Raw genomic sequence first — 72,089 nt, forward strand, 5'->3', positions numbered from 1 at the left:
TTGCTATAATAATAACTTCTCCCCATCTCTTCATAGGAATGGGTGTAGGTAAGGTCGCCAAAATAAGAGATGTGTTCCTCAACAAGTGCTAGACATGGTGAACCACCCTCAAACTTGCAAGAGTAGTCAACCTAGGGCTGCTAGTGGCAAACATTTCTTGGGATGTAGGTGCTATTTTGTGGTACCTAGATTTTAATTACTTTCTAGATGCTGCATCTATTATGTATATTGAAATGCAACATCTCCATAAGAACAACAAAATCACACATGGTGTGCACTACAAAGGGCCCAACCCCAAGACAATCTTAACTATTCACCATGGATTTCTTGACAAATGAAAGACTAGGTGTTCCACCAGTTATTTAGGGGATTTACTCCTCCATAGATTTGGGACCAAAACATCCCATTTTTACAAATATGGTTTCAAGCAAACCCCCAGGACCACATGAATAGAAATGACTTACTTAGTCTCCGTGATGTCCTAAACATAGCAAAGAAGATGGAGTCCTCTCTCTACAAATATGGTGCAAATGATGCACTTAGTGTGCGCATGTGGGTGCATCATAATGCAGGTTCTACATTCTATTACCAAGATCAAGACAACACAACAAACACACCACTTATTCTTGGTTTTCCGAATACATGGCAACTCAATATGTTGAGTAGCTATAGTCATAATGGTCTTGTTGCCATGGATGCAAGATATGTGTATTTGCAACGGTATGCTCCTATTCATTTCCTCATGATCTAAAATATAATCACATTCTTATAAACATATTTTAAGTTTTGATAGTTTCCTCTATATACTTTGATGGTCTTTGATGCCCACTGTAATGGTGTCCCTATTGGGTTGATGAGATCATCCTCATCGAAAAAGGTTATGGTTGAGGTATGGTTGAAAGCATTCTGCAATTGCATCTTGGACCACAATCAAAGATGGTAGCCAAATGCTTTCATGGTGAACGATGCTATTGCTGAGATAAATGCTATCAAGTAAGCTGTAACCATCATCTTTCATTTCCATTTTTAGATCTTGCATATGCTCTGATGCTTATCTTTATATGGGAGGGTTTTGGGTGAAGATTTACCTATCTTATGGCATGTTAGAAGTTCTTATTGGAAGAACCTTTGGAAGTGGCCATGTTCAAGTCCTTTGGAGACATCAGGAGCATTCAAGGCCATCTTGGCCAAACTTAGTCATTGAAGGAGCAAGTCCATGATGAATTCAACACAAAATTCACAAATGAGAGAATTTTCTTGTAATACTTCAAGGACTATTGGAGTCCATGGACTTGTGAGCACTCCACCTTGATTTACCACCTTGATTTGTGAGCAATTTGTGATCTTTTGTTCGTTGATGGAAGCTTTGGTGTTTTGACTCCACTTCATTGGATTTCTTTGTATTTTTTTGGATGCAAGCCACACGGCATTGCCCCATGCAAACTGAGATACCATATCATGGCCTTTTGAAAGGAAGGCTTTTGTATGGCAAAAAAACAATACATGGTAGGCATTTGGATTGGCTATTATACAAGTACAAAGACTCGCTGAAGTCAAAGGGCATTGTTGCAAATTGTAATGTTGAGAACATTATTGATAATGTTGTATGACCGGCCTCATTGATGCCAGATTCTTATGTGGAATTTGACGATGTTGGGAAGATGTTTGCACTAGTTCATGGTGCATCACGATCAAGCCACACGTACCATGTTTACAATGCAAACACTCCATGCGCATGTTGTGATGGTGATTGGGCACAAAAAGGAAACCTCTATAGGCACAAGGCAAAAGGTGATGATGCTTTCGGGATTTCCTATGCACACCCTAGTGTCGGAGTCCTACCCCTCCCCCTATATGCTGCCACCATCTATCCCCCATATGCACCCTGTATGTTATAAAATGTTTCCTGCCTTACAGGAAAACAAATTCTTATGTTTTTGTAGATGAGATTCACGACATTCAGCCCCAATAAACATGAATTCATATAAAAACACCCCGAATGTAGATGAGATTCATGACATTCAGCCACAAGTATATGACTATAAAATCCTTGAATGTTTGAGATTCATGACAAGTAGCCTGAATGGAATCCTTTTGATATATGCTTTCAATAACATATTCTCCAGTGATTGGATAGGTTGAGAGATCTTCTTGCATGCTTATGGTGTAAAATTCCTTATGTTGTCTGTAATGATAAAATGGCTTATGTGTTAATCTACAAAATGGATTTCCTTCAAGGGAAACTGCTTATGCTCAATGTACATGACATTCATGGAAAAATTGATAGCTCGAATTTAAATGAGATCCATGACATTCAGCCCCAATGTACATGACATTCAAGAAAACAATATATGAGTCTAATGAAAGTTGGAGAAGCTTGCGAACCATATACACAGTCAATTATTTGCTCCCCATTAATGTTTTTGCCATATGGACTATGCCCTAACCAAGGACTGCTGTCCTATAGCTTGAAAGTTCATGTGAAAGTAAAAACAAAAATTTGTAACTTGTAAATTAAGGTACATATTTAAAGAACATATCACAACTAGAGTTGAGGATATAAATTCAAGCTATACCTGACATTTATGGAATTGTCAATAGCGTGAGTGTATCTAATATGTTTGCAATTAAGGACTAAAAGCATGCCACAACAAAAATCATGTTCTATGTTCCAAAGTTTCCCTCTGGAGATGTTGGAAAATGTGTCCTACAACCTGATTGCTTACGATCTAAATGAGACTCATATGCTTTGCATAAATGGAGCCCTTAACAACATCCTTTCCAAGACCTGGGCCATAAGCCCCAATGTACATGAGAGCTAAGAAAATCAGAGAATCAAAGTACATACTTTCCACCACCTATCCTATAGCCTCAATGTACATGACATTTATGGAAATCAAAGCAACGGCGTTCATCCTTTCCTAGAACTATTTTACAGCCCCAATGTACATAACATTCATGGAAATTGTGAATAGCTCAAATATATATGAGACTAATGAAATTCAGAGCAGCTTGCAAACTATATACGCATCTACACCCCAATAATTTCTCTGCCATATGCATTACCTCTCAGCTATCATTACATCTCTCGACTGACGGGAAACGCCCGAGGAGGGCATATCCTAGGAATCAAGTGGCTTGCGGGGGTGGGAAAGGCCTTCTTCATGCATTTTCCGAAGGTCTTAGCCAAAGCCAAAGCCAAAGCCAAAGCCATTGCCATTGCCATTGCCATTGCCAAGGTGACGTTCTTGTAAAGTAGGCTTTGGCTACTTCTTGTGAAAAGTGCTGAACTTGGACTTGTTGGTGGGCAGTGTTGTTGTTGAAGTGTGCATGGAGAAGCTTAAGAGCTTTTCCCCGCGCTGGCTATGGCTATGGCTATGGCTTCTTCTCCTCTCCCTTCTCGCCTGCTTCTTTCTCACCCTCCCCCTTTCTCCTTCCCCCTCTGCTCGCCATTCCCATTCCCATCGCCATAGCCAATCCCAAATCCCCAGCTTCCCCCCTCGCTTCCTCCAAGTCCCTCAGATCTCTTGGGGCCTCAACAACCAGAAAATCGCCCTCGCCCGCTCTGCCCTCACTGCTCGCTTCCTCAACCGCTCCCTCCTCCTCCCCTCCCTCTCCTCTTCCCTCACCTTCAAAGATCCCCCCAGCCCCCTTCCCTTCGATAGCCTCTTCTCTCTCCCTCAATTCAACTCCCTCTGCCGTGGGTTCGTCTCCATTTCCCCCCTCTCCGCGCTTCCCCCCGACACCCTCGCTTTCAACGTCTCCAAAGGTTCTGGGCGTCGCTGGACTGCCGAGCGTGACCTCCACCAGCTCCAGGAGTTTCGTAGCCCCGAGATAGACCGGCATTTGCTGCTCAGAATCGAGGGTAAGAACCCTTTCCTCTGGCACGACCACTGGCCGGTGCGGGACTACGCCAGAGTTTTTCAATGCTTGGTTTTGGTGGACAAGCTGTCTGCCGAGGTCGACCTGGTTGTTTCAAAGTTGAGGCAGACCAGTTTTCATCTCTCCACAGGTCATGGTTCACCGTTAGCCAGGCAATCGGATTCAAGTCTCTCGGGATCCAGTAAGCCCAATTTTGTGGGTGGATTCAATCGTTCCCATTATGTCTCTGTGCATATGCGAATAGAAAAAGACTGGATGATACATTGCAAGAAAACCGAAGACAGGGCCAGGTTCAGGAAAGGGGAAGTATTGAACATCTGTAGCAGCAAGCAGGAGATCATCGAACGAGTGAGCCACATTCCCAATTTGCAAAAGCCGGCTCTCATATATTTGGCAGTGGCGGATGTTCTTCTGGAAGATCACTCTCTCTTGGATGGATGGGAAGATGGTCTCATCCCGTTTGAGAAGAAGAAATTAGGGGTTTTGCATCTGTACAAAAAATATCCATACCTTATTCAATCAGCCATTGACTATGAAGTCTGTTTGAGATCTGAAATTTTTGTGGGAAACAGCTTCTCAACCTTCTCGAGTCTGGTTGTTTTGGAGAGGACACTGAAGATGGTGGAGAGACAGTCTTCGGGTCCCTGTGGGATGGTTTCCTCTTCTTTCGCTTACAACTTACGTGATACCAATGGAGGTCCACAGCCATGGGTCTCCAATCTTTCTGACGTGTCGTTACAATCTATCAGCTATGGGACAAATCACATTTCCTGCGTGCTTTGATAGAGGAATGCTAGTAAAAGACTGCCATGCCCTTCTCCTCAAATGGGTTAGCAGTGGGGGCAATCTATCAAAGGAGGTCAAGGCTCAGTGAGCACTAGGGTAGTGCTTGCTATTAAAGCTTCTACTGTAAGTGCCTTGCCATGTTACTGATTTTCAGTACACTCTCCGAACAGGTGGAGTGTGGAAGAGACTCTGACGTTATTTCGTTCTTTTTGCAGACCAAGAATCCGAATACGGATTATTGGATACTATCTGAAAATCCTTGACTATTTGATGCGACATGGTATTTAAAGGATGCTGTCCTTTTTTGCAAAAGTGGACATCCTTTAGGCGGAGCAATGGTAAGCAATGCTTTATGAATTAAGCCTTATCGTATCAAACCTCTTTGGAGGGTATTTCCCTTGAGTTTCTATTGTTCCATCCACAACATCCTTTCTCATGTTTCAAACGCTATTCCTCGTTGGTGGTTGATGGGCCGTTTTTTCATGCTGTGCAAACTCTCCTTTAGGATGCTTAGGCAAGTTTTGGGAGGTAGAGTTGTTCATGTGCTTCGTGTAGCTTTAAGCAGTTCCTTTGCATCACTCCTTTCTGAAAATAAGTCTTCATTCTCCAATCAAATGCATGTTCCAAATCCACAAGGATGGTTGCTATTGTGGTTCTTCAAAAGTGTGGCTTTCATTGCTATTTCTGCTCTTTGAACAAATGCAGCAAAATGGAGTTACACTTGATAAAATGGCATGTGGCTCTCCAACGAAATTCGGACCTTCATTGGTGTTCCCAACATCTCTTTATTAGATCCCAACAAATATATTCTTAGCTTGCCTTTGTAAGTACAATTGCTTATGCTGCACTGATGATGACATAAGGGTCGCTTCCTTTTGTTTTTCAAAAAAGTTTTTGTTCTCTTTTGTCTTCTCTTTCGTTTTCTCTTTTATTTTTTGAGTGGATTTTTGGACTTAAGAACAACAAAAAATCTAAACTTGTATGATTGGACATATTCTAGTCTTACAAAGGTATATATAAATTTCTTTAAAATTCATGATGTGACCTATTCCCACCGATTACATTGTGATGGTAAGATGCCTTATTAGTTACTAACTCATAGGGCATAGACTATGGGGCATCACAATGGAGGGAAAAGGAGAAAGCAGGGAGAGGACTCATTTAGAGAGCTTTACAAGAAAAGGAGGCTAATGAGAAAAGAAAAGGGGGATGAGATCTTAGACATTGGGAATGAGACATAATGTAGCAAGGGAATTACAGTACATGAGAAAGGTGGCTATAGAGAAAGAGGTGGTCCCTTTAATATTCAACTCCAACCCAACTCAATGAGCCACTCACATGGGCAATCATGGTATCTTTTTCCCTTGATAGATAGTCCAAATCCATGTTGTGACATCTCTTAGCCTCCATTTCAGAAACATCTTATCTCAATTCATTAACATTTGACTTACACATCCATTACAATTACTATTGCAATTGCCAAAGGTAATGATTTAGGAGCAATCTCGACCTCCCCTTATCATGGCACATAAGGGAGGGGTAAGCTCACTTATTTTAGCTCTCTCTCTCTCTCTCTCTCTCTCTCTCTCTCTCTCTCTCTCTCTTCACCTTCACTTCTCTTCCCCTCTCCCCTCCTTTGCCTTCACTCAACCCTCCCCTCGTCCTCTCATGCCTCCTTCCTTTGTTGGCTCATTTCAATGTGCCACATGCAATAACCAAGAACTTCAGAGCTAGTGCTTTTGAGCACATGTGCTCCATGTGCTCTCTTGTGTTATATCCCACAAATGTCAAGTAGGACAACTTATCCTACTTTTTGTTGTTTTACCTATATGGTTGGATAGTGCACACATTAGACTCTTTGTGGGTATAAATGAGAGCTTGCCACCTCCTCTACAACATTTTAGTTCTCCCATATGATATAGCATAGAATCTAATAGATGTGCTTAGTTTGAGTTTTTTGGGTCTTGCAAATGCTAAAAGGCAAAGTGTCAACTCAAAGCTGCATATCAAAATAAAGGCATTAAGAGAGGTGTGCCAAGGGTTAGGAGATGTTGATTGTCAATGGTTAGAGATGGTGGGGAGAAATGGTAGATGGGGTGGCAAGAGTTTGGAGTGGGTAAAGTTGTAGCACAGACTCATGTGGATTATGAAGCATAGGATTTTTGGAGGTTAAGATAGAGAAGTTTTGGGTCTTTAGGAACCCAGTATAGCCGCTTATGCTTGGGACTAATGATGATATAAGTATTGCTTTGCTTGCGAAGTATGTCTAACCTCTTGTTTTTCAAACAAAAATTTCTTATCTTTTTTCTTTCCTTTTAGTTTTCTCTTTTATTTTCTTTGTAGAATTTTGAACTTTAGAACAACAGAAAATCTAAATTTGTACGATTGGATATATTTAAGTCTTACAAAGGTGTGTGTGTGTGTCTCTCTCTCTCTCTCTCTCTCTCTCTCTCTCTCTCTCTATCTCTATATCTCTCCATACGTATATATATGCTCAAATATAAGTGTCTCGAACATGTTCAGTTGGGTGCTATGTAGCATGTTCATTGGTTCTTTCTCAGGGTTTGGCATTACCCATGTTAGGTTCTTCAAACATCCTCTACCTTCATGATCCAAATTCATTTCTCTCTCTCTCTCTCTCTCTCTCTCTCTCTCTCTCTCTCTCATACACACACACAAAAATAAATTTGATTAGTAAATGTGTCACATACAGACACTTATTTCTTTACACACACACATATACACATGAATACTTGCCTAACTATGAATTATTCTTTTATGTACCTCTTTGAAATCTTTTTTTTACACTTTCTTTTTAATCACCTTATATACCATGTCCACTAATTGTCCCATACCTCCTCTAATCCCTTCTTAACCCATGCACTCATTTACTCTTTACTTCACTTGTGTGACTTAAACTTCACTTATGGCTAAATTATTATTTTTAAATCACCCTACATACCATGTCCACTAATCGTCCCATACCTCCTCTAATCCCTTCTTAACCCATGTACTCATTCACTCCTTACTCCACTTGTGACTTAAACTTCACTTGTGGTTAAATTGTTTTTTTAAAATTATCTAAGAATCCATATGGTTGTCTATATTCCTAGATAAAGCGATAACAAGCCGAAAAAACAGGCATTACTTATCTACCCAAACGTAACTATGATCTAACACCTAGTTTGTTTGGATAGTGGCAGGTAAACTTGGACTGCCTGAGGATTCGATATCTTTTTTCAATATTATGTTTGCGAAACTCAATATTATTAAACATTCTTAATTTGATTCAAATTTTTACAAACTCTAGTTGTATTTTTCAACTTAGATGTCTCAAACATTTTTTTCTTATATGTTTTCTTTTTTAACTTTTTATCTAAGTGATGGAACTAATTGTATGGCTCAATTATTGATGGGACTTTTTAATCTAAAGGCACACTTTGATTGTCCAACTAGCCTTTGGTCGGGGTAGTGTCATATCCGTCCGTTAAGTTTTTTCTTTTTTCTTTTTCCCACTCCCCCTTCGCCATTCCCCTCTCCACTACCATCCCCTCCACTTCCAACCTCCCTTCCCCCCCCCTCCCCCCCCTCCTCCATCTCTCCCTCCACCACCATCACCACCCTCCCTTCGTCCATCTCCCCCTCCACCACCACCCCCTCCCCACCCCCTCCTCCATCTCCACCTCCCCCCCTCCATCTCCACCACCCCCTTCCATCTCCACCACCCCCTTCCTCCATTCTTCCCCCCCCCCCCTTCTCTCTCCCCCTCCCATCTCCACCTCCCCACCCCCCTCCATCTCCACCTCCCCCCCTTCCATCTCCACCACCCCTTCCATCCTCCAACACCCTCTCTCCCATCTCCACCCCCACACCCCCCCATTAGATAATTCTTTGGCATGGATAATCTCTAGTCATGTTGTTGTGATTCACTTTATTTTTTATCAACTTCTATATTTATTTTGCACAGAAGCGGTTTATGCATTTATTATTGACATTATTTTTTTATTTTGATACTTATCATACAAATTCACTTATTATCAGTAGGTGGGGAGTAAGTTTCACATGGTGGGCTTACTCCCCACCATGTGGTCTTACCCTTTGGGTTGGGGGTTGGTCTTACTCTCTAGGTTGGGGGTGGGTCTCACACACACACACACACACACACACACACAAAATAATTAAATTTGATTAGTAAATGTATCTTACATACACAGGCACTATTTGACACTTGCTCAAATTTGGGTTATTTGATGTGTTCATCTCACTCATGAGTCATATGTGTGATGTTAGTGGAATTCTAACGAGGTCAATAATTGACAAGGTTTAGATCTGTACAACAGAGCCAGATGTGTACAACAGAGCCATTTGTAGCACTACGAAGTATTCTTGGCAATACCGTGGAGTCCCATGACCTAGTCATTGTGATTTAGGTTTAGATGTGTCCACACGACCAAGGCTCAATTGAGAGCCATTCGATGCAATTAGTTGTCCAGATCAATCTTGTGGGATCTAGAAGCTGTGATGTGCATCTAGATGCATGTCACATGGCCAAGGCTTGATTTTGAGTTGCATCGGAGTAGCAATTATGGTTTATTAGACAATTGAGATGATGCTAACTTGCCAATACTCACATTTTATCGTGACATTTTCTCCGTGTTTGATGGGGATTAGGTCTCTATAATGTAGATTGCCATGAGGGTCAATTTGGCCTCCAGGACTCTCTCTCTCTCTCCCTCTCTCTCTCTCTCTCACACACACACAAACATAGACACACACACACACACGCACATATTCACACACACACACACAAAATTTTTGATTAGTGTAGTGAAGGGGGAAAATGGTCTAATTTAGAGGCCCTTTAGAGGGATTTTAGATGGAACATGTGGAGGGACTATATAAGTCTCCATTCACCACTCATTGTACAATTTTTGATGTGACATCTAATTCTATCTACTCTCCCTCCTCCTTGCTACCTGCTACCTATGCTCACTCATTCTCCCTCTCTTTCCTACTCATTCTCTCTTCCCTACTCTCTCTGTCTCTTTGTCTGTCTGTCTCTCTCTCTCTCTCTCTCATCTCATCCTCTCACTCCTGTCCCTTCTCTTCTCCCTTTTCCCCTATCTCTCTCTCTCCCTTCTGCTCCTCTATCCCCTTTCTCGAAATCTCTCCCTATCCCTTTTCTACATTGGTATGAGAGCAACACTCTCGGGCACCTTTACTTTACCCCTTCACTCTACATCTCGGATTCTAACAATTGCTATGCTAACATTTGAACAATAGAGTGTTTGCAATCAACATCAGCTATAGAGTTGCATCGTCTAGCCACGAACGTAGAACTTTGGGTATGTAGGCCGTAGGTCGTCAGTCGTTCGCTGTCAGTAGGTAGCCCCGTTCGTTGCCCATTGAGAACAGGTAGCGCGTTCGTTGCTCGTAGGTAGCCATTGGTTGGCCGCTCATCATTTCTAGTTGGAAACTCATCTCGTCTTGCCACCGCTTTGGTTGCAAGCTTGCAGTAGCAAGCCAAATTTCGATGCCCCTCCCCCTTTTCTAATGCCCGCGACCTCTATTAGGTCCGTTGTTGCCCGGTTGCTTTTCGTCGCCGCTGCCCACCATGATGCCACTTTTTGCCCTGTTTTCCAAGCCTTAGTTGATTAGATCTAAGGTTAGTTGACTTCGGTTAGTAGGTCTGGTTACTTAGGTGGGATTTAGGTACTTGAATTAGGTTAGGTTTACTTAATTAGGTTTCAGTTAGGTAGTTAGGTCTAGTTACTTGGGGTTAGTTAGGTGGGGTTAATTGAACTAGGGTTAGTTAGAGTGGTGGTTAGGTTAGATTCTACTAACTCAATGTCCTAAGTGTAATAGGAGTCTAGGTTAGTATCCTAGCAACTAGGTGACGTAGGGACTCTCCTTTTATTTTAAAAAAAAAAAACTAGATCCGGGCAGGTAGTTGTATTGACAAAGAATATGTTTCGCTTGAAGTTCGTAACTTTAGCATATAACCACAAGTCTTGTTTTCATAAAATTGAATTTAGCACATAGCATTCAATTTTGGCACATAGCACTTTGCATTCAGCACATAAAATGTTGCATTCTGCACATAACAACACATTTACGTGGAGGGAGAGTTGATAGACTTCCTCTCCAACATGGCCTTCCTTGGGTTCATGTCAATTTCCATTGATCACAAAGAGATTTGAATTTAGTTCATAGCAATGTAAATTTGGCACACAAAATTTTTACATTCCTTACATATTACTTGGCATTTAGCGCATAACCGCACATTTGTGTGGGAGGAAAGTTGCAAAATAAAGTTGAAGACAGTTTACAAAGATTGTGATTCAAAGAAAGTAAAATTTACTTTAGCTATTAGAGATGTGATAAGTTGTGATTGTATTATATAATTAGATTTCAATTTGCATTTAGCATATGACCACATGTCTTGTTTTTATTTAGTACATAGCAATTTGAATTTGGTTAATAGCACTTTGCATTCCGCAAATACTTTGTATTTAGCACATAAGAACACATTTGCGTGGGGAGAGAGTTGGCACACTTCCTCTCCAAAAATTATAAGACCAAAGAACATGCCCTTCCTTGGGTTCATTTCAACTTGCATTTAGCATAAAGCAATTTGAATTTAGCACATAGTAATTTGAATTTCGCACATAGCACTTCGCATTTGGCACATAGTACTTTGCAATTAGCACATAACCACAATTTGTGTGGGGAGAGAGTTGGCACAATTCCTCTCCAAAAATTGTAAGACCAAGGAACGTGCTCTTCCTTGGGTTCATATCAACTTGCATTTAGCACATAGCACTTTGAATTTGGTAAATAGCACTTTGCATTTGGCACATAGCACTTTGAATTTAGCAAATAGCACTTTGCATATTGTAGCACGATTTTTTTCAACATTACATGATCCAATTGTGAATGCTTGCTAAACAGTTTGGTGTCAAGCAGCAAGATCTTGTTTCAATAGTGTGCTCTTTGTTTTGACAAGTCCCATTATTTCGTGAGAATTATCTTACAATATAATCAAATCCTATGGCTTTGCCATGGGTCAGCACCGTAGTACAGGTAGTGAGGCAACGTCCACGTATTGACAGAAGCCACACCGTATCTTGTCTTGACGCCATATGGATGGCTCGAGTCTTTTCCAAGATGAGGCTTGCAATGAAGTGAAGAAGTAAAACTGATAGCAATACAAGATGTTGTCATAGTTGATCTTCTAATGAGAACTTCAAACTGATAGCACAGGCTTTTGTCATAGCCCATCTTCTCGAGATTAGGAAGTCAAGCAAATTGGATCATAGGAGGAGGTCCACACATACGAGTCTTTTCTAAGATGAGGCTAGGAATGAAGTGAAGAAGTAAAATTGATAGCAATACAAGATGTTGTCATAGTTGATCTTCTTTCCAAGAAAAGGCTGATTGGAATGAGGACTTCAAAACTGATAGCGCATGCTTTTGTCATAGCCCATCTTCTTGAGATTAGGAAGTCAAGAAAATTGGATCATAGGAGGAGGTCCACACATAAAAGCTACGATCTCTGAGGACCCAACAGGCAAATGCTAGCTCCTCTGTGATATGCCCTGTGTTGTACCTCCAAGACCCTCCCCCGAAACCACATACCATACCTTGAAGTTGGAGTGTTGCTCTGCCCATTTGTCTAGCTCGTAGTGTAGCATTATATCCTCCTCCCTCCTTTTTTCAAAAACAAGACAGATCTTTGTTGTGTCTTCAAGATGCTTCAAAATTGCCCTTATCAATCGATGTATGGGAGTTATACCTGTCTCTCTTTCTAGCATAGCACATTTCTTCATGTATCCTGGCACTGTAAACTGGACTCTTCGTGTGTGTTCGATTTTCCCCAGTGGCCCTTTCAATTCCAAAGTTCCCCCCATAGCTAGAGAGTCTAGATATTGAGACGTCATCGCTCCTGCAGGGAAATTGGGGTGCTCACCTTTGAAGTAGACCTTGATCAGCAATTCAAAGTACCCTACATTGTCATCTGAGCTCACGGGTGTGTAAGATCACATGTACGGCTTCCCTTCGACCGTTGCCAATAGAAATATGTGCTTCCCCACAAGTAGACGTAGTATATGGTCCTTGCTAGGTAGGGCGAGTCGAAACAACCTTACGTCAAGAATTTGTTTGCTGATCATCTTGTACTTAATCTTCTGCTTTGGATTGAGGGCAATAGGTCTGGCTAGGCACGATTTGCTGATGGGGAAGAGCGAGGATTGCAGCGCCCGAAAAGGTCGACTTCCTCCATGCAAGGAGTTCTCCAGGGTTGACATAGTTCCGAATTTTATCAGCTTGTCTGCATGCGGCTAGCCGCCCACGACCACCATCCAAGCAAAAAAATATTGCACTCACATCACTTGGACTGACGCACGCAGGATTGACAATTGACTTCCACAAACATTCCACTCGTTGCGTGTCCATCCCGCGGCCATGATATGGGAGGCACATAGAATTGTTCACATCATGAACCATAAGAAACAACAGAAACATAAGAACAACGAATCTCAAAGCACAAAATTGAAATTCAACCTACTCTTTCTTGGAATTGAAAACTTGAGGGCGTTCTCATCTAAAACAATCATGTGATTCAATTTATTTTATGCATAGACTATGTCCAAGGGGGGCTTCCCCAAATGTTCAAGAAAATATTTCAACCCAAAACCTTCTTTTTCCCACGCGTGAGCCTTACCACTAAGCTATAAAGTAATATTGTATGCCCCTTTTCTTATAATAGTATTATAAATCCCCCTCCCCCTTTGAGATGTCATAAGTTGTCCCCCCTCTCTCCAATCTCATACGTCCCTCCGTCTTTAATGCCCCTCCCCCTCCGCCCTTTATTTAATTTGAACTCTCCCTCTCCCCACCCGTGAGACTAATTATTGCCCCTCCCCCCTTTATTTAATCAAAGCCCTCTCCCCCTTTATCCCTAAATATTTACCACTCCCCCCTCTCCCCCATACCAACTAATTAATCAATAGTTTTTGGGGGCCCTAAAGTAATATTATATGCTCCTTTTCTTATAATAGTATTATAAATCCCCCTCTCCCTTTGAGATGTGCTTTCCTCTTCATAAGTTGTCCCCCCCTCCCAAATCTCACACTTCCCTCCCTCTCTAATGTCCCTCCCCCTCCCCCTCCCCCCTTTATTTAATTCAATCCCCACCCGTGAGACTAATTATTGCCCCTTCCCCTCCCCCTTTTATTTGATCAAAACCCTCCTCCCTTTATCCCTAAATATTTACCCCTCCTCCCTCTCCCCCACACCAACTAATTAAATAAATAGGGGTTTTTGGGGCCCTAAGTAATATTATATGTCCCTTTTCTTATAATAGTATTATAAATCCCCCTCCCCCTTTGAGATGTCCTTTCCTCTTCATAAGTTGTCTCCCCCCTCACACTTCCCTCCCTCTCTAATGCCCTTGTCCCTCCCCCCTTTATTTAATCAAAGCCCTCCTCCCTTTATCCCTAAATATTTACCACTCTCCCCTCTCCCCACACCAACTAATTAATTAATAGGGATTTTTTCCACATTGAGGAGGCCCTATTTGCTCATTTAACAAGTTGATGCAAAACAGATCAAAGACTCAAGAAGCCAAACATTTTCTCAAAGGAGGCATGTTTCTCATTATGTGCCTCGGTGATGGCCAAGATGCCATTGCAGTGCCTGATGTCTTGGAAAAGTCAAATGAAGACTGACACTATATTAGGGATTTTGGGAAATTTCAAATAGTTTGGGAATTTCCACATGGTCAAATCTGAAGCCATTACTTGAAAGTGGAAGCCATCCTAAACATCATATTAAGGAATCCTCCCAAGTTACACTTTCAAATGAGGGTTCAAGTTTTGGCCACATGGTCAAATCTTAGCCCTACACAAGGAAAAGAAATGCACCAACCAATGCCATCCCCTAAGGCCAGCGACTTACTTGACCACCCATGAGACTAATTATTACCCCTCCCCCTCCCCCCTTTATTTAATCAATGCACTCCTCCCTTTATCCCTAAATATTTACCACACCACCTAATTAATTAAAGAGGGTTTTTTCTCACTTGGGAGGGGAGCCTATTTGAAAAGTCAAATGAAGATTGATAGTGGAAAGATATATACACAAGGAAAAGAAATGCACCAACCAATTCCATCCCCTTAGGCCAATGACTTTCTTGATCACCCATGAGATTAAGTATTGCCCCTCCCCCTCCCCCCTTTACTTAATCAAACCCTCCCCTAAATATTTACCACTCACCCCTCCGCCCTCTCCCCCACACCAACTAATTAATTAATAGGGTTATTTTCTCAATGGAAGCGGGCCCTATTATTTGGAGACATTAACAAGACAATTCAATTTGCACAAATACAAAACCTCAACAATTTAGAGAGAATTTATTTTTTAGCAATGTAGCACCAATTATTTTCCTCCAGACCAATAGAGGAAAAAAAGTATTTAGATAAATTTGGCATATACATGGAATTGTATCGAGAGTTCTGAACTCGGGAATGAATTTGACAAATAACATTTTTTGAAATCCAGCCTCTTTCTACTTGGCATAAATTCCTGAGGAAACTTTCATTCACGTGAGTGCAAGGTCCACTAGCTTTTACGAATTTTACATTAAAGTAGACCCATAAACAAAGTCTTGCTATCATTAAAGTGAGCGACTGACACAACTGAACATCTTCTGAACTCGGAAATGAATTTGACAAATAATGTTTTTTGAAATTCAGCCTATTTCTACTTGGCATAAATTCCTGAGGAAACATTTCATTCACGTGAGTGCAAGGTTCACTAGCTTTTATGAATTTTACATTAAAGTAGACCCATATGTGTCAAGCACTGGTCATCTAGCCACTCACTGTTAACCCTTCATTCCCATCAGTGTAATGGACGTTACAAACTCCAACAAACTTGCATTGCTATACAATTACTCTTTTCCAAAACCTCCTATCTGCTGGTATCACTGTCACGTGGTGCACCTCCAGCTAACAGCAAAGGTGGCTTCCCTTTATTCGTCTGAGTCAATGACTCAGATTGTTCAGTAGGTTGCCTTGGTGCAGCCCAAGCCCTCAAACTAGGTTCAAATACATTGCTTGCAACATCAGGTGGTAGTTCATCTTCCCCTGCCAATACAACTAAACCCCTCTGGCGAAGAGAAGAAGGCTCCTCAAAGCATAATTGCCACAAGGAATCAATCAATCCACGCTCTTCCTTAATAGCTCCCAATTCTTCAGGTTCCATATGTTGAATCTTATCAATCTGAGATTCCAAAACCTGCCTCAGCTGGTTACCCTCAGGAACCTGACCTTGTCCATCTATTTTGCCATTCCGTGCCATCTCCACAAGATTGCACAACGCCTCTTGCCGAATGTCAGCATTTACATTATTTGCAAGGCTCGTCAGCAACTTGAGAAAGCCAAGGTCAACTGCAACATTGCTATCATTGGGATACTCATGCAGGAGGTACTGTAAAACCTGCAAACCTTTTCTGCAGTCACACCCGTCCAACAATTATTCAGAAGCAAGCTACAACACTTATGTTTAAAGCCGCTTACAAACTCACTCCTTCCCTTGTTCTTTCATTTGTTTTATAAGAAGTCAATTTGTATATTCTGGGTGCCAACACTCTATTCACGGAACTCTGTGCTTTGTATTCTGTGTAATCATATATTGCCACTTTCACCTCGATTCAGAATATTTAATCCAGGCAATTTAGTAAAAACAACAATATTCACCATCACAGCTGAACATATGCAAAATTCACACACAAGACTCTTTAGTGACACGATTCAAACAGAAACTTGACAACAAAATATAAAAATCATGTGCACGTGGATTTTGCAGCATCTACTCCCAAAAGCCTCAAAACCGCAAACTTTGTCATTTGTAACCTAAGATTGTCCTGTAACCTTCAAGAGTCTCAAAGGACCACAGCAGATATTCCAGGATAGGGGCTAGGGCATCAAATTGATCCACGTTCCAGTTCCTTTTGGGGCAGCCTATCACATGCAATGTCTCCAGGTTGAAGCGGTAAAATGCTCCAGCCTAGCTAGGGATTAGATAGTAGGGGTTTAGAGCCCCACTTCGAGGAACATCAGGAGGTCAAGGCATAGGATGGTTGAAGCTACACATAGGCCAAGCAGGAAGCAGAAAATCTATAATTTCATAGCTTCACTAGGCCAAGAAGGGGGATACTTTTGGGGCAGCACTGGCCACCCACACACTCAGGAGAAGGCAGCCACAGGAGCTACCATGTCATCGCTTGCAGAGGAGACAAAAGGTCACTTTGAGGTCTGAGTGGATCGCCATGTCACTTACTTTTTCAATTATTTTTTGTCTCCTCACGTCCTTTCAAGTGCAAGAGAACTACCCAAAGGGTGGATCTTTCCCCAATAACTTAGTTATGCATGAAAGAACTCTACTAGTACAAAACTTTGAAGAGAAAACTCTTGCTTAACCTCCAAAATACCTAACCGGGCAACAATTAAAAAGAACAGGTCATTTCCAGCTCCACTACAAAGTGCAGATCATCATCTCAAATCCAACTATACACATGTAAAACAATCATCACTAAAAATACCCCTTCCCCCACAGCAAAATCTTTTTTGGTTGCAAAGAATCCATACAACAATCCATTGAATTTAGAGTGACTTAGAGCACAATCTGTCAAGACAGCTTACTACAGCCTAACTCCCAAAGCGGAATGTTTCCAGAATCACCCAACACTCGCTATACCTTTGTAAGACTAGAATATATCCAATCATACAAATTTAGGTTTTTTGTTGTTCTAAAGTCCAAAAATCTACACAGAAAATAAAAGAAAAACGAAAGAGGAGAAAAAAGAGGTAACAAAAACTTTTTGAAAAACAAAAGGAAGACATACTTAACAAGCAAAGCAACACTTATGTCATCATCAGTGCGCAAGCATAAGCAGTTATACTGGGTTTCTAAAGAACCGCGGAGTCTCTTGGGCAAACCCAGTGCTTACTAAAATATGTCAAATAAATAAAAGAGAAAGAAAACAAGAAATAAAGAAGAAAAGAAGAAGGTGACTAAGCAAAAATAAACAAGCAAATCAAGAAACAAATACTTCCAAAAAACAGGAATAAGAACTCTCTCTCTCTCTCTCTCTCTCTCTCTCTCTCTGACCGTGCCCTTGACTGTGCCCTTGATCCAGTGTATGTGTGTCACTTAGCCAGAGAGCTTCCGGCCTTATTGGAGGCTGATTTAGACCTCGCCCACGCCTCCATGGAATATTGAGACGTTTACCGATATGGCGTTCCCAGATACAAGATGCTGCCACCAGATCCTTTCCTACGACCCGATCTTCACGGGTACGAGATCGAAAGATGCCTCAAAACCCCTGGTTTGATGATGAGTGCAGAGAGATGCGAGCCCACCTCACACAGGAGCAAGCCTTGGGACAATTGACATCACATGAGACACACAAGATCTTTAAGCGGTTGATGCGCTGCAAGAGACGAGACTTCCTCACACATAGGATGGATGAGATCATCAGATCATTTCGCGGGGGAGTCTCGACCACTAGGTGGGGATTCCTCTCGGAAGGGAGGCCACCCATCCCCATCATTGATCCGGGCGTGTGGCACACTTCTGCATGATCCTTATATGTTTCCCTGAGGCAGAAACCGCAAGACATGTCCTCTATGCCCAAGCCCACTACTTGTCATCTATTCACTACGTAGAATGTGCGGGCTACACTTCGACAGCTCCACAACCGGAAAGCACATGATCACGAAGGCCTCCGGACAGAGCACTTCGCACATGGGCAAGAGGTCCTAGCACCGATCCTTGAACATATGTTTAACCTTGTAGTTTGCCACGGCTTCCCACCAGCATGGAGCACCAATAATATCGTACCGTTACACAAAGCAGGAGACCTCATGGACACCAGGAGCTATCGCACCCTCATGATTGACCACACACTTGCCAAGATCTATGGATTGGTACTAGAGAGAGAGATCAGCAGTCATACAGAGGCACAGGGGCAGCAAGCACTAGGGCAGGCAAGATTCAAGAGGCAGCACTCTACTCTAGACCACATTTTCACTTTGAGGGCTATCATTGAGGAGGCGAGGTTCAAACATCAGAGAGTCTACACATGTTTCGTTGACTTTTGAAAGGCCTTCAACATTGTTCCACGATCCCGCATGATCAGGAGACTGCAGGAGATGCAAATCCTAGAGATGCTGATTTCTATCCAAGAGCAAACATATTCAATGCTTACTACCTTTGTGTATTTAGAATCGATGTCATGATCTTTATTATTTAGCCACAAAAAGTCAAAACATAAATTGCATCTATCCAAGAGCAAACATATTCAACGCTTACTACCTTTGTGTATTTAGAATCGATGTCATGATCTTTATTATTTAGCCACAAAAAGTCAAAACATAAATTGCATCTATCTTTGTCAAATCTGAGCTTGAAAACTTCAGCCACTAGCTTTTTGATTCTCAACTTCAAATCTTCTAGCTCGATCTTTGTGTAAAGCGTAGTGAAATCATAGGTTTGAAGGAGAATAGGAGACTCTTTTTTCTGAATGCTTTGAGAGGAGTTCAAAAATTTTAAACCCAGAAGACTTGCAAAAAACTCTATTGTTTTGAGATCAAATTCTTTTGAGAAAGTAAGGCAAGGGCGTAAGTTTTGACAGACGAGTTCTTCTCGTAAAACTTTTTGCAAATAAAAACAAAGTTATTGGGACATTTGTCCATATAAGAAAGGACAAATTTCCTAAGGAATTTTCGAAGAAGAGTTTCATCTTCTTTAGAAAGATGGTTACTTTGCTTTGAGCAATTAACAGAAGGGACTTCTTCTAGTTTCAAAGCAGCTTTCTGCAAAATCTTCCCTTTCCATTTTGGTAAGATATTTTGAACTCCTAAACTTTCTTCTATTTGCAAGGCAAACTTTAAGATTCCCTTATCAGTATCTTTTAAAAGGCAAGACTCTTTAAAAGAGTACAATCGAAATTTTGTGCCTTTCATGAAAAGGTCTCTTAAGTTACTAGAAAGCAAAATTGAAGTATCAGCTGTGACTACATGTCCTAAATCAGCATCAATAAAGCTTTGGGATCTCTTACTTTTACAACAACAAGGTTCTCTAAGGATAGAAGATTTTGAATGCTCTGAAAGCCTTTTACCCATCTCTCCATAGTTGAAAGCCTTTTGTCCTAAAGTTTTTACATACTTCCAAGCTACTACTAGATGCTTCCAAATTTTTCTCACAGGGACTAGCTACTATAACATCCCCACTGACGTCATCAGCGCCCAACAGTGGGTGTAGACCATAGTATAAAAATATGCTCTCACACATACAAATCCACACACCCACACATACTTGAGCATTTATTTATACAAAGTCTTCGTACTGAGTTTCTGTCGGCACTGCGAAGGTGAAGGGTAGACTCAGCCATGATGAAGGCTAGCACTAAAGGAGAAGGCTAATCAAAAGGTAGTCCGAAATCTCTTAAGCTACAACTGCTTGTGAAGTCTAAACATTTTCATTTTAGTCTCTCCCCAACGAGCATCTAAATCTAAATCTAGTTGATAGGGCAACGCACCATTTAAGATAGAAAGAATTATCACAATACCAGCAGGCCGCAACTTGGACGAAAACTTCACAAGGTGAAATTTGCATGTCCGCTAATACGGTAGAAGCATATACCTAGATGAATCCATGAACATTCCCAAACTCATCCTCTAAAAACACAACATAGTGCAGTTTCAATGTCATGATAGTCACTCACAAGGTTGAAAACCATAAACTCCATCATGCATAGCAGGGACTAGCTACTATGACATCCCCACTGACGTCATCAGCGCCCAACAATGGGTGTAGATCATAGTATAAAAATATGCTCTCACACATACAAATCCACACACCCACAGATACTTGAGCATCCATTTATACAAAGTCTTCGTACTGAGTTTCTGTCGTACAAATCCACACACCCACACATACTTGAGCATCCATTTATACAAAGTTTTCGTACTGAGTTTCTGTCGGCACTCCGGAGGTGAAGGGCAGACTCAGACATGATGAAGGCTAGCACTAAAGGAGAAGGCTAATCAAAAGGTAGTCCAAAATCTATTCATTCAAGCTACAACTGCTTGTGAAGTCTAAACATTTTCATTTTAGTCTCTCCCCAACGAGCATCTAAATCTAAATCTAGCTGATAGGGCAACGCACCATTTAAGATAGAAAGAATTATCACAATACCAGCAGGCCGCAACTTGGACGAAAACTTCACAAGGTGAAATTTGCATGTCCGCTAATACGGCAGAAGCATATACCTAGATGAATCCAGGGACATTCCCAAACTCATCCTCGAAAAACACAACATAGTGCAGTTTTAATCTCATGATAGTCACTCACAAGGTTGAAAACCATAAACTCCATCATGCATAGCACAGACTAGCTACTATGACATCCCCACTGACGTCATCAGCGCCCAACAGTGGGTGTAGACCATAGTATGAAAATATGCTCTCATACACAAAAATCCACACACCCACACATACTTGAGCATCCATTTATACAAAGTCTCCGTATTGAGTTTCTGTCGGCACTCCGGAGGTGAAGGGCAGACTCAGCCATGATGAAGGCCAGCACTAAAGGAGAAGGCTAATCAAAAGGTAGTCCAAAATCTCTTCATTCAAGCTACAACTGCTTGTGAAGTCTAAACATTTTCATTTTAGTCTCTCCCCAACGAGCATCTAAATCTAAATCTAGCTGATAGGGCAACGCACCATTTGAGACAGAAAGAGTTATCACAATACCAGCAGGCCGCAACTTGGACGAAAACTTCACAAGGTGAAATTTGCATGTCCGCTAATACGGCAGAAGCATATGCCTAGATGAATCCAGGAACATTCCCAAACTCATCCTCTAAAAACACAACATAGTGCAGTTTCAATCTCATGATAGTCACTCACAAGGTTGAAAACCATAAACTCCATCATGCATAGCAGGACTAGCTACTATGACATCCCCACTGACGTCATCAACGCCCAACAGTGGGTGTAGACCATAGTATAAAAATATGCTCTCACACATACAAATCCACACACCCACACATACTTGAGCATCCATTTATACAAAGTCTTCGTACTGAGTTTCTGTCGGCACTCCGGAGGTGAAGGGCAGAGTCAGCCATGATGAAGGCTAGCACTAAAGGAGAAGGCTAATCAAAAGGTAGTCCGAAATCTCTTCATTCAAGCTACAACTGCTTGTGAAGTCTAAACATTTTCATTTTAGTCTCTCCCCAACGAGCATCTAAATCTAAATCTAGCTGATAGGGCAACGCACCATTTAAGATAGAAAGAATTATCACAATATCAGCAGGCCGCAACTTGGACGAAAACTCCACAAGGTGAAATTTGCACGTCCACTAATACGGCAGAAGCATATACCTAGATGAATCCAGGAACATTCCCAAACTCATCCTCTAAAAACACAACATAGTGCAGTTTCAATCTCATGATAGTCACTCTTCCAAGGTGTATTGAAGTTTGAAAAGAACTTTAACATTATATTTTTCAAAAACTTTTATTGAAAAAAGACCCAGAGACATTAGTCTATCTAGGTAAAGAAGTTTTCTTTTATAGTCTTGAGAAGTAAAAACTCTTGGAACTGAGGAAGTTAAAGGAACTAAAGGAGGAAGAAGAGGAAGTGAGGGAGGCAACTCACGATCAACATGTGAGATTGCAAGAGAGCTAGGACAACCCCGTAACATAACTTTAGGTTAAGGGTAGGTATATGACTATGTTTGTAAAAGGAATGTTAAGGGTTTGATATGCGTTATCCATGTCAAAGGGTTCCTTTTAAAGGTTCTTTTACTCTTACGATGAGTTGATTTTCCTTCCAAATTAAAACCTCTTGGGAAGAAAGTGTGTAAAGTTCTCATCCAAAACAATTCACGAGGTCGAGCAGCCTTGTAAAAATCCTTGGCATTATTAAAATGGCCCTCTATATGCTCAATAGTAAAGCAACGAAAAGATTTGAAACCAAACTTTGCTGTTGCCGCATTGTTTTGAATTCTCAATCAAGGAATTCTTCCTATGAACTTTTCTACCTTCCCTAACATGTTCCTGAAAATGAATAAAAGCCGTCCTATAGGTTTGTCCTACATAAAGCATGTAACTAACTATGTATGTTATAGACAACATAAATTACTTGTGTGGCATGAACAGGGCTAATAGAAACAGAAGTTTTGAGATGCTTGTTTCTAAGACGTCTTAGTTTATTAAGAATTCTTATGTTATTATTTGTATAATGAGTGCTAACTAATAAAGCGTTAAAGTTAGCGAACCGAGGAGCTGCTGCTCCCCGTGACGCCGCGTCGTCCTTGGCTGCCCAACTGCCTCCGCCCCCTCTACACTCCCCCGCCGCCTCTTCTGCTCCTACAGCCGCTGTTGCACCCCCGCCCGCCCCTTCTTCTCCCGCCTCCGTTGCCTCCCCGACTAATAAAGCCTTAAAGTTAGCGAACCGAGGAGCTGCTGCTCCCCGTGACGCTGCGCCATCCTTGGCTGCCCAACTGCCTCCGTCCCCTCTACACTCCCCCGCCGCCTCTTCTGCTCCTACTGCCGCTGCTGCGCCCCCTGTTAAGCAACTAGCAATCCCCAATTTCTGGGGCAAACATACCAGCTTGCAGGCCAGCCAAAAGGTCAGCCAGCAGGGCCAAACAAGTGGCCAGAAAGGCCAAAAATGGCCGACCAAAATCAGGCCAACCAGCTGGTCTGGCCGACCAGAACTGGCCGACCAACTGGCAGGCCCACCGACCAGCTGGCCGACCAGCTAGGTCAGGCCTATAAAGGCACTAGCCCCCCACACTCTCACTGACAGGACAGGACCTGCAGCTGCTCCTCACCTCCTCCATCCTTTGCTGCAGCCCCTCCTGCTCCAGATCTGCTCCTCTGCTCCAGATCTGCCCCTTCTGCTCCAGATCTGCCCCCTCTGCTCCAGATCTGCTCTTCTGCCCCAGATCTGCTCCTTTTCTTCATCATGTTGCTATTCCAGATAGCCTGAAGGTTCCTTCCTCAGAGCATGCTGGCTTTTCAGCCATTTCCTAGGGCAGCTCCAGCCCTTCTTCATCTTCATCATCATCGAGCTAGACGGAGGACTGCGTTTCGCTCCCTCTGCTGCTATCTTTTCTATTGTTTCTCTACATGGAATCATCTTTCTGATTCACCTCAGCCATGGTCCTTGAGACACGACGGCTTGAGGTTCTTGTATTCAGTTTTTCATATTACCAATAGGCACTATGTTTTCTAAGTTCCGTTCTTCAGTTGTGTCTGAGTATTGTCTATTTTTGATCGCTCCACTGCAAACCCTATCGTTTCTCTATATGGTATCAGAGCCATGGTGATCTAACCTCAGCCCCCCCTCCTATAGTCACCCTCACCACCCGCCCCCCTCCCTCTATCCCCCGCGTCCCTCCCGCTCCCTCTCCTGCTGTCCCCCTCTCCACTTCAGCAGCAGGTTCTTCTGCTTCGACACCCCTACCAGCTGGCAAGGGAACGATGACGCCCCCTTCTACCTCCTCATCGCAGCAGCAAGCCCGTTTAGGGAGGGAACCTGAGGGACAAGGCTCGTCTTCCCAGTCAGCGGCCCCTAACCTCCAGCCTAGGCGCCCCTTACCGTGGGACTTCTGGAGGTTAGGACCCTCGAACTATCTGGAGGTTCCAGACTCTTATCCTCTACCATTGGAGGTAACGCTCATGGTCCTTCAGCCCCGAAAGGGGGGTTTGATCAGTGCAGTGGGATCTCCAACTCACCCCATTTGGAGATTTCCGTTTGCTTCCACAGGGGTGGAGAAATGGTCCCCGGAGGTGGTCAATGCTATTTTGGGGAATCAGATTACACTCATGATGGATGAGTGGATGGGGCCACATGGACTAGACCTTTGGTACGCCCATGGTACGGAGGCGAACTTTCAATTGAGCTTCACGCGCGAGGAGCTAGTGTGGTTTGGTGACAGGAGTTATCAGATTGCCGCTAGAGGCAAAGGTGGAGCAGGCACACCTCTGGCCCCGATATCCACACTAGTACGACGACGCACAGATACTGACTACTCACCCTCTAAACCCCCGGCAAAATCACACAAAGCAATCTTTCTGGGATAGGCACCCACTCACAGAAGAGCCTTGTTCCCGACTCCCCCGTCCTCACGAGCTGGACCATAGTGAGTTGGAACGTACACAAGCTCCACGACCGTGTTCATAGCCAACCGCAGTACCTGATACTCCGGCAAGAGTTGCTGAGGACAGTGGTAGGACGGGCAGTGGACATCCTTATGATTCAGGAGCACATGTTTTCAGCTTCAGACATCAGACGACGCCATCACCTTCTCCCAAGGAGAGGTCCAGAGCAGTCCCCTGTCGATGGAGTGGAGGACTCTGCATCTCAATCTCATAGACGTTGGCCCCAGAAGTCTACGATTAGGGCGAGCTCATTCTAGGACGGGCAGTTTGGATGGGAGTTCGGACAGGAGAGTCCAGGATCGGGATCCTGAACATGTATGCCCCAGCGTGCAGACAGCACCGCCCGGCCTTTTAGAGGAGGCTATCAGAGTGTTTTCCGGATGTAAACTCCTACATTGTTGGAGGTGACTTCAACAACCTGGAGTTTGGGGAAGACAAGCAAGGCGGAGCCTCTTTTTCTGAGATGCCAACAGCAGAGCGTCGTACCTGGGAGCAGTTTATCTTCATGATGAGTGGCAGAGAACCGTGGAGAGAGCCAGATTTCAGCAGGACAGCTGGTAGCCTTCTCTTCTCCTTTGGACATAGGAGACACGATCGATTGCTCGAGAGACTAGACCATTTCTATGCTGGGGACTGTGCACTACATAGAGGCGGATCTACCGGAATTTTGGCAGGTACCACGATGTCACACCACACTCCAGTGGTACTTCACTTGGATCAGCCCGCTGAGGTCTCCCCCAGAAGGGGGTCCACATTCCAGAGGACCTCCTGCAGGACGAGGAGATTCAGCAGGTCATGGCAGGGATGGAGCATTCAGAGACGGCACCGTGTGAGGGCTAGGCTACGTGGGTGGCCGATGCGATTCAAAGGAGCAATGAGGAGCTGCATGCTCACGCCCTTCAGCGGAGGAGTACCCTTCAGGAGCGAGAGCGGGCTTTGAGGAGAGACCTCACCTCCATCGAGAGGCTCAGGGAGCAGGACCCAGTGTCTCCAGAGGACCTCCTACAGGACGAGGAGATTCAGCAGGTCATGGCAAAATTCGGGAGCATTCAGAGACAACACCGTGTGAGGGCTAGGCTACGTGGGTGGCCGATGCGATTCAAAGGAGCAGTGAGGGGCTGCATGCTCACTCCCTTCAGCGGAGGAGTACCCTTCAGGAGCGAGAGCGGGCTTTGAGGAGAGACCTCGCCTCCATCGAGAGGCTCAAGGAGCAAGACCCAGTGTCTCAGTGGCTTAGTGACAGATTCAAGAGCGCTTGTCTCGAGCTCCAAGACACGGAGGTGCGATGGGCTGAGTTCTCCTATCATTCTTCCCGGGCCCGATGGGTCCAGCAGAGGGTTGGGATGACGAAGCAGTTCTTTCATACCACTGGGCCCCGATCGGCAGACACAGAGCTACATCTTTGAGACTCGCAGGGCATCATGCACACTGACCCGCAAGAGATTTTGGACATGACCACGGGTTTCTACAACCAGCTCTTTCAGACGGAGAGGATGACCTCAGCTGGTCTTATGGCCCAAGAGCTAGTTTGGGATCATGTTCTGCCAGTAGTCTTGCAGGACTTATGCAGCAGACTTGAGGAGCCTTTCACAGATGAGGAGCTCTGGGAAGCCCTCAAGGCTCTCCCGACCCAAGAGTGCCCAGGTGAGGATGGCTTGACTCCGGCCTTCTTCTGGAACTTCTGGGAGATTATCTCCACCCCTTTCCGTCTAGCTTGCCAGGAGATTTTTAACACATACCTTCTTCCTCAGTCTTTGAGCAAGGGGTGGATTTGTTTGATCCCGAAAAGGGGAGATAGGTCAGACATCTGACAGTGGAGGCCGATCACTTTGCTTGATACTGCATACAAGATCCTCGCCAAGGTCTTGAGTTTGCGGTTACAGCCACATCTTACTGACATCATCCATGACACACAGACTGGGTTTGTCCAGGAGCATAGCATCCTGGCATTATCTTCACGTTCTGGAAGGCAGTGGATTGGTCCAGAGAGGAGTTGAAACCGGCCTCTAATCACTCAGAGGGCAGTGGAACTAAACCTTTAATCACTTCAGCACTTATTTACAGCTCACAAAGCATATATCACAACCATTAACCATTGCATGATCACCATTTGGCATTTACCCATTTGTTCACGAACAAAACCACTGAAAAAGGGATGGAGGCTAGAATGCCCCTGCTCAACAGACATAGACAAGTGCACCCGATTGGCCCCAAACACCGTGGCGCCCCTTTCGGTATTTCTTTATATTTCACAGTGAAATGATTACAAGTTGCATCTGGGAGACCTTCCCTGCAACTGAGCACGCAGCCCCAATTCACTGAGCCTTCGCAAGGCTTTCAAGCATAGAACACCATCACATAAGTGCACTTAACCCATAGGCTCAACCCAAAGGCATTCTCTTTTCCGAGTGCAATTCCATTGGCTGTCCAGATGCAATCACACTGCACCCCAGCTGCACTCTCTTTGAGTGGTTTCCAGATGGCATTCACAAAGCTTTTCAAAGCTCCAAAATAAAATCAGCAAAGTACCCAACCAAAGAATGACTCATGTAGCTCTACCTGGGCACCTGCGAGCCAAGAAAGAGGCGGCACACGAGGCCAACCAATAGCTTATGGCAAAAAGAAATTGCAGTAACAAAATCACAACTCACCAAGCCCTGAAGACTCGAACCAAGTCCTCAATCGCCAAGAGTACATAGTAGCCAATGCCCAATTGCATTCTCAGCCAAAGAGGAGTGCAAAGGCATGAAGAAAGAGCATTTACAAGAGCCGACCAGCAAGAATTCCACTGAAAAATGCGAAAAGAAGCACTTCTGTCACGAAGAAGTGGGAGTTCTTGGGCTCAAAAGAAGCGTGCTTCAGAGAGGAATGCATTGAGAAGGTTTTGGAGAAGTTTCATCGCCGGAAAGTCCTCCAAAACTGAGAAAAACCAGTCAACCAGCGCGTCGGACCACTCGAAATTCAACAGAAAGCTGTAGCTTTGCAAGAGGAGAGGCCCAGGAGGCGGTAGAAGAAAAAAGGTCCAGAAAAAACCATTTTGCAAATTCGTCCAGCAAAAGAAGTGCTCAGCTCTGCCCGTTCTACCAAACGCACGGAGGGAAAAGCATATCACTACGAAGGGGAGGCAGAGGGGAAGCCATCGGGCCAAACGGAAGTCGAGGAATCCAAACGGGTGAGGAGTTATGAAGAAAAACGGAATTCAGCTGGAGGAGGCTGAAAAACCAGTCCAAAATCTCAACAAAGGAAGAAGATGAGAGACAAAACCACACATGTGAAGTTTAGAAGGCCCAGGAAGGTCCAGGAATGGCAAAGGAGCATGTAGAAGGCACTAGAGCCACCTGGAACTCTAGGGGGGCCACTGAAGGTACATGGCCCTCTAGGGGGCCCATTAAAAATGCCACGTCATCATTTCCCAACAACCACTCTTTTAATTTCTTGGAATGCCTTTGGGCCTAGGGATTAATTACGCTTATGTGCTAGGCACCATGCCGCGTTTAATTACACATTATTAAGCCTACGCTTGGACTTTTAAAACCAAAGTTGTCACGGTCTTGTAGTACATTAGAGTACTTAGAATTTCACGCCCCCGTGACATACCCCTCTCTTGAAACAGCAAACCACAGTTTGCTGCCCCAAAACACAGGAGCGAGCATGAAATATAGCATAAAAGAGTATACAAGAAAGCCGCAGCTATAGTATACAGAGATAGTGAAAATATGGCTAGGAATGTCACGGGGGCGTGAAATTCTAAGTACTTTAATGTACTACAAGACCGTGACAGGAGTCACAGCCGTTGGCCGTCCTCTTGGACTTTGAGAAGGCCTACGACAGGGTGGAGTGGTCTTTCTTAGAGGGCACTATGAGGAGATTGGGTTTCTCAGACAGATGGGTCAGAGGAGTTTCAGCACTATATGCAGGGAGCTCTAGTTAGATGCTTATCGGAGGACACATAGGCAAGGCTTTTCCTTTCTCTCGCTCAGTCCACCAGGGCTCCCCACTTGCTCCCTTCCTCTTCTTGTTTGTGGCGGAGGCTTTGGGCTACTATTTGAGATCACAGGTGGTGGGTCTCACAAGGTTGAAGCTCCCAATCAAACAAGAGGAGGAGCTTCTTGACTCGGAGTTTGCAGACGACACGGCCTTGTATGTTGAGGGCACCACAACGAGTCTGTAGAGAGTCAGGGGCACCTTAGCTATTTATTGTGAGGCCTCAGGGGCACGGATCATCAACTGGACGAAATCTATAGGTTTCTTCACAGACTTTGAGGAGACACAAGAGATCCGGGAGTGGGGGAGTGACTTTGGCTTCAGATGAATACCGCAGGGTCAGACAGCGAGATACCTCGGATGCCAGGTGGATACTGACATTAAAGCAGAGCAGCAGATTGCCCCAGTCCTTGAGAGTGTTCGGCGCAAGCTTCTCTGTTGGAGCTCGGACAAACTCTCCTTAGCAGGTCACGCCTTAGTAGCAAACCAAGTCCTTCTTGCCACGGCTTGGTATATCGCCTCTTGTTGGTGCTTTCACAAAGGTTGCATTGGGCAGCTCCAACAATTGGTACGAAACTTCTTTGGGCAGGTTCAGATGGCACAAGGAACACTAGGGCCCGAGTACCTTGGCAGACAGTGATCATGCTGTAGGCACTGGGAGGCTTGGGTGTCATTGATCCGGAGATGCAGAGCAGGGCCCTTTTGGGCAAGTTGGTGGTTCGTGGCCTCACCCCAGGTGTAGAGCCTTGGAAGCTCCTCTTACAGCAAGGGCTTCTGAGGAACAACCCACGCACTGGGGGACATTGACAGCCTTCACATTGATGGATCTTCTTAGAGGCCCCCCTTATGGGGAAGGGCTCCCCCCTAATGAGGAGTCTTCACAGGGTATGGCAGAGACTGGCAGGGGGTCTCATCCGTGCTCCGCCCAAATGCAGAGAGGAGTTTGAGCGCCAGTCCCTTGTGTGGCACCCAGAGATCAAAGATTAGGAGGGCCGTATGCTCAGACAGCGGACTCACATTGGTTAGGCACGGTGGGACAATGGTCCAGCAGGGTCCTTTGGCCGTTGGAGCAGACTACCTATGGAGATAGAGGTGAGGCTTGAGGCCCTAGCGCATCTGCGAGGGACAGGGCAGCGAATGGGCGAGATTGACTTAGCCATTCCGAAGTGTTGGGGGGGAGGACTTCACGTTTGCAGAGACAACAGACGGTTGGAGCAGTTTTCCTGTACTGGTGTTCCTTTGAGGATGTTGATGCAGCGCGACAACACGCACCCTGGCTTCTTCCGTGTAGGACCTGGAGGCCTACTTCAGCCACTCACTGAGAGTGACCCCGAGATAAATGGGAGTCTTGATGGGATAAACTGGTAGATGATTAGAGTGGTGGGCCGTTTGGGGAAGGCGTGGCACATTGACCCTCCCAGTATTTCAGAGCAGGATGCCTCTACATGGCACCTTTGGCTGTGGGAGGGTAGACCCCTGAGGGAGGTCCAGTGGGATCCGAAAGAGTGGTTTTGGCCCTCCAGGGGCAGCCCAGCTGAGCAGGTGGATGAGGTGCCCTTCTTTGCCTACACCACACGGATTGGTGAGGTGGACCCCTTCGAGGGAGAGGCGTTGGGTGACCCAACGAGTGCCGTGGGATGTGCGCTCCAGGTTCTGGACGTGGTTGTGGTCCAGCTTGCGACTGAGGAAGATCTCTTACTTCTTCTGGCTGGCGCCCACGGAGGCTTGCCCATCGGACCGTGGTTGGAGCAGAAGCGAGTGGACGGGCAGTGCCATTGTTGCTCTAATGGTGCCCTAGAGACTATCCCACATTGCTAGTGGAGCTGTCGCAGCGCAGCAAGGATCTGGATGGAAGCCCTCAAGACCATGACACGTATGCAGTGTCTTCATAGAAACTCCACCTGGGGGATGGTGGCTTGGTTGACAGAGGGAGGACGCGCGTTCCAAATTGATGAGATCTCCCCAACCTACCGGATAAAAGGTCAGAGCATCCAAAGGATCGCACTTTACGAGGCAGTCCCCCTTGACAGTCTAGCTCCTCCTCCTAAGGAGGACAATGTCTCGGAGATGATAGCCAGCATCACGGCTTGGAACATTTGGGTGGCTCGTTGCAGTCTTGTGATGGGTGAGCACCCGGTTCCACTCCAAGGCGACTATCGAGAGGCGTGCTTGTTTCTACAAGGCTTGGCCTACAGGTGTTTTCTACATCTTCACTCCGCGAGGGATTCGCTGGCTGTATAGTCCCCCCACTTGGCTGTTAGCCCCAGTTCTAGAGATCCCCTAGGCAGTGAGCTAGGTTTCTCTGGAACAACCGGTTTTTCTTTCAGCCTTCTCCGGTTTTTTCCATACTCAACACCTTCGGGGCGGCTGTCTTGTATGAAAATCTTTCAAGCATTAATAGAAGGTTCCTTTCTTTGGGGAAAAAAAAAAGCCTTAAAGTTGGACCAATTAATGTTACCTTTCCTAAAAAGTTAAACCTTTCTTCTAGCTTTTTTGTTTATTTGTTGAGTGTTTCACCCAACACTCAAGCCTCACCAATAGACATGTACACAAAAGAACACCATAAAGAAACACACAGACCTAAGGAAAGAACACCATCACGTAGGCCACAAATGAATGCCTTTATTATGCTACATGTGCATGGACAGAACCTTGTACAAAAGACGGCCTACAAGTGCTACACATCTAAATTGAGTGCCAAAATGGGGTGATGCTCCTATATAAAAAGGATATACTCTCACCATCTCGTGATGCTACTATACTCTCATCATCTTTCTAGGGCAAAATGCCCTGATTATAGTGGAGGAAGGCCAGTCTGTCCTCCTACCTTCTACTTGTTAGAAGGCCAACAAGGGCCCTTGCCATCCCAGACATGCTCAATGGGCCAACCCACATGTAGGGCATCGCTGCACAAATCCACTGACCTGGTCTAGCCCCCTGGACACTGACGGACGAGGCCATTTCTACCATAGCATCTTACAAAAATAATAGTGGGATGTGACATTTATCCCTAGGGGTTGTCTTGGTTTTAGCCTTTAGGACCTACCCCCTAAGTCGTCACTTTGAGTTAGAATCCCCTAACTAATCTAACCCACAAGGGTTGAGCTAGCAAGCTTACCTCCCAACAATGGTTTATTGCTTCAGAACCATCCCCGAGTGTGATGATCATAGAAGCTAGTCCACTTGAAGATCCAAGTCAAGTCCAATTCCCTAAAAAATAATGGTATCATCAAGGATACTAAGCCCCTGGCTTGTATCTATAGGCCTAGTCTTGGCTATCTTTAGCATCTGGCCTTGATTTTTAAAACCCACGCCCTCTTTCCATAGAGGCCTCTGCTTTTTCTTTAAAGCCTAGATTTTCCCAGAATAAATTCTCAATCCAAAAGCCACAGCTTCATGCAAGCATACACTTCTTCAAAGTGCTTTTGGAATAAGGCTAGAAGAAATCTATCAAAGCTCAAGGCCTGCTCTCAGTTCTGATACAAATTTAGGTCCTGCCCCCTTGAGTTAGAATCCTCTAGCTAATCTAACCATAGATAACACAAAGAAACCTAACCCATAAGAGTTGAGCTTGTGAGCTCACCTCCCAACCATTAGTTCATTGCTTCAGAACCAACTTAAAGCTTGAGGTTTACACCACCATGGAAGTAAGTTGTCTGCTTGAAGATCACGCCATGCGTTCCTAGCCAACAGGTCCTCCATAGGAGAGATTGGATACCTTGGATACTCAAGCCTAGTCTTGCCTGGCATTTAAGCCTAACTTTTCGAAGACATTTATCTAAGAACACGGCCAAACTCATCCTCTTTTTTTTTTTTTAAATGCAATTTCAATCTCAAGAGAGTCACAGGATTGAAACCCATAAACTCTATCATGCATAGTAGGGATGGCATCTCTACCAACGTCATCATCAATCCACCAAGGATGGGTGTAGACCATAACGCTTTCATGCACATATAGCCACACACTTTTTTTTCGTGAAATCACACACACACACACACACGCACACACATTTGAGCATCCATTTATTAAGAGTTCTGTCAGCACTCTAAAGGTGAAGGGCAGAAGCATTGACTTTTAGAAGAATGCCTAAAGCAGCTCAATTTCCACTGCTTTTCCTTAAAAGTCTAGCTTTTTCCAAAACAACTTAGGCGAGCAAAAAGGAGGCAAAGGGTTGAGGGGAGGGGCAAGGAAAGGGTAGAGAGAGGGATTGAGGGGAGAGGCCACAAAAGAGGAGGCAGAGGAGCTGGCAGGGAAGGGTGACGGAAGTACGCAAAGGGCAGATTCTAGATTAATCGGGCGGGACATATTAATCCAGATATCACTTTGGCATAATTGACTTATTTCATGGGAGTGCTTAGCTTAATTTGTCTAATTCGTGAGCACAGGGAGGGTGTAATTAACTTTAGGGGGGACATACTAGCTTTCTTTTATGGACTACCTTTGCCTTTTCTCGATCAATTCTATCTACAACATCGAAACCTCATCCATGCGAGCTTCGGTCTCAAACATAGACTATTCCAAACCTTTGATTAGGCTATGCCCTAACCCTCAAGCATCACCAGTATGGGGTTAGTCTAGTGGCAATGGCCAACTTTAGGTTATACTACCATTAATCCTCAATCCAATACAAAACGTAGGTTAAGCTGACCTTAACCTTGAAATATCTAATGATAGGCTCCTAGTTAGCCCTATTAGGGATGGTCTTAGGAACAGCTAGCATCTAAAAGTTACAATAGTTAAGGTGAAATTTCTTGAAGCTCTCTGAACAAGGTCCAATAATGATTCACAACCATCCACTTCACCCTCTTTTCTTGTACACTGGCAAGTAATAATTCATATATCATGCACAAATATATATCTAGATGAATCCAAGAACATGCCCAAACTCATCCTCTAAAAACACAACACATAGTGCCATTTCAATCTCATGATAGTCACTCATAAAGTTGAAACCATAAACTCCATAACACATAGCTATGATGACATCGCCACTGGCATCATCAGCACCCATCAATAGATGTAGACCATAGTATAAGCATATGCTATCATAGATACAAATCCACACACATACTTGAGCATCCATTTATGCAAAGGTCTTTGTTTTGAGTTTCTGGCGGCAATCCAAAGGTGAAGGGCAGACTTATTTAGCCGTGACAAAAGCTAGCACAGCCAATCAAAAACTAGTGGATGTTCTCTTCATTCAAGCTACAACTGCTTGTGAAGACTATACGATTTCATTTTAGTCTCTCCTAAACGAGCATCCAAGCAGAAAAAAGCTTAGACTATCTAACTGATAGGGCGATGCACCACTTAGAAAGTATTTATCGCAATATCAACAAGCTGCAACATGGATGAAACTTTGCAACCTCTAAAAACACAACACACGGTGCAATTTCAATCTCATGATAGCCACCCATAAGTAAACTCCATCACATAGCACGGACTAGCTACTCTGACATTCTTATTGACATCATCAGCGCTCAAAAGTGGGTATAGCCCATATATATACCTAGATGAATCCATGAACATTCGCAAACTCATCCTCTAAAAACACAACATAGTGTAGTTTCAATCTCACGATAGTCACTCATAAGATTGAAAACCATAAACTCCATCACGCATAGTAGGGACTAGCTACTATGACATCCCCACTGACGTCATCAGCACCCAACAGTGGGTGTAGACCATAGTATAAAAATATGCTCTCACACATACAAATCCACACCCCCAACATACTAGAGCATCCTTTTATACAAAGTCTTCGTACTGAGTTTCTATCGGCACTCCGGAGGTGAAGGACAAACTCAGCCATGACAAAGGCTAGCACTAAAGGAGAAGGCTAATCAAAAAGTAGTCCAAAATCTCTTCATTCAAGCTACAACTGCTTGTGAAGTCTGAACGGTTTCATTTTAGCCTCTCCCAAACGAGCTGATAGGGCAACGCACCATTCAAGATAGAAAGAATTATCACAATACCAACAGGCCGCAACTTGGACGAAAACTTCACAAGGTGAAATTTGCATGTCTGCTAATACGGCAAAAGCATATAGCCCATAGTATAAACATATGCTCTCACACATTAAATCCACACGCCCACACATACTTGGGCATCCCTTTATACAAAGGTCTTCATACTAAGTTTTTGTCAGCATTTTGGAGGTGAAGGGAACACTCAACTAAAGGAGACGGCCCATCCAAAAGTCGTCCACATTCTCTTCATTCAAGCAACAACCGCTTGTGAAGAATATACAAATTAGTCTCTCAAGAGAGGGGGGGGGGAGAGAGAGAGAGAGAGAGAGAGAGAGAGAATTAGTCTCTCCGAGCAAGCATCCAAGCAAAAAAATGTTTAGGGCAATGCAGCACTTAAAATAGAAAGAATTTATCCCAATATCAGCAGGCCACAACGTGGATGACTTCACAAGATGAAATTTGCATGTCCACTAATATGGCGGAAGCATATATCTTATTGAATCCAGGCAGATGCCCAAACTCATCCTATAAAAACAGAACACAATGCAGTTTCAATCTCATGTACATACCAATTCCTATACATCATTCAAGTGAGGGAAATTTGAGTGAAAGATGTTCTATAGATCTGGCAAAACTAGTTAATAGAAGTAAAACGGTTAGTAACAAATTCTCCCTCTATTCTCTTCCTTTATCAATAAGATCCCAAAAAAGGAAAATTCTATACATACCGCTGGAATTTTGAATTATCAGAAACTAGTGCATCCTTGAGTCCAGAATAGCCATTTGCCAAGCGGAAAGCAGCAACACAAGGTTTATTATTCCGTATTAAAGCTGTAAAAAGAAAATATGCCTATTAATATCCAAAAATAAGTAATCAATTTAAACAAACAAATTTACAAAGGAGGTCAAGCCTGTAAAGCATTTTCATATTTACTTCAATCACATAAGTTGACCAGTTCACACAAAAAACCACAGTATATATATCTCAAGTTTCCAGGACTTGCAACTATACTTCACAAACCACGAAATGGGTCACAGTTACACACAGCAGTCTGAGATTACCAACTCACTTACATGATATGGCGCCTAAAGATTTGGTGCGCACGGTAACATCTGAATCTGACATAAAATTGGATAGTAAAGGTTCTAGCCCCTTGGCATCCATGACAAGTTGCTGGCCTTTTGGGTTATTCTGAACAACAGTGCTGACAACTTCCGAAGCCCTCGCTCGGATAGAAGGATTAGGATTTTTAAGATAATGAAGAAGAGGAACCAAGCCTCCAATGGCATGCAAATCTGCAACCATTATAAAAGAAGCTCATAACACATCCAATTTTCTAGAATAGATCACTGATCAGACTTATTAGTTTTGGACAAGGGTTGTTCGAAATTCGTGAAAAAAAAAGCATTGCACCAAGGGTCAGCAGGAAGCACCATTCGCCATATCAATTGATTCCACATGCTCCTGCAGCTCCTCCAATAGAACTGCATAAAGCCTACTCTGTGAGCAAAGAGCAAGCTCTAAACTTTGACCCTAACTTATAAGAACTTAAGAGCCACTAATTACCTTCCATGTCTTCGGGTGTAACCCCCTGAGCTTCCAGGGCCTCTGGAGGCTTATTCATTACCATTGCAATCTCCTTCATGCGTTTGATAACGTCCACTGTTTGCTCCTGCATCGCTTCCATAAACCATTTTCTGTCGGTCTCACTACAGAAGGGAAGATACAAATGTTTCTCTCAATGATTTTGGAAAAAAAAAAATCATCACTTAGACCCTACGTTGACGAACTGGTATGAGAAGCTGGAAAAGGAATTCGGAATCATCAGAAAAAAAGGGACATCCAAGCAGGCAAAGGTCCACAAAACCTGAGTTCACGGGGCGGGGTCGTTCCATCGGCGTGGGAGAGGCTCCATTTGAGGAGACCTTGCCAATCCGGTCCGGAGGAACCATCGCCAAGCTTTAAGGAGGAGGGGGATTTGCCGTCGCCAGATTGATTCGCCATGCTCCAAAGTACCAAAAGACAAGTCGCAGTTTGAAAGTAGCTGCGTAATAAAATGGTCTCAAAATTGCAATCTAGACTCTTCTCGAACCCTCTATGTGAACCCTCCACACGTGTGCAACTAGATTCTTGTGGAAAATTGATTAAAATAATAAAAAAAGTGGAAATACAATTAAGTAGATGCGCGAAGTGCTCGAAACTCTATAAGCACTTCACGCCACCTAGCACTATAAAACCCCAACACCGCCAAAACCTTAGACATGAGATTAGCAGTCATATCATCGTGAAAATGATTAATCTGGAGAGGATTGTTGTGCTCAAGCATTTTCTGTCTCCAATGCTTGTTTATGCATCTTCAATATTGCCATTCTCAGAAAAGGGACTTGCTGAAGTTGATAGACTTGCAAAGATTTCTTATGGCAAAGTAGATGGCACCCAATTCCATGGGATTATGTAACTTCCAAAGAGCAGGGAGGGGTGGGTGTGACAAGTTGTGCTATAAATGGCTACTTAAGCTACACTCTATGCAGCCGTGGCTATTATTGCTTAATCCAACAGCAAGGTCTTCTTCAGATCTCAAGAGGCTCTATAGGTTGGTAGGAGTTAATTCTCTCTCAGTTTCCCATTCGGAACATATAACACTCTTAGTCGTCCACTTATGAATTAGGCCCTTCTAAGGGCCTTTTTCCAGAGCTCCTGGGTGCGATGGCAATTTGAGCACCCAGCACGGACAGGTGGCAAACCCATTCAAGCCGCACGAAGTTTTAAAAATGCATCATTTAACGAGCGATTCGGCAGAAGCAATCGATTTGACAGAACCGCACAGAGGTGATTGGTTAGACAAGGTGACACGAAGTGCGACACCTTTCTATGTGAAACATCCACACGTGTGTAACTAGATTCTTGCTTACTCGTAGTCGTGTGGATTAGGCTTTTCTAAGGGGCTTTTTTCAAAGTTGTTGGGTGCGATGGCAATTTGAGTACCCAGCACGGGCAGGTGGTGAACCCATTCAAGCCACACGAAGCTTTAAAAATGCATCATTTAACGAGCAATTCGACACAAGCAATCAATTTGATAGAACCACGCAAAGGCAATTGGCTAGACGAGGTTACACGACGTGTGACACCAACAGTGCGAGAATGAATCCACCAAAAATATGTGGATTCGTTCTCACATTCAATTGCAAGAAAGGCCATCGCACCCCCCCAAAAAAAAAAAAATTGTGAATCAAAAATCTGCGATCACCCGCACCCAGATGCGCACATCGCGGCTATAGGGAAACAGGCCCTAACTAAGAATAGAAAAATCAAGTTCGAGAAGGGTCCCAAAAAATCATCAATGTTAAGCAGAGAAATAAGCATTCAGGGCTTTTCAACAAATGGTAGCCTTGGGAGGAGCTAGAAAGCAGCGTGACAACCACTAAAGAGGAGGAGGCAGCAATGTTCCTCGCTACAATGAGCATTTTTTGGTGTGCGAGCCTTCTACAAAACGAGTTCCCAAGAGGGGACACATGAACGTCCACACGTGTGCCAAGAAGAGTAATAGTTATTGAAAAGGGGCACATGAACATCCACATGTGCACACGACTAAGCTACTTACTAAAATTTATGGTTTTGAGCTATAAAAACATGTTCACACAGGAGGGTTGGTTTGCAAATAGCCTTGTCCCTAACAAGGTTGACTAGAAAGCAAGTTTTTTTAATGGCCCTTACTCCAGAGCAAGAGCCCGAGCAACAATCTAGTTTTCACTCCAAAACCTGGTTGCGTGAACCCAAATTGAAATCTGGCGTTCAACCTGGTTTCTGAATCACCTCCTTCATGTGAACAAGCTCTATGTTTCTTTCTTGGGATTCAATATCAAGATGCTGAGATCATTTCATGCCTTCACGAGTAGTGTGCATTGGTGCATTAATCAAGCCACTTAGAAGAGCAATGAAAGAATCCTCAAATCAGCAAGCATGCATGAAGAATCGTTTCTATTATTTTTGCCCAAGACTTTGAAAAGACACTTACGACGAAAACTAGCTCAAGTCACTAGTTCTTGAAATAGGGATTCAAATGATAGCTTTTTTATGTAATTGTATTTATTTGTAATTATTAAGTGGCTTTGTAGGTGGTTGTATCATATATTGAGAAAGTCTATGAAGCTTGATATAGCTTCACTTAATGCAAATGCTCAATATAATTTAGCCCTCAAGTCACCACGAGGTCTAAATACTCTAAAATTGCAAGGATTGGTTTCACAAGCATACTTTGTGAAATTAGACTTGCAACACAAAGTTATAACTTATCACATCTATAAAGCATGAGATTAATTACCCCACTTTCAAAATCTTCAAGGTTTTTCAAAATTTAGATGTTGTTGTACTCCAAATGCCCTTGCATACCTCATTATTCATAGATCTCCTTTTGTTTTTGCTTTGTTGATCGACTCCTTCATTCATCTTATGAAAGAGTTTTGTGACATTGTGTTTTTTTAAAACCTCATCATTATCTAACTTTTCCTTACCAAAGAGGCTTTTGAAGGACTCCACAATGCCGTCCTTTAGAGCTCTATCATAATCGCAACTTGTAGCCATATTCTCCACATCTTTGTACTTTGTTATTGTTCTTGTCTTCTTTACCAGTATTGTGTGATCAGATATCATTTATTGTATCTTTAAGAGCTCATCATCAAGCAAACCTTAAACACAATGAAATATTCTAGGACATAAGTGTGTAGTATCATTTTGTTACCTTTTGCAAGGTTATTGAATTTATATTGGAATGCTCACTCTTGTTTTATCCATTTATGTACTTCTCCATAATATCCAACCACATATTGAAAATAAACTCACTACACAAAATCATATGCAAGTCAATTCTCGCATTGATTTGCCTCCAATGTAGTTTTTTTTCTTCCACTAATTGCTACACAACATTTACAAGGACAAGTCAATAACATAAACATGTTTGCAAGTAATAAATGCAAATATACACCTTAACAACATAAAATTATTGAATAGATAATATTAAAATAGCATGGCATAAGTACAAGGATCACTTTCATCTTCCATTATGGAGCGGCCTCCTATTGGCTTTAGTGGACAGCCAAACTATCCCCATTATTTTCTTCTTGTTATAGATCAATCATCCAGCTATGGAGTCTTTCTTGATGGGGATGATTCGGATAAGTGTTGTAGACATGTTGGAGCATCCACTATTATTATTGCAACGAATATGGAGTGTTGAACAAGATAACATAACACCTATAAGAAAATAATTCTCTGTCAAGGATCTCATCCTTCTTTAACATTTTTATTGTTGGACATCAAATGGTACCAGGTTTGTTGTCATATCAACCACATGAGGCTTATTTAGTGAATGGATGCATCAAATACAAGTGGTCAACCTTGTCAATTAATAGATATACATAAGAGAAGGGGCACAATCACATAATGCCCCTAGAATCAAGAACGTGCATTTTTGCTCAAAATGATACATATGTAAAAACTTTTCCCAAAATGTTTGATCTTGTACCTTTTACGAGTCCCTATGTGCATTGCTAGTGCCTTCTACTTGGTTCAATGGTTGAACTATCAAAAGGACATGGTATTCTCACATGCTATGCATATTTGTTTCATAAGCTAGCTTAGCCTTCTCTTGGTTGCTCTCTATTCACTCTTTATGGACAACGCCCATACAGGCAGGGGGAAGCAACAAGATATATGTGCTTAGTAAAGGCTTGACATTCTAGTCATGTTTACATCATTCCAGTAATGGACATAATCCATCAAAGTAGAGGGAAGCATGGAGAGGGTATCTTCCCATTCTAAGATAGACTAAAGAAAGTAGAGGGAATCCTCACATGCTATACATATTTGTTTTATAAGTTAGATTAGCTTCTATTGGTGTGCACTTCATTTACTCTTGATGGACATCGCCCATCAATCAAGATACAAGGAAGTATGGGGATGGTATCCTCGTACGCTATGCATATTTGTTTCATAATCCTTCTCTTGGTGTGCACTTCATTCACTCTTAATGGAGGGTGTCCGTTGAGGTGAAGAGAAGCAATAAGAAGGAATGCCCATACATTATGCATGTGCTTAGTATGTAGGCTTCTCTATCTATTCACACCTACTTTATTCATTCTTGATGGATGATGTCTGTCATGATAGAGATGGAATACTTACATGCTATATATATTTGTTTCATAAGTTAGCCCAACCTTCTCTTGACATGCATTTCATTCAATCTTAAGGGACCTTGCCATATAAACATGAAGGGAATCAAGAAGAAGGAATTACCACATGTTATGTATGTGATTATTGAAGACTACGTCTACTTCATTCACCAATGATGGATGGTGCCTCTCAAGGTAGAGAAAAGAAAGAAGAAAGAATGGCTACACATTGTGTGTGTGCTTGTTGAAGGCTTTCATCTTTATATTTGTGTCTACATCATTCACGCTTGACAAATGTTGTATCAATATTGAAGAAAGAAGAAGGAATGCCCACACATTGTGTATTTGCTTGATGAAGGTTTGTGTATATATTTTCGTGTCTACTTTATTCACTCTTGATAGACGATGCACATCAAGATAGAGGGAAAAAAGAAGAAGTAATTCCCACATGTTGCATATGTGCTTAGCGAAGGATTGTATCTTGATTCATGTCTACTTCATTCCCTCTTGATAGCATGCCTACTTCAATCATTCTTGATGTATCATGTCTATTAAGATAGAGAGAAGGATGGAGATGTAATTCTCACGTGCTATGTATATTTAATTTATTAATATAGAGAGAAGCATGAAGATGGAATCCTCACATGATACATTCACTCTTGAGGGACCTTATCTATCAGGGTAAAGGGAAGCAAGAAGAAGGAATGCCCACATGTTATGTATATGCCTAATGAAGACTTCTGACTCTATTTATTTCTACTTCATTCACTCTTGATAAATGGTGTTTGTCAAGATAGGAAAGCAAGAGAAATTAACTACATCAAAATACAGGGAAGCCTAGAGAACTAGTCGTGCATTGTCTTCCAAAAGAACACTACTTTATTCAAAAGTTCCCCCAAAAGAGCTCGATTTCCAATTAAAATTTCCTTTTCAAAGAATTGATCTTTCAATTTTAATTCCCCCCCAAAGGACTTAGTTTTCAATTCAAATTTTTGCCCAAATTTTGTGCAAAAGCATACTTTTGAATATGAATCCTCCCTCTTCTTAGGCTCACCTTTTCGTCCATATTTTCTTTCCCAAAAAGCTCACCTCCCTATCTCAAATCTCCCCTTAGAAGCTCAACATTCCATTGAGATCTCTCCCCCAAGAGTTTATAATCCTATATAAAATCATAGTTTCACTTGAAATTTTCCCTCTCCTAAATTCATCTTTTAGATTTAAATTTATGCTTTGTTTGTTGTTCAAGGTGTGTGAGCTTCTTATGGAACGTCTAGAGGGTGGTGACTCCAACATTGAGTTGCCCATAGAGTCCCTCTTGCTAAGACTACAGATTTATTTGATTTGATATGTAATGGCATTTGATATTGTGATGTTGATAACAAGTGGAGCTCAGCATTGAAACATGCCATCCCACAATAAGAAGGTTTTCTTATGACATAGCTTTTTTTGTGGATGGATGTGTGGAGTGGATCTCCTTCAATATCATGTGCATTGTGGTACAAATATATCAAATACATCATTCCTTAGCTTCATGATTTTGTGTGTGGAGTGCATTGCTAACATGTTGCGTCATGTGTTTTATACATTCAAGTGATTGTCCTATTTGTAGAAGTGAGAACAAGTATGTCGATAGTCTTGTGAACACACACGCACACATGCACACACGCACATGCACACGCACACACACATGCACGTGCACACGCACACGCACACACATATGCACGTGCACACGCACATGCACATGCACTTGCACATGCACACGCACATGCATACGTACGTGCACGTGCACACGCACACGCACATGCACATGTACATGCACACGCACCCGCGTACACACCTGCACATGCACGCACATGCATGCGTATGCACGTGCATGTGCATACACACTCTTTTTCTTTGGGGTAAAATCTCTCTCTCTCTCTCTCTCTCTCTCTCTCTCTCTCTCTCTCTCTCTCTCTCTCTCTCTCTCTCTCTCTCTCTCACACACACACACACACACACACACACACACACACACACACACACATACGCGTGCACACATGCATGCATGGACACACACACAAACACACGCTCACACACACGTGCACACGCACACACGCACACTCACATCCACACACACGCATGCACGCACACACGCACGCATGCATGCACACACAAATGCACACACAAACTGTAAAGAATAAGGGAGAGAGATAGGAGACTCAAGTTCAGCTTTCTTCACAACACACAAAAGAGAGAGGACACAAGGTTGGAGGGTGAAGCCTTTCTTCACTTTTGCACACAACAACAATACAATAGAAGAGGGAAATACCCTATATGTCAAACCCTAGAATACGTGGTTCATATGTGAACCCAAACCAAAAACATACGTGGTAGTCTAACTACACCACGAGTACAACTAACATAGGCGGTGACATAAATGATAGTCATCCAGGAGATTTATCGGGGGTAGAGCTTGATATCTCAACACTCCCCCTCAAGCTCAAATCCATCTCACGTACACCAAGCAAGCTCCTAAACCTGCGAAGCTTCTCGGTACCCAATGCCTTCGTAAAAATATCAGCCACCTGCTCCTCAGTGCTGACATAGACAAGATCAATCTCACCAGCTAGAACCTTCTCTCTCACAAAGTGATAATGCACCTCAATGTGCTTCGTTCTAGCATGATAAACTGGGTTATTAGCAAGCATGATGCTGCTAATGTTGTCACAATGAATGACAACTGCTGCATGAATTGACTGTCCCATATCTGCAAGTAGCTTCCGTAACCAAGCTACTTCACATGCAGCCATTGCTGCACCCCTGTACTCAGCCTCTGTGCTCGACAAGGCAACTGTTGGCTGCTTCTTGCTACTCCAACTGATGGCACCACTCCCAAGGGAAAACATAAAACCACTAGTGGATCTCCTGTCTGAGACACTACCAGCCCAATCAGCATGTGTGTATCCATGTACCTGTAATGCACACCCAGCTTCATAAAGCAGTCCATAATGCAATGTGGACTTCACATACCGCAGTATGCGCCTAGCCGCATCCAAATGTGGCTTCCTCGGTGCCTGCATAAACTGACTTACCAGCCCCACAGCATAGCTCAAATCTGGTCTGGTTATAGTCATGTAAATCAAGCTACCTACTATGCGCCTGTACATAGTAATATCTTCAAGAAGCTCACCTATCTCTGCATTGAGCTTCACATTCTGCTCCAATGGAACAGAGATAGGCTTACAGCCTGTCATCCCATATTTGGACAGCATGTCCAAACCGTATTGCCTTTGCAACAGCCATATCCCACTCGGGGATCTAATAACCTCAATGCCCAAGAAGTAACGCAGCTCTCCCAAATCCTTCATCTCAAATTTCTGGTTCAACAGCAGCTTCACTTCATTAATGTCTGCATCACTATCACCTGTAATAATCAAGTCATCAACATAGATGACTACAAGCACAATCCCTATGTTTGTCCTTTTCACATAAAGTGAAAAATCTGAATTGGAAATCTGAAATCCAATAGTGACAAGATATTGTCCTATCTTGTCTGACCATGCCCTCGGCGCCTGTTTTAAGCCATACAAGGCTTTGCGCAACCTGCATACAAAATCGGGGTGTGAATTATCCTCATAACCTTCTGGCTGCATCATATAAACCTCTTCCTGCAAATCACCATGCAAGAAGGCATTTTTCACATCCATCTGATGCAAAGACCATCCCTTTGCAGCAGCCATAGCAATTACTGCTCTCACGGTTGCCATCCTTGCAACTAGGCTAAAAGTTTCCTCATAGTCAATTCCATATGTCTACGCAAAACCTTTGGCAACCAATCTTGCCTTGTACCTGCTAACAGACCCATCAGCATTGTGCTTTACTTTGTAAACCCACTTGCAGCCAATAGCCTTCTTATCATGAGGCAAAGGCATCAAATCCCAAGTGTGGTTTGCATCCAAGGCAGCCATCTCTTCATCCATAGCTGCTTCCTAATTTTTATGCCCTACTGCATCCTCAAAACATGTGGGCTCTGGCTCCTCTAGAACCTTGACCATATAAGCATAGTGATGTGCTGTATACCCATCATATCTCAGCCTGTCAACTGGATACTTAATACGAGTGGACCTCCGTACAACTGGATCAGTTGCAGGAGTCTTTAAATCATGCCTGCTTTTCCTTGCACCAGGTGTAACAACAGAAGGAATCCCAAGTTCCTCATCAAGGCTCATTTCAGAGCCGCTTGACTCTCCATCAACATGAGAGCTACCAGCAGACACGTCAAACACTGGAGCATGGTCTACTTTTTCTTTTCCCTTATGTGATACCTGCACAACACTATCAGGGCTGCCATGTGACGATTCACTAGATCTCAATCTCCCTGTCCATGCATTAGATCCACTAGTAGAGGACTCTCTGGGTCCACTCAAGGCTTGAGATTGCTGCTCTGCATTTATTGTAGCATTCCCATTTCCTGCATCTGCATCTCCTACCATAACCGTTGGTGCATACCAGCTGCTCATTTCATCAAAAACAACATCTCTGCTCACTTGCATTTTGCGGGTGGAAGGGTTATAACAGCGATACCCTTTCTGGTGCAGAGCATATCCAATAAAGATGCATTTTTTTGCCTTTGGATCCAGCTTTGTTCTCTTCTCATCAGGAACATGAACATAAGCTATGCAACCAAATACCTTCAAGTGAGAAATATCTGGTTTTTGGCCTGTATACATTTCTTCAGGCGTCATGCCATGGACAGCTGCAGTGGGGGTTCTGTTCATAATATAAACAGCAGTTGCTACTGCTTCAACCCAAAAATAATCAGGCATGTTTTTCTCATTTAGGATTGCCCGTCCTACTTCTGCAATATGCCTGTTCTTCCTTTCTGCAACCCCATTCTGCTGAGGGGTAGACCTGCTTGAGTACTTCCTTTGAATTCCCTGTTCTTTCAGATATTCACAAAATTCTTCTGAAAAGTACTCTCCCCCTCCATCAGATCTTAGCACTTTAATATGCACACCTTTCTCTTTTTCAACCATGGCCTTAAAAGCCTTGAAATGGCTGAACACTTCACTTTTGTGCTTCATAAAATAAATCCACACCTTCCTAGTGTAGTCATCAATAAACGTCACATAATAATGGCATCCACCAATAGAAGCAGCTTTGGTTGTCCAAACATCTGAATGGATCACTTCCAAAGGTCTTCTGCTCACCTTAGCATTTTTGGGAAATGCATGTCTGGCCTGCTTACCCATTTGGCATGCTTCACATACCTTTTGCATTCCCTCAACTCTGAATTTAGGCAAACCTGCAACAATGTTTTTCGTTTGCATAGATTTCAGCCTTTGTATATTCACGTGCCCAATGCGCTTGTGCCATATCTCAATATCTGCAATGACACCTCTCCCATGCACAAACATAGCAGCTTTCACCTCAGGCATATTAACATCCAAGGTGAACACTCTTCCATTTTTGTTGCCTTTCGCAACCAAGCGGCACTTATTTTTCAAGTCCTCAACAAAGCATCCATCAGGATTAAATCTAACCTGCAGACCTTGCTCAACCATCTGGCCAACTGAAACCAGGTTCTTAGTGATTTTTGGAACATGAAGTACATCTGCCAAGTACTTCGTTTTGCCATCCTGCATAGCCAATGGCACTTTACCAACCTGCGTAATTGGGTGCGCAGTATCATCACCTGTTTCAACATAACCTGGCTTATCCAAATTTCTAACATCATGAAACCACTCACCATGACTGGTCATGTGGTTAGAGGCACCTGAATCAACATACCAAACATCATTGCAAGCTGCAGCATCTCCTGACATGGAGTTAACCATATGCTGCATCACAAAAAGGTGCTCATTTCTGTAGTCACCATTCCCACTTGATGATGCATAGTTGCTTTGCTGCAACTTCCCACTTTTGATGTCATTCTGCTTTTTATAGCATGTATTCTCCTTGTGTCCAGGCTTTCCACAATAATAGCATTCTGTGCTGCTATTTATTTGCTGGTTCCTTTGCCATGAACCACGGCCTCTTTGGCTCCCCCTGCCTCTAGAACTACCACGTCCTCCTCCATAGGACTGGTTTTCCTGTTGTTGCTGTTGGTTCTGATTTCCTGCACGGCCACCAAAACGGCCTCTTCCTCTACCTCTGCCTCTACCTGTATTCGAGTAGAAAGCAGTCTCTTGAGAAGTTGAGGTGGCTGAACCACCATTCCTTTGCTCTTCACTCAGCAAGAGAGCAATAAGTTCCTGAAAATCAGGAAATGTTTCACGGACTCCAATGGATGTCCGAAACTGTGCATAATCTTTCCCAAGACCATTCAAGGTCACGGACACTAATAAGTCCTCATCATCAACAGGTGCTCCAATGGAGGCAAGAGAATCTGCAAGGCCTTTCACCTTCAAGGAATACTCATTTATATTCAGATTTTTCCTTTGCACATTGTGCAACTCCTGCTTTAGCTACATCTTTCGTGCTTTGGTATTTGTGCTATACAGCTTCACCAATGTATCCCATGCCTCCTTAGGCGTCTCTAGATCCTGTATATGCCAATCATAGAATCTGAAATGCTAACAGACAGCCAATACAGGCATTTTCTGGCTTTTTCATGCCATTCTTTAAAGGCCTTCAATTGAGCAGGAGTGGGAACAGCACCCAAAACTGGTTCTGCAGTTTCACCACTGATGTACTCCCAAACTCCCTTTCCCATAAGGAAGTTTGTCATCCTGAACTTCCATGCTTGGAAGTTGTTCTTGTCAAGCTTCTCACTGACAATGGTAGACAGATTCTCAGACATTTTACAAATCACGAATTGCAACAGCAACCTGTAAACACAGCAAATGCCTCACAAGGGCAAATAGCAAAACTTCTGCAAAAAGCCTCACAGGGGCAGATCTGCAACACTGACGAAAGTGGTATTTTACCACACAGTCACTTCCAAGTGACGATTTTGCATCAACAGGCAACAGGCATGAATCTGCAACTCCCAATATCTCTGCACACAAGCATACGATGCAATTTCTGTGGCACCTTTCCACCGACTAGCCGCGCAGTGGTCACACAGTGAAAAACAGGGCCTTTTTTCTGAGTGCCTGCGAAGAACTTCCGCCTTCAAAACGGGCCCCGAAACGGCCCAGAGAGCGCAGCATATACTGCGCTCTCGCCACACCACGAAGGGCCTCTCTATCTGAAACAGTGCACTCCTGCACTTCTGGCTGTGCTACCTGCAGAGATTTGCTCCCAAACTCGAAATAGGAAAGCAACACTGGTCCTCTTACCAAGACACCACAAACTTGGCTTGCTTTCTTGAGCTCCTTACCATGAACAAGGCTCTGATACCATGTAAAGAATAAGGGAGAGAGATAGGAGACTCAAGTTTAGCTTTCTTCACAACACACAAAAGAGAGAGGACACAAGGTTGGAGGGTGAAGCCTTTCTTCACTTTTGCACACAACAACAATACAATAGAAGAGGGAAATACCCTATATGTCAAACCCTAGAATACGTGGTTCATATGTGAACCCAAACCAAAAACATACGTGGTAGTCTAACTACACCACGAGTACAACTAACATAGGCGGTGACATAAATGATAGTCATCCAGGAGATTTATCAGGGGTAGAGCTTGATATCTCAACACAAACATGTCTTGAAATTCATTAAAAGCTTAAGTATTTTGACAAAATTAAATTCAAACTAGGAGAGATATAGGCTACACGTACCAATGAGTATGATAAACCCATAGAAATTATTGAAATTTGATTGAAGACCATGTTTGCCAACTTGACATTCACTGATCTTGATTATTTATTTTATATTCATGGCTTTATTAATTTTAGGATTTGTCTTCCTCCAAATGGCTTTTCCACTCAATTTTGATGTAATGAAATTCTATTTTATATTACAAAACTCTAAAATGACATGAGGATATGGTTGCTGATTTGCTAGCCACCATAAGGGATGAAAGTCCTCCCCAAGCTCAACAACTGACGTTAAACATTGTAAATATTATGCATGTACTAATGTCCTATGCTTTCACAAGAGGAAATGCATTGGATACATGGTTTGATACTCAACGTCCTAGACATTGGATTTGATAGTTGGGTAAAGGCCCATCTTCAGAAGAAGGAAAAAGCTTGTAGTTGACAGGGAGTAATGTCTTGACAAAAACAGCTACCTTGTAGGCTACAAGGTTGAGAAGCCCAAGATGTGGCTCAAATTGAAGGAGGAGAAGATTTAATGTAGGCTTTGAGAGCAATAGTAGATGGAGTTCAAGGTAGGGTTGAGGGGAGTGCTATGAGGGAGAAGGGCAATGCCTGCATTGCGAGGCTATTGCATGTGCCAAATGTAGCTTAGAACATGGTAAGTATGGCTTGGAAATTTGGTGCAAGAAAGCTCCCATGCCTCCCACCACCATTTCCCCCTTTCACACATCAAAGTCTCTTAAGCATTGGATACATGGTTTGATACTCAACGTCTTAGACATTGGCTTTGATAGTTGGGTAAAGGCCCATCTTCAGAAGAAGGAAAAAGCTTGTAGTTGACAGCGAGTAATGTCTTGACAAAAGCAGCTACCTCGTAGGCTACAAGGTTGAGAAGCCCAAGATGTGGCTCAAATTTAAGGAGGAGAAGATTTAATGTAGGCTTTGAGAGCAATAGCAGATGGAGTTCAAGGTAGGGTTGAGGGGAGTGCTATGAGGGAGAAGGGCAATGCCTTGCATTGCAAGGCTATTGCATGTGCCAAATGTAGCTTAGAACATGGTAAGTATGGCTTGGAAATTTGGTGCAAGAAAGCTCCCACGCCTCCCACCACCATTTCCCACTTTCACACATCAAAGCCTCTTAAGCACTCACATCCACCAAATCAAATCCTTTTCATCAAACTTAGGACTTTATTAAACACACTCCTCTCATACCATTGTCACAATTTGTGGAATGAGCAAATTGAACTATAACCCTTAGCAAGAAAACCCTCATCCCATCACATGCAAGATAGCAACAAAGAGAACACACACTGTGAGATACATAGCAAGGTATTCCTAAAGGAGAACACACACAAAGCTACCTAAGCAAGCATGCATGACAGGTAAGACAACGAGTTGAGGATAGAGATTGAGTAAAATCTTAAGCAAGGAGGTGGAAGCCCCTACTTAATGATGTGCTAAAAGTTGTTGGGAAATCTTGATACACCCGAGTACCCAAACACGGGACCAAATCAAATCCATAGAATGCATACTAACCAAGCAACTATTAAAGAGAATGTTTGCAATGGTCTTGGGTATGGGTCTATGAAGAAGAGTCAAAAAGATACAAGACAAGATGACAAATTAAGTAGGCCAAATAGGTTATGTGAAACAAATTCAAACTAATCCTACACTAGCCCTTTGAATAGAGCTAACTGCGATAAATTTAAGGATGAAAACGAAAGGAAAGTTGGGAGCATTGGACACCCAAATAGAGTTTATTAGTCATGAAAATAAGAGTGGTTGAAATAACCTGTCCATAATTATAGCATGTGACATGCAGCATGTTAGCATGGCATACTAATGTGGATGACATGACATGTGGCATGGGACATGTGGTAGCCTATGAGGTGGCAAAGGACACATTGAACTTGTGAGATGGCCCATGGCCCATGGCACCACTCATCATAGCATGCCACTTAGCCCACCACTCTAGGGAACCTTCTAATGGGGGAAAAGAGTGTCATTCTATCTAAGGCCATTCCATCCCCTCTGTGCCATCTTCGGCCCAAATTCCCACTCTTAAATCCACTCCTCCTCTTGCATCTATAAAAGGAGCCTCACCCTTGATTCTGCACACTCATATCTCTCCTCGTTCTGCAGCAACTTCTCCACATCAACCAACAATAGCAGAAGCCTCTTGCTCTAGCTCCCTCTACAATAGTAGAAGTTCTTCTATAGCAACAACAACCTCCTACAAATGCTCTTCTTCTAGGGCATCGACATCCTGTAGTAGTTCTTGTCAGAGTATCCATGGTCGCCTCCACATTTGTGAGCCCCCAAATGAGGAGTGCATGGTAGAGGTGGACTAGGTTAAGTTATTTGACATGTGGGCGATGTTTGAGCATGCCACATGGGAAAAACTAATACAGGTTAGTTCTTGGCGTGATGTCTCACTTCCCTTCCTTACCCACTTCTGGAACATGGCCTGGAACAAACTTGCTATGGAGATGGAAGCTTGCATGGCATATTGAAGCATGAAGAAATAGTGTAGGGAAGACCAACAAATAGGTTAAACAGGCTACGCTTGTATATGGAATAGTATGGGTGCTTGGAAAGGACTGTATGGAGCTAAACTAGGAGCAATAGAGCTGGATCAGGTCCAACTGACAAATATGCCAGGGGTAGATGTGCAACTAGTTAGAGTGGAGTTAGAGCTTGGAAAGTAGGCTCGAGCAAAGTCAGATAGGCTTGGGCTTGTGGCAGGCTACCATGTGGCTAGGCAGGGTAAAAACAAGGTTGGGTTATAGATTGAGGGGTTGGCCAATTTTAGTCAACTCATTACAAGCGAGAAGTATGACATCAATGCCATATTGTCATGCACCACTTGAGGCCCCAAAGGAGTGCCACGAGACATTGAAGTGGGTTTTGGAGAGAACCGGCATCCGGTTGATTATTCAAAGATAAGAGGCAGGGAAAACATTCATAGTGGATGGGCATGGAATGTTTCAAGTTGAATGGCATCTAGCTGGTGATTTGAAGACCCTCAAGTGCTTGTATGGTTGTGCAGAACATGCAAAAGGGAAGCCTACAGTGGGAAAATGGCATCCTTTCTTGCAACCAAAGTGCAGCCCCTGATCATCACAAAAAGGATCCTAAATTGGTGCATTTTCTACCTTTTTAATGATGTTCAAAGATGTGCCAAATGTCATGAAAAGTTTTGAATAAATTGGGCTTTAGTGTGTGACACGTGGGTTCAAATTCGATTCGATTCGACTTAATTTTAGCATGTTATGGCCTTTCAAAGTTTGGGTGAAAAATGGCCCATTTGGTCTTTAAGGACATGTTACATGTAACTATACGAACGCTCTTTAAGGAATATTCCAAGAATATTTTGTCATTTGATCCTAGGTTGACTTGACCTTACTATAAATGTGGTTAAGTACACTTAGTTAAGGTCTCACCAGCTCTAGTTCTATTCTTATTTTGTGTGGACGATGATGTTGTAGTCTCAGTGCTAATCTTGGGGCTTTCTAGCCACACTAATCAATAGGAAATGTCATTATTGCCCTTAAAGGGACTCAATACATCACCCTCAGATGCACCCTTAACTCATCTACATGACTGAAGTGTTGAGATATGGTGCCATGTGCACATGAATTAGAGGCTAAGGTATGGTATAGGAAAGAATCAAAGTAGCCACCCTAGGATGTTTACTACATGATGTGGAGATGTGGATCAAGGATATCCACAAGGAGAGATGTGGATCAGAGGATCCCACAAGTGTTGACTATTCTAAGGGAACTCTCTATATAAGAGACCTATCATGTATTGTTGAATTAAAAAAATGCACATGAGTCCAAGCTAATCTATCTTGGAACCTAATTGACTTGAGATACATGTTATGAGCATTCTCTTCACCATGTTTCCACATAGGTTCCATCCACCTTAGAGTGCTCCATAGATCCTGAGGCACGCATGTTTTCTCATGGTATCAGAGCATGGTTTTGCCTTATGCTGAGGCACCATCTTTCTTGTGAAAGTGTGAGAGAGTGATTGAGAGATTGAGTGTTCTTTCACTTTCGTTGAGTGATAGAGAAAATTCTGTCCATTGGTGAGAGAAATCCGTCCATGAGAGTTTGGAAAATTCTCGTTCATTCCAAGAAAATTTCCGTCCATGCATTTCCATTCAGAGTTCTTGAGTGCTCTCTTTCGTGAGAGACTTCCGTTCATCTGAAGAATTTCTATCCATGTGAGAAAGGTTGTTGAGTTCTTTCTTCTCTTCTCGAGAAGAGGAAATTCTATTCATTCCATTGCGATTTGAGAGCTTCTTGTTTGAGAGCATTCCAAACAATTTATGAGTGCTTAGTTGTTTAGGATTGAGAGAAAGAGCTAGTTTTCTAAAAGAGATAGGGACTCTCATAGACATCTCTTTGAGAGATCATTACAGAGGCGACCATCTCGACTTGCTTATCCATTAAGTCTCTCGGCCCTTGGCACCTTCTAAGACTCAGAGCGGGTCAAACGGCCAACTGTAGCAGCCTCTACTCCTTGCTGCAACACCTCTAGCTCTCTCAATCGGCCAAGCTCTTGCAACTTGAGCCACAGAGCTTAGCAACTACTACGCTTCAACAAATCTACAATGGCCCACAACTCCATCAATCCGTGATGCTCCAAATAGTGCCAACGCCAAGCTTCAGCACCAACCGCCTCAGAGCTCAACCTCTAGCAAACAACGCCACAATGGGCTGCTACATCAAAGCAATCGGTCTCTACACCAACCAGCTTAGTAGCCGTGTGCAATGCCTTCTTCAATCGGCCTTCTTTAATGGCGGCTACACCTCCAAATATCTAGCTCCTCCTTGCTCCCATGCATGTAAGCAACCATTTGTGAAGTTGCAGTGTAAAATGAACAGGATGCCAATGAACTACGTGGCTCCTTCATGTCCCACAGTCCACAGGTTCCTTCACACAACCCTTTTATCGCTCCAGGCTTCCAATAGCCGCCTATCAACCATGTGCATCGGCTCCTTCATAGACTTCGTAGCAGTCAAACGCCAACAGCGCATCTCCTCAATGGAATGCCCGACGGATATAATAGAATCTTTTAGATTCTATTAGAATCTATAAAGATTCTGGTAACCCTTATCCTCTCACCACATTGATACGTGGCATGTAGGGTTAGCTAAGGTCACCATAGTCTGCTCAACTGGTCAACAAATTAACACGTGGCAGATAGGAGGTTAACTCAGATAAGGTTGGATTAGTCAACTACACTTGGGTTAGTCTACAAAGTGACATGTGGTAAGCTAGCACATAGTGCCACCCAAGAATTTGCACATGCTCTAAAAAGGAAAAGTGATCGTCTTTTCGAGCTCTATGCGCCTGTCAATTCAAAATCATTGTTAGCAATTAGACACTGACATTGAAGCAAAACAAAGCTCATGGTAAGAACTTTGCAACAAATGCTAAAGCAACGCATGAATGCAAAAGCATGCTTCCGGCAAAAAGCATGCCGAAAGCACAAGTGTATGAGATGACCATAACACAAAGCATGGCATCCACAAATAAAGCATTAAGGCACGTGTAAGAACAAAGCTTCATGCATCAAGCTACATCAAGCAAAGAAGAGAACACCATTGACATCAAGCATTAAGAAGCAACAACCTTGCCACCTTTAGCCCACATGTTTGTAAAACAAACCTGACCACTTGAGAGTAGCTGGGAGAGTTTGATATTGTAATACCCACACTAGACCACCTTATGTAGCAAGGTATGCACTATGGGGAGGTGATGGAATGTAAACTCACATATGACCACCTTGCGGTAGCCAATGGATCATGGCACCATGGGGAGGTGTTGAGATATGCTGTCATGTGCACATGAATTAGAGGCTAAGGTATGGTATAGGAAAGAATCAAAGTAGCCACCCTAGGATGTGGACTACATGATGTGGAGATGTGGATCAAGGATATCCACAAGGACAGATGTGGATCAGAGGATCCCACAAGTGTTGACTATTCTAAGGGCACTCTCTATATAAGAGGCCTATCATGTATTGTTGAATATAAAAAATGCACATTCACTCAAGATTCTGTTTATGAGTCCAAGCTAATCTATCTTGGAACCTAATTGACTTGAGGTACGTGTCATGAGCATTCTCTTCATCATGTTTCCACATAGGTTCCATCCACCTTAGAGTGCTCCATAGATCCTGAGGCACGCATGTCTTCTCATGAAGTTCTCCTCGCTACCACTTGCAACCTTTGTTGGGTTAGGCCCATGCTTGCGCTATTGTCTTCCTCTACATCGAACTCACTTGGATTCAAAGATCATTTGATGCGATTCAATTTGGGAAGGATCCATGCACCAAAGAGAATTTGTGCTTGCTCTATCTTTTTCTTTTTTCTTGAAAAATTGTTTGAGAAGAGCGACCTCTCAACAAACTTGCCACTCACATCTACCAATGCAAGTGATAAAAAATCCTTGCAATCCCACCAATCCTTCTTTCTTTTAGCAACCTCAGTTTTAATAGAGAAAAGCCAAAGACATTCATAAACTTCATATAAATTTGGAAGATCTAGACATAAAGAAGACTGAAATTATGGTAGCTCTAGAGACACATAAGACTATTACTGGCAACAAATGTTGAACAATCAAATTTGGAAGCTTTCAATGTAGAATAGTATGTAAATTCCCTCTCATCACATTGCATAGTATTCGCAAAGTTGGTATCAAAATAGACACCTTGTGTCCTCAAACCTTCTCTTAGCCTCTGTCTCCCACAATCATATCAAATGTTTTAGAAAGCTCACAACACTCTAGATACGAAAATCCCTACATTGATTTTTGGCCAGATTTTAGCATCAAATAGATCTAGCCTAGGAGTAGTATTCTATAGATAATGACAATCAGACCCATAGGTTACTGCTTCCATGATACCTACTCAAGGCCCTATTAGCATTACAATATAAAAGTGAGAATTATTTCTCCTTCATAGCTCTGATTGGGGATCTTCTTGAATGAAAATGATTATTACAATCCCTCTAAACTTGGGAATTAAAAATGCAAGCATATGGCCTTGCATGCTTAACAAAACATGAAGATGGGGTCATGTATCTCAATAGAGATGACGATGGAGAGTGCTATACATGCAATGCCTCCTATAGGCAAAGACATACGAGGATGGAGTGTAGCTCATATGGAATGCAACACAAACACAAGCTCAAAACCTTTCGCAATCAACTTCCAACTTCATTAAGAGTATAGGCCCAGTTGGTGGTTGGGCTTTGATACCATGTTAAAGTAGAGAAAAGAGTGAGAGAGTGAGAGTGAGAGAGAACACCAAAGAAACCTACAATGTACAACTCTATTTATATACAATCAAGGGATAGGGTTAGGGTTTCTGCCATTTGTCCTATGTTTTCCCTAATGTGGACCTTATTACCACTCTACCTTGCACACTATTAACAATCTGTGCACGTGGTATCTACATAATGTTGAGATTGTTCTTATCAACAATACATGTGCATATCAAATATAATACAAATATAAGCTAAACCTATGAGTAAAATATTATCCACATAATGAATAGGGAAAAAATGAAGGACAAATTGATGTAATGGGGTGTACCTAGAGGTACAAGGGTTGTGTGTTGGTTAGTGTGACCAAGTTTAGTTGTAGAAGGTTCTAGGTGTGATTGAGAGATTCATGGAGATGGTGGCTTGTACTATGACATCATCTATGATGTTCACTGGATGTATCTTGGTGCCTATATATTGGGCTCTCCACTCTTCAATAAACACCCTCCATTTGCTTCATTCCATTGTCTCCTTGTTGTTGTTCGATCATGTGGTATCAGAGCCACGTCTACCCTCCTTGAGTCCTCTTTGATTCCCCTAGATTCTCCTAGATTCTTCATCTTCCCCAAATGAAGTTTTTTCTTCTCATAGATTTTGCTTAGGCTTGTTATTTCCATTCTCTGAGCCATTTCCCTTGTCCTCTGAGCTGAAGCATCCTTGCATTGGGGCGAACCCTTGGCTAGGAGGAATTAGACAATGGTCACATCGTTTGCCCGTGTTGACATGCTGTCTAGCCACCAAAATTTGCACAATTCTCCACGTAGGAGACACCATTCACAAAATGGCTCTAGCTGCTGTTGGGCGACACTACAAGGAGCATGCTGATGAAGTATGAGCAACAATGGTCTAGTAGATGAGGAGAAAAGGCAGAAAAACTAGTTGAAAATGGCAAGTCTCTCTCAGGTTACCTGACATAACATTGCACCATTCTTTCCTAGGGCATTCTCTCTAGTAAAATACCTTTCATTTCACTGCAAAAGCCCCCTCATTGTTGCTGTAAGTAGTTCGAATTTTGCCCTCCAGATTCGATCCGTCAAATCGGGGGTAACTGCTATATCTAGCAGAGATGATCTCAATTGGCAATGTTCTAATGCTCAAGTTTTTCAGTTATATGTCAATATTCCTTGGTCTTTTGCTTTGGTGAGCATTTGAAGAAGTTTTGAGCAACATTTTATGCCATCTTTGAGGTCCTATCGGCAGTTTTGATAGTATTTCCATGCATACATAGTCAAAGGACTTAGTCAAAGTCAATATTCTCTTCAAGGGTTGATTGTCAGAAGTTGTACTCTTTGTATATTGACTGTGGAAAACTTCAATTGAAAGATCTGGATGTAATTTATACTCATGTATATGGGGATGATATGCTCTACGCATACAACAAGGAAATTTTGAGGATAATTATGTATGGCTTCATGTTTCATACACTATGCTATGCAACATTGAGATTTATGCTTTGTCTATGCAAGCATATGAAGGGTGTCTTGATGGTACTCAAGGCAATGAAGTGATATTCCTATGCAAAGGTATGAGTTACAGTATGTTGGCTCCTATTTATACTTGTTATGATGCATATGTTATGCATATTAATGCTCATATGATGGATACTCTTCATAGGTTCTCTGCCTTGGCTTTGCCTAAAATGCATGTAATGGTGAAAGGTTATGTGCTTCACTTGAGTAGTGATTTGATGAGCATAGATCTGAAGATCAAGGAAGACATTATGTGCCTAAATGGTGATATACTAGCTATACTAGCTAGTGATTCTTTTATGGAGATATGTTCTTGGATGCATGACAAGAAAATTATGAAGTACAATACATCACCTTTTTGAGCATCATAGCGCGTGATGCAATGATTGAGTATCTACAGGTGATGAGCGAGAACGAGCGGCAAGCAACACTTTAGGGAGCAGAAGGAGCAGTAGACCAGCAGCCTATGAGCCTACATCCAGGAGGACATAGAAGCTGGAGAGTTACAGACCTAGCTCAGCAAGGTGTTGCCCACCTAGGCTGATTCACAGGTAGTAAGGTGGAGAAGAACACTCTGGATAGAGAGTCTACATACACTCGAGGTGGAGCACGTGGGCTCAAAGATCAAAGGACATGTTGATGACATGATGATGATCAAGTTTGATACTCCACGTTCTCCTGAAAAGGACAAGAGAGGCATCCCCAAAGGATACCTTTCAACTTCAATAAATTAATGAAGACATTCCACATTAGGTTTAGGGTTTGTGTGTGTGGTCAATAAGGGTTCTGTGCCCTGGGATGTCCCCCTTCAATGATTGTTAGTCCTTTGTTTGAGGTTTTACCTTGTTGGACCCATGGGGATTTCCATACATAGTCATTGTCCAATCCTCCAGTTGTAAACCAAGAGTCCTAGGAGTGAGTCACATGTTGGGGCCATGTGTGTTGCCACATGATGGTGGGCAAGCCATGGAGCATCCCATGTACTACTGTTGAGGGATGAGGTCATCAATTTGTGGGGGGGAATGAAGTACAAATTGATGTAACGGGGTGTCCCTAGGGGTACAAGGGTTGCGTGTTGGTTAGTGTGACCATATTTAGTTGTAGAAGGTTCTAGGTGTGATTGAGAGATTCATGGAGACGGTGGCTTGTACTATGACATCATCTATGATGTTCATTGGATGTATCTTGGTGCCTATATATTGGGCTCTCCACTCTTCAATGAACACTCTCCATTTGCTTCATTCCATTGTCTCCTTGTTGTTGTTCCATAAAAAAAGAACTAGAAAAGGGCTCCTTCATGATCAAATTAGTTGATCAACCACCCTTAAAAAGCTATCAAAGGAGTTCAAGATAAAGTTGGACAATAATTTTTCATGATGAAAATTTGTTGTATTGCATGTACCTAAAGTCTAAAAGCCTACAACGCCATATTTGAGATAACCTTAGGAGAGGCTATTAAGGCTACTCCATGATGGGGGAATCAGCTATGTCATGAACATGGATGAATGAGTAAAAGTCAACATTGATACCTAGAAGGTCAAGCCAATCAATCTAATTTCCATTAGAGGTAGAACAAGCATCTATAGGCCCAAGATACAAAAGAATTTAAGAACCAAGGGCTAGTTAAAGGATGAAGATGTTCTCAATTTGATGTTTATAGTAGCCAAAATAGACCTACTTAGCCTAAATAGGATGAACACATGTCTCTTAGAGAAAGACCCATCAAAAAATGTATATGACAAAGAACGTGTTAGTCCTTATGCAAAATTAACTATCACACTTGTTGTTAAAAATTTATGATAGATTTGAGCATGTAACCTAAACACGATGAAGTTAGAAGACTTTTTTATGATAACTATGAGAGGAAGAACATTGCGCTCTAATTATTTGAGTTTCAAATCACATATTCTAATTTGTTGGTTCTTAATCGTAGCTAGCCCTTGATTATTTTCATTCCCCAATTATCTTTCAAAAGAAAAGTTGTAGCTCTTCTACAAATGAGGCAAAGGGTTTGAAATTAAAGGGATTTAGAGGAGTGGATTTCAAGATCTTGGTTTGTGTATTGGGCTAAGTTGCATGAGAGAGGGTATTGAAGAGGTGGGGGAACCTTTCTTACTTTGTCCCTTCTTAGCAAGAAGAGAGTCGAGATAATGCAAGGTACACCCAAATAGTGGAAAGTGGGCTAGATAACATTGGAATCATAGAAGCTATTATGAAGGTGAGCTTTTGGGAATCAACTCAGCCAAGATTTGGGATAACCTTATGGGTATATTTGTGCTACCTGATCATTGTTAACAAGTACATACTTTTTTGTACAATTCTTATTGCATAGTTTGGACCATAGATATTGTGATTGTTGATGTACCTAATAACAATTATTGATGTGTAGATATTTCAGTTTTCTGATGCACAAAATATTTGTCTCTTAGGTTATTTTCAACCCGATTGCTTGGATGCAAAATGGTGGTATGTGATTCATTTGCAGCAAGAAACTGATAGTTTGTCAACATGGAAGCAAGCACTTCCAATGCTCCTCCCCTACCTATGGGCTGGGATGTGCGCATTTTCCGAGCAAAAACCTACGAGCAAAAAAGTCCAAGCGATAATGTTTGACACCAACCATGCTACTGTATTTCTCAAAGGAATATACAATTCTTTCTTAATTTGTCATTTATGGAACCATATACTTACTTATTTATCATTATAACCCTCATTTTAGAGAACATCATCTATATATTAACAAATAGTGAGAACATTAGAAACTCCTATAAATCCCTCCCTACCATACTCTCTTTTGAGGATTATGGTAATTCAATCGATTTAAAAGAGTTCCCCTTAGCTTTAGCAATCCCATAGTTGAAGTATTGAGAAGCTCTCATGTAACAATGTATACCATATTCCTTGGATGAGTAGAAAAAGGATATTGAAAATCTCATAATTAAATCCATTATTATCGATCATAAATTAATCTCTAATACATTATCAAATATGGGAAGGCAAGGAAGATATTTTCAAAATATTCCCAATTCTCCAAACCTAAGTACTTTTAAGGAAATGTGGTCCCTACTGAACTCCTTCCTACCATAATATGAATTAGGAAAAAGTTGTAACTCTCATATACATCTTGAAATTTCCAATTTATCTATTCTATACCTCTATAAATTATGATTTTAAGCCTACCATTGCATAGATCATGAAATTTTGAATATTCTCCCTTTTTACAGCTCCTCAATCTGAGCTAAGGAGCAAAAGTTATGACCCATTCTTTGTAGGCTCTCCAAGGGTATTCCGCCGGCAGAATAGTGTTGGGACAAGCTCTTCAAACCAAATTACTCTAGCAGAATACACTCAGAAGGTCTATTAAAAAGACGTTATATATTTTTCTTAGCTCATCCTGAGGAGCTGTAAAGAGGATATTTGCTCAAATTTTCATGATCCAACCAATGGTGAAAGAAAAAGAAAGGATATTCGAAAGTCATAAAATAAGTCGCCACTTGGACATTATATATGTATATTATATAAAGGTATATTTATATTCTATCTCTGTTCATCAATATTTCATATTTACTTATATATTCCTTGAAATAATTTAGAATTTTGTGCTCCCCAAAAATGACTTGAGCCTATATATTTTGACCCCTCCCACCTTTTGTCCGCTTGTCACTCGAGGGTTTTCGCTTGAAAAATGGAAAGCCCCCTATGGGCTGGTGGCTATAGAACCTCTAGACTGATTAAGCTCTTCTGATCATTACTCAAACCCAAATGCGGGGGACCTAATCCTTGATGTGGAGGAAATCGAAGACTTAGCACATGGTGAACATGATGGTAGTCAACTTGTTATTAGAGGATCATGCCAAAGATTCATCTAATAATTCACATAACTAAATACACAACACAAATTTGGTATGCTATACTCATCTTTCAAGATTTCATGCATTCATGGATTATATTATTGTTTAAATCCACCTTCTCATATGTTAAAGGTTTAAAGCACGATTTCCATGTAATAGACTATGAAAAATTAGAATGCATCTTGTCAAAGTGAGGCATGGAAAAATTTTCAAGTTTGCAATAGAGTTCAGCTTAGAATGAGCATTCTTGATGCTTATTTTGATGATTATTTTGATGCATATAACGATGCTTATTCTAGCATCTGTATTGACGCCCACTAATTTTGCTATAAAGCATCGATCAGGAGCATTGTAAATGGACTTCTATGTAGTGGTGGGTCTTACCATATAGAATTATTTCCATATTTCATAATTGTAGATACCTTTTTCTAGTTGGATCTAATGAATGAGACATTTTTTCATCATGCAAGCACTTAACTAAAGTGATGAAATTGTTTCCTAGAATTTCTTAGTATTTTTAAATTCATAGACATGGTTTAAGTATTAGAGGGAATTTCGGCTGATAGATAATTACCTTTGCCTTCCATAATTTGAGTGACACACAGAAAATAGCAACCTAACAGAAAATTACCTTGTCTGAAGAATATGCACCTCCAAACATAAAACTCCAATGCTACCTCCTCCTTTGCCATAAACCCTTTGCTTGTTATGCCTTCAACTCTACTTCCACTTCAATTAAGCTTGTTGGAAGAACCTAAGTAGAATCACTATAACTTGAACAAGGAAGTTAAATATGATTCTTATTTGAAAGAGTGTGCCAATGAATGCAAAAGGACATTTATTACAACTACGAAATTCAGTGAACACTATAAATGAGCCATAAAAAGGAATGCACCTTTTGAAAAGAGCTCGTTGAATGGCTTGTGCAACATGTCAATCATTGCAAAGGTTCATTTGTTAGTTTGTATGCACAACCTTATGTTCCCAAGAAAAGAGATATGCAAGGGTATGGAGTTTCTCGAGGGATCTCGTATGAACAAATATGATCAATGAAGTTCATTCCTATGTCAACCACCTTTCCATCATCAAAATACCCCTACTTAAAGCATTCCAATTGAAAGGGCATCTACCATTATCAACAAAACTCCCTTAGGCAAAGGAAGAAGCATGATGAATTCAATCGATATGAAAATATGGGAAAGCAATGGTGAAGGGCCCTAGTTCTAGTGGCTACACTCTCTTGTTTTCATCAAGACTCGTATAAACAATTCAAAAGTAAAGCATGCCAAGAATTGCACTTCAATAGGATGAGCTCCTAACAAATTTAGAGAAGCTCATGCTTTCTTTTAAACATTCGAAGAATAATCTAGGATCATATAAAGTGAGATGGTCACATATCAATGCTCAAATAATGCAAGGATGCAAATAAGGGAGGTATAAGGTTTATAAACACACAAGACAAAGACTAGGATACATTTTCCTACGCTGATTTATCATTTATTTATATGCACACTTTAAACATATGAGATCATACAACATAATAGGGCAACAACATGAACAGAATGACACCGATTCACACCCACGGTGGCACACCCTACATCTGGCTCAATGCTAAGATCGTGAGATGATGACAATGGTGTAAGATCGGATGGCCTCAGAACCAAGATGTTGGCGAGAAGGGCACACCACTGGCACACACGCGAGCACCGATTGTTGAGAGGCGTCAGTGCCCATAGTGTGGGGGGGAGGAGAGACGGCGCGATGAGGTAGCAACCAAGTCAACAAACTTTTGGGCTTCTTGGGTCAGGTGCTTTTCCTTCTTGGAAGCCCTCTTGAATTCCTTCTCCCTCGTTTTCAAGTCAAAGAGGCTAGCATTCATGACATTCATGTCATGTGAAGAACTCAAAGGCTTTTGCTCAAAATCCTCCACGACTGACCAGTCATCTTCCTCATCAAGAGCACCTCCTCCCTTTTTGCCATCAGGCCATGGAGTGCTATGTCTTCTCTGTTTCTGTTTCTGTTTCTGCTTCTGCTTCTTGGGTTTTCTTGAAGAGATACAAAAGCAGGAACATCCAGCAGAAACTGCAGATGGAGACGATGGAGGACTACCCACCATCAATCCCTTCGAAGCTACCTCCTGTTGTCCTCCAGGCTCGAACAATTTGGTTGCACCCTCCATCTCTGCCTTCTCCACCCCATCTTGCTTGCTCAATCCCTGGACCTCAGTTTCTGAGTCAACAACCTTGCAATCTTTCGCACCTGTCTCGTTGCTGTCTACTCGTTTCTCGACTTGTCCCCCCGATCGGAAGCTTTGGGCTTTGAGGTTTTCGTACCTCTTCTCCACCTCTTCGCTCAGAGCGCCCGTGCTCCCGCCTTTGCCCTGTGTGACGAAGCGGCCGCTCCCGTGCCTGAACGACGTGAGTTTCAGTTCTAGCAGACTTTCGTCTTCGAGCTGAGAAAGTAGCTCTTCCAGCTCGGAATCGTCTTCAGACAGAGGAGTTTCCATTGTATTTGAAGATCTGAACTATCTAGTAGTACTTTCTAAAGGTGTATGCTCAGATTTCGCGTCGTGACCAAGAGAAAATAACCAGTACAAAGGCAGGGAATGCCTACTCCGTCGATGGCAACGAATTTGGAGTTAAGCCTGGTCCCGAAGGGCCATTTACAACGTAGGTCGACCCGGATATCGCCGCGCATACTTCAAAGTTCAAGTCACAAGGGTAGCTGGAAAGGAGATTGCTTCGGCCAAGACGACAAACGGTAGCAAAACGTGGTACGGAACGAAGACCTGATCGATCAAGAAACACCCGGAATGCCACAGATAAGGAATGAAAAGGCAAAACCAAACTGAAACCAAGTTCTAAGTTACAAACGCAAAAGGGAGGATCAGAGATTCGAACTAGCCTGGAAAATAGACGAGAATTCCGGTGATCAAAGAGACCCAGAACTGCAAAACGTGGAGAAATTGGAAGAGCAAAATCGACTGATGCGAATGATTGATGAATTGATTGCTCGACTGGGTGTGGAGGAGCAATGGGTGAGCAAAATTTTGGTGAATGTCTCTGACGACGAAGAAGGACCTCAGAGCTTTCTCAGTCATTTGAGGGGCTCCAAAAGAGAGAATAAAAAGCCTTGCAATTCGGACAATGGATGTGTGTGTTTGGGTGGTGGAGGTTGTTCAATCACATCTTCATGGGTTGGGTCTACCCCTTTCTTCATACCTTTCATTCATTGTTGGCAATGTTTTTCATACTCCCGAGCATGCCTCATTTTTGGCCTCACCTCTCTAGGGAAGGGTATATATACTTAAGGCGTCCACTCGGGCATCACCGCCTCTTGCCCTTTTTTTTCGCATGTTTACCTTGTTTGTTGGCCCTTTTTTTCGCATTTTTACCTTGCCTTTGCTTATGCCTTCCAGTTATTTCTATTTTGAGGCTCTCAAGCTTCTTTAGGGCACGCCATTTGAATGTAATTTTCAACTTGTTAACACATTTACTGCCATGGTGGTGATTATCACAAACAAGGGCGGTCTCTCAACCTTACTCTTCATTGCATCTCCTCTCCCAATGGCATCATTGTTTGTGGCCTCGCCCATCTCACCGACCTCCCAACCGAACCTCCCCGGATAGTAGAAGCAAGCTCCTTGGTAGCCCATGTGCAGACGAGCTCCAAAAATAGGCTTTTGACTTCGCATCAGTGATGGATCACCATGGAGCATGTCAGCTCATCCGAGGTACATAGTCTTTGTATCGGATGCTATGGATGAATACAATTGTTGTCTTCCATCTTGCATGGGGAACGAGCTCTCGTAGCTTACGCAATCACGACACCCATTGGTGAGGGAAATATTTCCATCATAAGCAAGATGGGATCATCTTTGCGTAACCCAAGTAGGATGAGAGTAGGATAAGGATGGGTACCTTATCGTGTATGGATGCATACCCGATGTTGAGCATAACAGCTTGACCATGGAATCGGGAATCACAAGCACATTCATAAGATTTAGGATAGGTGTATGATGTGTACTAGTCATAATCCGAAAGCTAACTCGACCTAGAATTGGGTGATAGAGAGGACCCTTTGCCTAAGTTGGGGTTCATAGCAAACAATGTATCTTTATCTCCGCCTTAATAGGCAATGTTATTTTTCCCAGAGCCCCACTTGAAATGGAATGCCTAAGTGGGCTATTCTAATGTCCTCACACCTGAGAAATGATAGCCTTGTTAATCAAAAGATATAGGTTGTGAAAGTTTTGGTATTTTTGGAGATCAACATACATTTTTCAAAAAAAGAAAGAACACCATGATTGCCTCGCTTTTTGTTCCAAACCCAAATGAATGCCTAATTTCCAAAACTTGCCTTTAAAAAAACACAATTATAGTAGGCTAAGGGGAAACCACATTTACAATCAAGTTCCACTCCATGCCATGTGGAACACTAGGAATATATCATACTAGTCCCTTCTTGAAACACTATGCAGAATTGGCAATTTTCTTTCTAAAAAATCAAGACTTGGGTTGTTCTTCTTGTGGAGCTTCTAAAGTCTAGTCTGTTTGGTTGTATTGGTAACTTTCTTTGTGCATGTTGCTCTTAGTCTAAGGGCAACATGGGTACTCGAGGTTGAGAATTGGGAAGGGGGGATGGAATCTGCTCTACATCTGTGAGAAGACAACCCTGCCTTTTAGGACCTTGTTCATTGTGGGGACTCTTAAGGTCCCTGCACACCCAAAATAAGTTATTTTCAAGCTCCAACTCTTGAAGGGTCCCCACCCCCCCTTAGCCCCATATGCCTTCTCTCCTTACATCTTATTGGTCTCGCTAGCCATTGTAGGACAAGTCCTTGCCATAATTTATTCATGGGCACAAAGCACATCCCATGGCACAAGACCCCATATGTGACATGCAAAGTCCCCATTGTCACTTTCACGTCATGGCATTGTGGCTAGTAGTTGGAATTCTTCCATCTCTCCAAAAGAAGGACCCACTAAGGGGAAAAATTTATTGGGTAGACTTTTCATTAAGTATTACAAAGGATTATGAGAATAATTTATTGGGCCATTTCGGTGGAGAAAGAAAGTTCTCTAAATGCGTACCTTATATAAGGGTCCCATACTATGTCCTAAATGATTGTTGAACCTCATCATTGCCTCCTAAATACTAAGCAATGAATTTCTAGAGACTTGTTATTATTTATTAGGTTGTAGCATTCTTCTAAGAAAGAGTGTGCCAAAATCTCATAGCAAAGAGAGAAAGATATCAAGCCATTCCTTCACTAGTATATGCATCCCCCTATTGATTCCAATTCCTTTCTCATCCTACTCTTGATTAGGATAGAGAAATACATTTGATGAATTCATGAATAGCATGAATCTTGACACATAACATCACCTAGTCTACTTTTTAAAAAGGGGGTCAATACTGACTACTATAATCATAAAGTATCACTATAAAATTGTTTGAGCATTAAGAAAGAAGGAACGTTCCTTGTTGTGGATGATTTGGCAAACTTGATTAGCACAGTATGATTGCTAAAGTTCCTTCGTTTCATGAGGAATCAAATACTAGCCTCATTGCATAATTTTATACTTGAAACTTGTTCAAACGTCACTAATCTACTGAATCTCTCTGTCGCATCAACTTTTAGAAGGTCACTCATCTTTTGATTCTCTCTATTGCGTCGACTTTTAGAAGAGCCTCTTAATAACGTGATGCCTCTAGATAGTCGTGGGAATCTTTCATCTTTAGATCTTTGAAGGCATGGGCACGTTTCATCTTGATTTAATGGCATTTCAAGATTGGGTATCCTTCTAAAGTGCTTTAATTAAATGGTGTCCTCAGATCAAGCCAATGTATAGATATATAAGAGGTTGGAACATTTGAAATAAAGAGCCATATTAAGCAACAACTATTGCTTAAGCCAATGTATAAATGTATAAGAGGTTGGAATCATTTGAAATAGAAAGCCACACTAAGTAGCAATTGTTATCCAAAATGAGCTCTAGGACAGCTCAACCTATTTCAAAATCAAGGACTACTAGAGACGTAAAAGATATACACAACTATTTGATGAACTTGACTAGATGGATGAATGTGCACCTACATAATATATTGATAAAATTTATTCTTCTCATCATCATCATCATCATCATCAATACCCAACCCAATACATAAATTAATAAAATACATTCTTCTCATCATTATCAATACACAATCAATAATGCTTCTTTTTTTTTTGGGTGAATAAGTCTATTAGCTTACTTATTGCATGTAAAATGGATCTACAATCCATGTAACAATTGGTAGGATAAAAACAAGTTATCTGGTTCAATGAAAAGTGAAAATACATTTTTCTAGAAAGGGTGTTATATATTAACGTGGGATTTCAAAAAGTGTTTTGACATCAAAAATACTTATGTCTGTTCTCAATGCATGCACCCAAAATATGTACTGCATACCTTAGATTTAGAAAGTACACATTTTAGTTTAAAAAGTATTTATAAATCTATAGCTAAGGGATAGAATCCCAATCTCACTCAAGAATACTTAAAAAATTATAGTCAAAGGAAGTAAATTAGATTCATTAACCATTCCAATATGACAAAACCATAGGGGTAGACAAGAAGCACGTGAAGCGATTGTAGGCTACATGTGAACCAACCCCACATGGTTTTCCTATGCTTGTGTGTGTGAGCAAATTCTATAAAGGATAAGTGTGATAGTGCATATGAAAACACCCCTAGAATGGTTCACTAAATATCTATTTACTTTATACCTACATTGACATAAGCAATGATGTCATGTGTCTAAGCCTACATCACTAATATAGAAGCATTGTATTTGGTGAATTATTTCATTAACCAAATCCCTTTTGATTTGTCCATATACCTTCTCTCTGTCTCTGTCTCTGTCTCTCTCTCTCTCTAGTAGTTTGCTTCCCTCTCCCCCTCTCTCTACACACTCGGCCATCTACCATCCCTCATAGGCTACGCTCAACAACCATAGCATATAGATCCTTTCATCTTATACTCCTACACCAATCTTCATTTTTATAATGTTCACCACATTAGTTGATGCTCTAAATAGGTTTCGTAGGTGCATACTCATAGGACACTTTAATGGAAAACAACGTTGGAGTTAGAAGGGTAGAGTTGTGATGGATGTGTTTAGTTTTTAGCATTGGTAATATACTTAAGGTGCAAGTTTTGTGAAAGAGCTTGCTATCCTTTGATGAGACCACCAATTCATTTTCCTCTCTAAATTGTCCTAAATCACCATTGCTGGAAATATTTGAAGATTTTCAAAGTATCACAATAGATTATGTTGGTGGTGTAAGGAAGACGTCATTGGAGATGGTGAGTAGAGGTCGATGAGGGAATGGATGGCAATAGTATGGACATGGATTCTCTCCCTCTCTCTACACACGTAGCCATGGGCATCTACCATCTCCAAGAGATTGTGTTCCAATAGTGATAATCATTCAATTTGAGAAGCCATACGGGAGAAGCATGTGAAGTCATAGACCATTAACCCTCAGAACTAAGTAGTTGGTGCTAGAGCCAGCCCAAGAACTAAATCTTGGAATGGAAGACAAACCTGCAACTATGGTGGTAAGTGCCAATCTCTCCTCTAAGCAACTCAAGGTTGTTATATAACTTTTTACCAGGTATAAGTATGTTTTTGCATGGAACTATACTGATCTTTGGGGAGTTCCCCCTGAGTTGTGTCAACATAGAATTCCTCTAGTACTAGATGCCAAACCAATTCAGCAACAGAGGGAGAACAGAGGTATAGGATGAATGATGATGAATCCAAATTATGCTAAGTAGGTAAAAGATGAGCTAGATCAACTTTCTTTACACCGGACTCATTTATGGTATTGATTGTAGTGATTGTTATTTCCCATTGTGGTGGTGCTAAAGAAAAAAGGTAAACTCCGAGTATGTGTGGATTACCGAAAGTTGAATGCACAAATTGTTCCTAACCCGTTTCCAATACATTCACAGATGGAACATGGGATCAAGTTGCAGGACATGGAATGCACTCATTTAAGAATGGTTACAGTGGCTACTACAATCAAATCACTATCACTCTAGAAGATCAATCTAAAACTGCCTTCATTATAGAATGGGGTGCTCATGCAACCCGAGTGGTCCCTTTTGGTTTGAGAAATGCACCATCAACATTTTAGAAGTTTATGGTAGAGAATTTCAGAGATTATCTAACTGAATTTAAAGCCATTTATTTGGATGATTTTTGTGTGTATTCTACACACACTAATCATCTAGATGCTTTCTTGGAAAAGTCTTTCAGAGATGTAGGCAAGTAGGCATTAAATCTTGCCAAGAGTGTATTTAGTGTCCGAGTTGGTATCTTGCTCGGGTATGTCATTTCACAAGATGGTATTTGCACTGAGCCAGATAAAATTCATGATATTCAGCAAATTCCAGAGCGTGAGAACCTAACTCAATTGCATTCTTTTGTGAACTTTATCAGTTTTTATAGGCGTGTTATCAAGGATTTTGCCAGATTACACCTCTATCATATGAATTAACTAAAAAGGATTCCAAGTTTGTAAGGACTTCTTAGTTATTTGTTGTCTTTCATGACTTGAAAAGCTGAGCTATAGCTACACCATTTTTTAGGCAACCTAGATGGGATGTCATTTTCCATGTGCATCTTGATGCTTCTGGATATGCATTAAGCATTATCTATGCTCAACTAGGTGGTTGATTGGACTATCTAGTGTACTATGCCAGTTGGTTGTCCCCTCCTACATAGCCTAACTATAGTACTACCAAAGGAGAAGCTTTGGGCATGATATTTAGTATGCAAAAATTAAGGCATTATGTACTCAACAACCCTTTTGTTTTCTATGTTGATCACTAGGCCTTCCTTATTTAATTAAAAAACTTTTCATTCAAGGATGCCTTGTGCGCCAGATACTTTTTTTATAGGAGTTCAATTTTAAGATTATTCATAGGCTTGGTAAGATTTATGTAGGAGCTGACTGTTTGTCTACACTACCTTCCTCAGGAGATACTCAAAGTGTTGTTATTAAGCTTCCAAACGCCCAACTCTTTGCAGTTGATTACTATGAGCACGAGTATGCCAAGTTGATGGACTATTTGTCTAATAGCACATTTTTTGATTGTATGCCATGAAACAAGCACATGCAATTAACCTTGAAGGCTTGGAAATTCACTTTAATTTTTGGGCATCTTTATCGTGAGTATGCAGATGGTGTTCTCCATCTTTACCGCCAGTGTGCAGATGGTGTTCTCCATCTGTGGGTTCTACCCATGAGCAAGCTATAGCTTTGCAAGAAGCTCACATGAGCCCATCTTATGGACACTTTCAGGGTGAATTGACCGCTTGAAAGGTCTTGTAGGTAGGTTATGGTGGGAGACTTTGTTTAAGGACACTCAAACTAAGTGTATGTAGTGTGATGTGTGCCCATGTATTGGACATCTTTTGCCAAATCAGTCTATGCCATTACAACCTACTTGTCCTTGGGACGAATTCTACAGATGGGGATTGGATTTCACTGGTCCTTTCAAGCCTGCTAGATATACATAGAACAAATATATTTTGGTTGCTATCTGTCATGCTACTAAGTGGGTAGAAGCTAAGGCATTCAAGGATAAATCGGCTCAGAGCACTACCAAGTTTGTCTTTGAAAATATTATTTGTAGATATGGATGCCCGATACAGCTTGTCGGTGATCAAGGCTCACATTTTTTGAATGAAGTCATGTAGCTACCGAAGGTTGAATTCAAAATTATGCATACAGTCTCCATAACTTATTATCCTCGCGGACATGGTGAAGTTGAATCTACCAATAAGACACTTAAATTAATCTAGACTAAGATAATGAAGTCTCATAAGAGTGATTGAGATGCTAAACTCCATGCTTCTCTTTGGGCTTATCAAACTACTTTTAAAGTCACTGGTAATCTAACACCTTTCCGTATGGCTTTCAGGTTGGAAGCTGTAGTTCCCTCGGAGTTTATTATTCCCAATCTCTGAGTGGCAATTGAAAATCACTTAGATGAATCCAAGGGATGATTTCATCAGCTAAGCCACCTGGATAAACTATGCCTCCAACCAGCCTGGTCACACCAATGTTGTATGTGGAGCCTAATGTCTTTTTAGAGGTTTTTTCTCCTAAAATTCTCAAGTAGATTTTGTACATCTTCCTCTCGTATTGCATTCTAAAGTTGAATGGATAATTCAAGGAAACACGATCAAAGCACTTAGAATACATGGAAGAATGGTTCAATAGCATCATGGTGTTGCTATTAAAATCATTAAAATGAAGAACATTCCTATTTTAAAAGATACCACAATCTTCAGTGAGACATTCATTGGATGCAATTCTCAAAGTACCAATCTCATTATATGAGGAAAGGGGTGTTGGAGAATCGAGGGTAGAGAGAGACAGAGTGCACAAGAGTTGACTAACTATATACAAAGTGGTAATCCAAAGAAACTAAGATAGGTTTTCCCCATGAACCCTATTCAATGATGCAATGTACACCATTCTCAACACATCTAATTGCATGATAACTAGAGGGTACTTTACAAAAGAATTTTTTGGATTATTTGAAAGTCACAACAAAAATAAAGATAAGAAAACATGCAAAGAGTGCAAAAAGGGTGCAACAAAAAAGTATATACAAAGCTACACAACTTAACCATCACT

The 72,089-nt window shown here is 42.1% G+C and overlaps 3 protein-coding genes across 5 annotated transcripts; 1 reads left to right on the top strand and 2 right to left on the bottom strand.

Annotated features, from left to right (window-relative positions):
* The first annotated feature begins 3,199 nt into the window (after positions 1–3,199).
* Positions 3,200–5,462, top strand: LOC147884015 (O-fucosyltransferase family protein). Of its 2 annotated transcripts, XM_087398545.1 has the most exons (3): positions 3,200–4,791; positions 4,884–5,006; positions 5,374–5,462. In XM_087398545.1, exon 1 carries the CDS (start codon positions 3,331–3,333, stop codon positions 4,663–4,665), a length of 1,335 nt encoding a protein of 444 aa, XP_087254671.1. In that variant the 5' UTR covers positions 3,200–3,330; the 3' UTR covers positions 4,666–4,791; positions 4,884–5,006; positions 5,374–5,462. The 2 variants fall into 2 exon arrangements, with proteins under 2 accessions (XP_087254671.1, XP_087254670.1); XM_087398544.1 differs by having other exon boundaries at positions 4,884–5,462.
* A 9,664-nt stretch (positions 5,463–15,126) lies between these two features.
* Positions 15,127–36,902, bottom strand: LOC147884016 (uncharacterized). 2 transcript variants are annotated; one of them, XM_087398785.1, is made up of 6 exons: positions 36,737–36,902; positions 36,436–36,578; positions 36,303–36,353; positions 35,943–36,164; positions 35,597–35,699; positions 15,127–16,180 (listed from the first exon to the last, which is right to left on the bottom strand). In XM_087398785.1, the coding sequence occupies exons 1-6, from the start codon at positions 36,871–36,873 to the stop codon at positions 15,640–15,642; spliced, it is 1,197 nt and encodes a 398-aa protein (XP_087254911.1). In that variant the 5' UTR covers positions 36,874–36,902; the 3' UTR covers positions 15,127–15,639. The 2 variants fall into 2 exon arrangements, with proteins under 2 accessions (XP_087254911.1, XP_087254912.1); XM_087398786.1 differs by having other exon boundaries at positions 36,436–36,541; positions 36,737–36,873.
* A 25,892-nt stretch (positions 36,903–62,794) lies between these two features.
* On the bottom strand, positions 62,795–64,513 carry LOC147884017 (uncharacterized). The gene is made up of 2 exons (XM_087398094.1): positions 64,292–64,513; positions 62,795–64,175 (listed from the first exon to the last, which is right to left on the bottom strand). Exon 2 carries the CDS (start codon positions 63,891–63,893, stop codon positions 63,111–63,113), a length of 783 nt encoding a protein of 260 aa, XP_087254220.1. The 5' UTR covers positions 63,894–64,175; positions 64,292–64,513; the 3' UTR covers positions 62,795–63,110.
* Between the last annotated feature and the right edge of the window lie 7,576 nt (positions 64,514–72,089).

This window comes from Dipteris shenzhenensis, chromosome 27, assembly GCF_047967505.1.
Source record: "Dipteris shenzhenensis isolate YYH24624 ecotype China chromosome 27, Dip_SZ_1.0, whole genome shotgun sequence".
In the NCBI taxonomy this organism is placed as follows: domain Eukaryota; kingdom Viridiplantae; phylum Streptophyta; class Polypodiopsida; order Gleicheniales; family Dipteridaceae; genus Dipteris; species Dipteris shenzhenensis.

Bases quoted from the DNA above. Each gene is read 5' to 3' on its own strand.
- LOC147884015 (XM_087398544.1), top strand. From the start codon at position 3,331: ATGGAGAAGCTTAAGAGCTTTTCCCCGCGCTGGCTATGGCTATGGCTA.
- LOC147884016 (XM_087398785.1), bottom strand. From the start codon at position 36,873: ATGGCGAATCAATCTGGCGACGGCAAATCCCCCTCCTCCTTAAAGCTT. The intron at 36,165-36,302 runs GTGCTTCCTGCT...TAATGGTTGCAG, and splicing joins ATCAATTGATATGGCGAATG to ATTTGCATGCCATTGGAGGC. The intron at 35,700-35,942 runs GTAAGTGAGTTG...TTCTTTTTACAG, and splicing joins ATCTTTAGGCGCCATATCAT to CTTTAATACGGAATAATAAA.
- LOC147884017 (XM_087398094.1), bottom strand. From the start codon at position 63,893: ATGGAAACTCCTCTGTCTGAAGACGATTCCGAGCTGGAAGAGCTACTT.